The following is a 52,077-nucleotide window of genomic DNA, read 5'->3' on the forward strand; positions in this document are numbered from 1 at the left end:
TTTTCAGCACATTTAAATAATTTAAGAAAACAATAAAACTGAAAAGTAGCCATTGAAATAAAGTGCCAGATTTGTAATTTAAGACTGCCATGGTGCTAGTGGTGGAGGGGCAGTACTCGGTCTGCACGTGAACTGCAGCGTCCCCAGCAACACAGAGCTGCCTGTGGACGCCGGTCTTTAAATAATGCCAGGGAAAATCTATCGGCAAATGCAGCAGCCGCGTATCGGCCATTGTCAATACACGTAAAAAGGAAAACATCGTCTGGCTGATAAAATCGGTCTATCACTACTGACAAGCAACTTCCAGACAGACATTCTGTATAGAAAAACAATCTAGGGGTACGAGGGGTGTGACGAGACACTCTGCTCTCCTGTATAACTAACCCCGTCAGACCTAATAACTGCGTCAGCTTCTAACTTCTAATTGAAATTGTGTGTGACCTAACTAAACTACTTTCCTCAAATTAAAAAGAAAAACAGTCAAAAATAACAAAAATGATTGACTATGTTTTTTTGTATTGTTATTTCATTAAGCGTAAACTCCAAACAAAGTAGTACTCTCAATAATCAAAGTGCAAACAGAGACCATTTTTTTCTTCAAGCATACACTGCTCAGCCTGACTTATGGTCACATTTCACAGTGATTATATTCTAAAGCACAAATAAATAACCATCAAAACACTCAGATGATTTTGTGGCGACAGGTGCTCTTTTCTCCTTCTCTACATTTCATTTATTGCAGCAGTCAACAAGGAAGTAGCTCCTCTAGTATCGATTTATGACCATTTTAAGATTAGGGGAGAACATTTCTCTCTATTTCATATCATTAAAAGTAAAGTTTGGCTTTGCTGTCTGCTTCCCGACTTATTTTAACCCTTTCACGCATAGTGGTCACTACAGTGGACAGCTACTCAAATGGCATTCCCGTGCATATGCATGTGTTTTGATGGTTTAATTGCACATAAGCCAACACCATGGACACTGGTCTATCATTCCATTCACTGCCACACACTGGCCAGGTGCTGTAAGTGCTACACAAATTTCACAAATCCAAGATGGCCGACAGACAGACAAACATACACAGAACAACTCAGGAAAATCCTGCCAATCCTTCTATAGTAGGAGACCCTTAAAAAAAAAAACTGTTTAACATCAATTAACACCTAAAAGGTAATACAGTTGTGGAATTGTCCAAGTATCGATTGTCTGCTGGAAGAAAACAAAAAATATACAAAATATACAGTTAAGGTCAACGCAAATTTTGCATTGCATTGATGTGAAAAACTCCTTGAAAAATGCTTGTTTAAAATAAAGTTCAACTATTTTTTTTCATGCCTAAAGATGAATATAAACACTTAGGGAAAACATCCTCCATCCATCCATCTTCACACGCTTATCCATTTTTTTTCTCCAGCAGGGGACCCCAAACTTCCCTTTCCCGAGCCACATTAACCAGCTCCAACTGGGGGATCCCGAGGCGTTCCCAGGCCAGGTTGGAGATCTATTCTCTCCACCTAGTCCTAGGTCTTCCCTGAGGCCTCCTCCCAGCTGGACGTACCTGTAACACCTCCCTAGGGAGGCGCCCAGATGGCATCCTTACCAGATGCCCGAACCAGTTCAACTGACTCCTTTCAACGAGAAGTAGCAGCAGCTCTACTCCGAGCTCCTCACGGATCACTGTGCTTCTCACCCTATCTCTAAGGGAGACGCCAGCCACCTTCCTGAGGAAACCCATTTCGGCCACTTGTACCCTGGATCTCGTTCTTTCGGTCATGACCCAGCCTTCATGACCATAGGGTCCCCGGTGACCTTTGCGTTCTATGTGATGTCATTTCCCTAACATTATCTTGTCCTTCAGCTCCCCTAGACCCTCCTGTAGTCAATCGTATTTTTCTGCTATCCGTGGCCTGAACCTTCCGGGTCCCGAGACCCATTCTGCACTTGAGTGCATTAAACAAACTAAACAAGTCCACGTGACACACACGACAACACAGGGGTTAAAAAAGACAAGCCAGCCGCCACACTGAACTGCGTGTAGATGGGGGTCTCGAGCGAGAAAGAGAGGGAGAGCGGCAGTACCTACCGCTCTGCAAAAGTTAATGGAGTCAATTTTGGAGAACGTTCGGGGGATCTTCTGTGCTAATTTAAAGATCAAAGCCAGACTCCGTCATGATTGCTTATGCTCTGCACTTGTGTACTGAGATCGCAAGACAACTTTTTACCTCAACAAGAAATATTGCCTTGTTTTGATAATGCGAGATCTCGTCGCATTTCTACAGAGTACTGTTAAGTGCAAAATTGGGGGATTTCTTATATTTTGGCCCTCTCCATGGTTCTGATTGTGTCAGTAGACACAATTAGCTTCACAGCATCAAGACTGTCTAAAACACAATGTAAATACTATAGCTGAATTCAAGCAAACAAGGCGCAACATATATTTTTGACCACATTTCACATTCATTCAGCTTGAAGTTACAATATATAAATGCATAGTCATCATGTTTTGATAGACCAAGCAAGAACAGTGACATTTAGTTACAGAACTGAAGGCAAAACTTGTCCTGGGCTGTGTTTTCTCTGGTTCTCCACTCTCTTAATACCAACCATAATTGAAACCACAAGGTAATGTAGGCTGCTCACCTTCTAGAAGCCAATCTGTGTTATGACTTACAAATCACAAAATTAGAAGGGATGAATTCTGTAACTGAAAATGCACTGTTTTAACCAAAATTCTAATCTTATACATAAGCAAAATGTAAACTGAAATAAAATATTTAAAAATAGAACCACCCTGTAATCATTTCAGGTGGCATTGTGCTTTGAGGGTGCGTTTTCACAAACAAAAGGATGCTATTTCTGTCCAGAGAGGATACTTGTAGTCAGTAGGGGACGTGTGGATAAAAGTGATTTTTTTTTTCTGCATTAGTAACAGAGATTAGTAAGATTGGGACTTTCAAAGAGTAAACAATAAAAAAAGATAAATAAATATGAGCATTTCCTTTAAGTTAACACTTAGTTTTGGCTGACCTGCACCTTAGCCTGGAATCCACGGACATTTGCGCTGGCCTTGCCTAGTTTAAAGGGTTCTGACAGCAATTTAAAGCATTTGTTCTTGTTTAATTTAGTTTGTGATTCAGATCCTTTTTCAGAAATTTAGAAATCAAAGCTCCTTTAGAAATTTGTTTGCAAGAATGTGGTGTCATCAAAAATAAAGTTTAGAAGGATTAGAGAAAATAGCTAAATGTGAAAATATAACTCAGTACAATGCAGCGATTTGCATACACCAAATCAAATCAGTCATTTGAAGATCTGACTAAATAGACACATAATTCAGAAAATGACACTTAAACAGCTGGATTCTAAAGATCTCACTTTAGAGATTAACCATACAGCCTACAGCAGCAGAAACAAACCTGCATAAATCAATCTTGCATCAATGTAAATGGGAGAAAACTGACTTCACAAACAATAGATTAGTGAAGATCATGCACACATGGGAGACAACCTCCAGTTTCTGTAATGTATGGCCACTTCAACAAGAGAGTAATATGGAGGCCTGTGGGCCAACAAACAGACCCCAAAAAACTGTTACACTGGTAGACAATACTGTTTGCTAAAAAGACACAAATATCAGATGTCGGGTGCAGAAAAACATGTAGCAATATTACATTGCGGCATACATTAGGCATATAAAGACGAGGCATAATCCAAGCACCAGCGTCAATGCATGCTTTGTAAAATTAGATCAGCAGCAGTTGAATATCAAATGATACACAAAAACTTCTTCTAAGTGAATAACTCACAATAACATCAGTTGATGAATAACATAAAAATGCCCTTCTCTCCATACAAATCCCTCGGTCTGCCACTTTATCAAACCTGAACTCGCTAGCACATAGCCAACCTACAAGTTAGCTAAGCACTGAGCCCAAATATTCACTGCTCATGTAAACCAGCAATAAAGAGTATCAAAACCAGCTGTCTTACCTTACACCAGGTTTTGTTGTTCTTTGCCTTGCTCCTCCGCGCAGTCATGTAACGTTAATTCAGTTCAGTCTTTATGTGCAAACTTGAAAAAGTAAGCTGACGTGCACTTGCTCGTCAGCTTTACGTTCAGCTGGTTGCACATACTCGGTGAGTCTTGACCGCTGTCACTAGCAGTGCTAGCTTTAGCAAACATCAACATTAGCTCCAGAATAGCAGTTTTAAATAAGCTAACGCTAACTTTTCTCCCACTGCCTCGCTGTTGTCATCTTCCGAGTTGTCCTCAAAATCTGTGATTTTCCCATCCTCTTGAGGGAAAACAGTGTTTCTTCATTTGCTTTCTTTTTACAATAGCCTACAATGTATTAAACGCTGTAGCTACAGCATGTAGAAATGTGTTACCCTCGAGCGGCGCCATCTGAAACCCTTTCTTGTGCGACCGTCCGTTCATTACTACGCTTGCGTGCAACAGCGCCATCCGGTGGTGGTGAGGGTGAAAAATATGCGCAAGTAGGCTAGTTAGTCACAATGGACTTATCTTTTTTTTTTTTTTTACAGCAAACATTTAGACATATTGTTATGGCCAATTTGGCTATATGTTTGTTATGTGTGTAGTGTGCGTGTGTGTGGTAGGTCTGCGTGAATGGTTTGTCTGTTACGTCATCGGCACACCTGTCTGTGGGTTCCAATTAGAGATTATAAAGGAAATCACAGGTGAGGCGGATGGGGAATCTGGATCTGGGAAGCCACACAGTTTTTCAACCTCAGCTGTGTGAGAGTAATGATTTTAGATCTCGTCGTTCTCGGCTTTTAATCACTCAAGTCATTCTTTTTGTATGTGCTTTTATCTACACTTTTTGTACAATAAAGGATTAAACGTACGACGACAGCGGACCTCATTATTTGCAACAGCAAGAGTTGGAAAGGGCTTCAGATTTCACCCAGTGGCATTATTTGTGGACAGATTGCCACTACACATATCATAGCAGGACAATAACTGTTAGTAATTATACATGATTTCAAACTTGCATTGCTTACTGGGACAACAAAGGGCGGGGCCCTTAATTAGTCTCACTTTGCCAGACCTCCCTCGAAAGCATGCTCAAGAGTTAAGCTACTCGACACAGCATTCAAGGATGGGAGGATAATGTGCTCTGGTTTAATGGCATTTCTTTAAACTAGTCGCAATCGTCATGCGCAGTGCTGAACTCCACACTTAGCTGCTGCAAAATAATTTTGCAAGGGAAAACTCAAATTGGACAGATAGTTCAGCTAGCTGTCTCAATTTACCCTGCAGAGCTCTCAGGAGCAGTCAACAATAGTCCTCCTATATCCACAGAATTTAAAATTCCAACACAAAGAAAGCAGAAGGAAACAGAAAGTACATGTATCCGGTGGAATTTCCTGCAGCACCGGAGCAATTCAGGAAGTGGAAAGCAAAGGATATAAATTGAGCCCTTAATTAACTTACAAGTGCTTTTTCCAGGTTTGACAAGTACAAACGGCTGCCATGAAAAAGGTCAATTGAAATTCTATATAGCCTATAATAAAACAAAATTACACTGTTTGGGCTTTGTGTTAATTGCCAATATGTGTTGTGTAGTGAAGTAGCGTGGCGTGTAGTCTGCGAGACAGACCCTTCTCTGTCAGTGAACATGACATAAGCTAGAAACCGTGAAGCCTATCGGTCACTCCAGCTACCTCTGGGAGAGAGTGGGGTGGTGGTTTCTTTGTAGTTTGGGCAGCTGGAGCATTTCTTACAATACATCATGATCCATGGAGCCTTTAAGTGAGGGTGAAAGCGAGATGCTAGGGCAGGGAGCACATAGTAAAGTTGGCTGCTTTACTGTTTTTGCGTTGACTATAGCCCACAGTAGCCCTGTGTACTGGTTGCAAATAAGCTGACAGCAAACTAACGTCTTGAAGCCCTTCTTCATGAGGGACGGTAAAATACAAATAACTTGCATTCACTCTCCAGTGAGCACTGCATACATTAAGGTGAATGGAGATCTTTGGGTGTAGATTAGTGGTGGCTAGGATGTTTCCAGCAGTGGCTATAACTGCTGTTACTTAAAATATGAAATTATAAATTTAAACAGTTATCCATTGTTTTACGTTTAAATTATTACAATACTATAATGTCTTGCTAATCTGTCTTTTTGATTTAGCGAATTTCACAAATTCCCCGCTTGGTCTGTATTTCTTTTAATACGGATTCCAGTACATTCTATTCAGCTGCCCTTTATTAGCTCTATGGCAGCAGGTGAGTCATTGGATAATTTGTGGAAACATGGACATGGCTCTATCTATGGATTAGAGTCTTTGTTGTTGCCTTCACCCAGAGAAGCTAGCTGCAGCTACTGCTATGTCTACTGCTATACTGCAATTGCACTGACTCTGACTTTGACCCAAATCCGGGCTGTGTCGACTTAGGTCTGATGATCGGACTGACAAGATAAAGGTTCATTAGCGTAAAGCTTTTAGTTTTTGTAGCTTGTTGTAGTATTTTAATTACAACATTTAACATTTTAACACCATGTAGTGTAAGATGTTCAAAATTCTATGCATTACCCAATCTATCACATGATTTAGTCCCCCCCCACACACACCAACACACACATTACAGTACGCCCCTACGTAATTGTTCATTGCCATCTCAAAGTCAAAGTCAAAGTCAAAGTCTGCTTTATTGTCAATTTCTTCACATGTCAAGACATACAAAGAGATCGTTTCCCTCTATCCCTTGGTGGAGACAAGACATATTTTACCAATTAGGTCCACAGACAAACATAACGTTCAAGTAAACAATATAAAAAGTAAAAATAAGAAGGTACATACAATGAAGAAAATAAGAGCAGCAAAATTTGAGTTGAAAATGTGCAATTATGCATACAGTAGACAGTCAATATAATAGTGCAAAAGTCAGGTGGTAGCATAGTTGTGCCAGTTATGTAAGAGCAGCAGAAATGTGTTCAGAAGTGTTTTCAGGCCAACAGGACAACAACAACAAGTTGCAAAGTGTGCAAGTGTACAAGTGGAGTAGTGCAAGTGGAGTAGTGCAAGGCAGCCATTGTGGGTCCAAAGTCCAGGATGTTATGTAACTGAGGATGGAGGGGGGAGAGGGGGGAGAGAGTTCAGCATCCTAAAAGCCTGGTGTATGAAGCTGTTGGGGAGTCTGGTGGTGCGGGAGCGCAGGCTTCTGTACCTCTTCCCAGAGGGCAGTTGATCAAACAAATTGTGAGCGAGGTGACTTGCATCACTCATAATTGTGGTCGCCTTGCGGGTGAGGTGGGAGGTGTAAATGTCCTTCAGGGAGGGGAGTGAAGCACCAATAATCCTTCCAGCTGTGTTCACTATGCGCTGGGACACATGATCGTGGTGTGATCTCATGGCAAGATGGTCTGTAGTTAATAAATTATTCTGTTTGGTTCATATTTAGAGACTCTGTACACCCAAGGTATACCCTCATAGGTGGTTTCACTTGGTTAATTAAACTCTTCTCTTGACTGTGTGGGTGACACTGCTCGATGCGAGTCAAGGGCAGATTTGAGTTGTGCAAGCTCAGATTTAAACGGTTTACGGCAGAATGTGTCATACTGATATTTGTGAAATCCATGAAATAATAAACTGTTCTTATTACAAACAAAAACAGAAGATGGAAATCATTTAAAAAACGTTTTAGCTATCTATGATTGTTTGATTGCTGACGTTAGCTCGAAACGCCATTCAAGTGACAGCCTTTGTTGTGTTTAAATGCTAGCTTGTAGCTCCCAGTCATTTCAAAAACGTTTTAAACATCTATGATTGTTTGATTGCTAACATTGACTGCCTTTGTTGTCCCACAAAGTGAGGCATGCTTGAGTCAAATCTGCACTCGACTCGCATCGGGCAGTGACAGCGTGCATGTATGATTGACATTTCTGTAACTCTCCTGTAAGCCATTTTGATCACAGCAGAAAAAGCACAGGTATGAATAAAATGGTAATGATGGCTGAATTCTATTTAGCTGCTTTAGTTAGTTTAGACAGCCCGCTGTCAGACTGTCATTGGCAACACTTAAAGGAATACGCCACCGTTTGTAGGTAGGGCTTATCACAGTCTCCCCTAGCTGTAAATAGGTGGGCCAATGCATTTTTTGTCTCAGGGCATGCATTGTTTTAGTCTGCTGCAACACCGGCAGCAGCGCCGCTAGTTTAGCGTAGTGAATGGCATCCTATGTTGCCTCTTAGTAGGTTGTGACTAAAAGTGCAGATTAAGACTAGACAATTTCCTTGGCAGATATTGATTTGGGACTATATTGGGTGGAAGCACAGCCAAAGCACTGTCCCAAGTCAATATCTGCCTAGGAAATTGTCTTAAAAAGCATTGCTATTTGTCCTTGTTGTGAATATGCAGACCACAGGAAGTAATTAGTTTTTTTTTTGTTGGCTTACTTTTACTCACAACATGCTAACCGGCAACATAGGATTCTTTTCACTATACTAAGCTAACTAGCGGCGGCGCTGCCGGTGTTGCACCAAATTAAAACAATGCATGCACTGAAACAAAAATGCGTTGGCCCACCTAACTACAGCTGGTGGAGACAGACAGTGACGTGTTCCTTCAAGTAGAACAGAGCCAATGTTAATTAAGCTAGTTTCCACTTCAGGCACTCCTAACAGTTAAACTCCATGCCTTCTATTTTCTGGCGTTTCTTTATAAAAAAATGTTTGAGAGAAAAAGATATCACACTGATAGCAAAAAAGCATTTTATGAGAGAGAAAAAAATATTTGAGAAAAAAAGTTTTCATACCAATGGCAAAAGAAATTTACACATAAATTTGAAATTTTTAAAATTATTTCTGATATAAAATAATCTCTCTCAAAGTACTTTTTTAAACTCCCAAATATATATTTTTTGCTATCAGTGAAAAATTGTCTGTCTCTCAAAACATTTTGCTTCTGGCTCTCAAAACCTAAATCTTTGCTCTCGATACAATTTCTTGCTCTTGTCTCAGGATTTTTCTCTCGCTGTGAAACTAATGTCACGGACGAGACCACGTTCCTACTGGCCAATCGGGTGAGCACCATTTTGTCTTCAAAGTCAATAATCTGAATCATTATACCATTGTCACCGGCATAGATGCGCTGTCTTAGTTGAGGGTGGCAACTAACGTTAGCTAACTAGCAGCCAGCCCACTTCTAAATAACTACCTTTTAATTATCTTAACACTTTTTAACAGTCAAACTGAAACACTAGTGGTGAGCTCCAGGTCCTGTGGCTGCAGATGGACCGTCATCACTGGGGACCGGCCAGCGTAGAAACATTGCTAGAAAGCTTAGCTGCCGACCTCGACCTGATCTGATCTGATCTCCAGCGGGACATGGAAAGCCCCTCTGCCGGTAGCAGCGACAAAACCCCCTGGAGCTCACTGCTAGTGTCGGTGGATTAGCAAGCTAGCGTTAGCGAACTAACCAACCAGCCCGCTTATAAACAAATAAATACATTTTATTTATACTAACACTTTTTAACAGTCAAACTGAAACACTGGCGGTGAGGTCCAGGTCCTGCAGCTGCAGACGGACCGCCATCAGTGGGTATAACACGTGCCAAGTTCTGCATCCCTGCCGAGACTTGCATCCACAAGGGAAAATAATGATTTTATAAGGCAAAGCAGCTACTGTTTAAAAGCTAGGCCATATACATTTCTTTGTCATGTTCATCAATGATGATTATAATTCAAGAACGTTTTAGAGACATCAACGTTTTACTATCATTTCCTTGCTACCTAGATGCAATTTTTGGCTGCAATGAGAGTTAAGAGATGCATTATTCAGCAGAAATTATTACTGCTGCCCAAGAGGCAATTTTAGCAATTTTTTTGGCAAGGAAGCAACATGTGGCCGCAACATCAGCAAAACAAGTTCTCGTCATGGCCGGGTGGATGTGCTGCCTCTACCTGGTGTGGAGCTCTCCATGTCCCGCTGGAGCTCTGATCAGATCAGGTCAAGGTCGGCAGCAAAGCTTTCAAGCAATGTTTCTATGCTGGCCGAGCCACAATGACCATTGTCTACGGCTGCAGGACCTGGAGCTCACCGCCAGTGTTTCAGTTTGACTGTTAAAAAGTGTTAAGATAATTAAAACGTACTAATTTAGAAGCGGGCTGGCCGCTAGTTAGCTAACGCTAGCTTGCGCACTCAATTCGCTTACGGAACATAGCAAAGACGTGGAAAATACGGGTAACTGGCATGTAACGGGAGTCAATTGATGATCGATTCTGCACAGGCCTGGCTCATCTCTACTAAGCCTAATCTACCCTGGACCACACCAATATTTCCCAGATTTGGGCTTATAAAACATTTCTAACAATACAAAAATCTCCACACAGCTACACACACTTTGTGCTCCTCATCAGTTGCTCAGTCCAGTGATGTCAGTGATGACATCATCAACACCGTAAATACCCAAGAAATGCTTGACGGCTCTTCCCCAAACATTCTTGAAGTGGTTAGTCTGGATCAATGGAAGTACATTTCCAGGACAAGGCCTGACATCTGGCGTGTTGTCAGGCTTTGCCCCTCAACTTTTACTCTCTGTGTGTTGCCGCTCTCAAAATCCCTTAGTTACGGGAAACAACAGACTTTGAGCCAGCAGGCTACTCGCTGAAAATAGTAACTTTTGAAGAAAATTTGGATCGTGCAATAAGGCAGGCCAGCTTGGTTTCTGTCGGTGAATGATTTTAAAGATTCACAGAGAATGTTTATGGCATTTAAGCTAACTGGGACATTTCAGGACCGATTGCCAGGATTGCTTTGAAGGAAGTAAACAGCAAAATGCTGGTAGGCGCAACAAAAGCATACAGTACAGTTGTTGTTGATAGGGACGTTGGGTATGCCATTTGACACCCATTGGAAGGCACTGGTTCAGTTCATGTTTCTGAGTGGAAATGTGTAGTATAACATTCATACTGTGATTGGCATTATATGATTGTTGGTCAGTGATGATAAAATCAACATTGCATGCAAACAGTTAAGCGGGCACACCCAAGAATGAGTGTTAGGTTGCTGAACAGTGTGCACAGAAAATACAGAGAACCTCTTACACCACCTAAAGAAAATGGTAAGCAACATGGGAGGTAAACCACATGTATCCAGATGTCCTCCTTGGTGGCAAGAGAATTTAAAGAAGATAACATGTGAGAGACAAGCAGCTGTAGCAATGTGAAGCACTACAGTGACAGCTAAGAGCACAGAGCTTGCAGTGTGGATTGTCTGAGGCCAGAGTGGTGGTAGTCCATCTGGAGGGAGTTATTTAGAAGGAGGATGTCAAAACAACAATATTAGCCCTGGGATTCACTGAGGATGTTTTTTTCTCAAGATTTAATGCAGGATTTATAGTTCTGCGGAGGCTCCATGCAGAGCTTTCTGCCTAAAGTTTGTGTGTCGGTCTAATAGTAGGGCCGGCATGTTTGTGTGGATGGGGAGTGTGTGGTAGAGCAAGTGAGAGAGTGAAGTTGATTAGCTTTGGTGCAAGAACCGACTCTAAATCTGTAGGAGGAAAAGTTAACCCTCTCCTTGATTTCATATTGTTTATGGAGAAGGAGAACAAAGGGGGTAATGCACAAAAGTAGAATTTATAAATCCAGCACAACCGATAAAAAGAGGCTTGCCCTAGTCTAATCTGTGCATCCTGTTTCACGAAGGCCAAGCCAGGCTGAGGAGGAGCGAATAGGTCGAGCCAGGCTGAAGTAATTTGGATAGATGTGCGTTCATGGCTTCCTTTAACAGACCATGAGGTCAATCCCATATTTACTTATGCTAAAATGTAGAATAAGCATTGTGTACTCTTTACGTAGAGTGAGCAGCAGCTTGATATGGAATTATGACATGTGTAAGTAGCCTAACAATGTAGTTTATAAATAGAGTTTGGCTTATTATTTGCGCAAATGAGCAGTTGTTCTCTTTGCCTTAAAAGTGAGCAGAAGACAGCCTAATGTTACGTAGGAAATTTACCATGAATGCTAGAAAGTGATGTGTAAATATCCCTCTCTCTCATATGGACTAAAATTTAAATTACCTGAGTAACATATTTACTCCCACTGCTTGCTTTTCAGGCAAAGTGTGCAACAGTTTGTTTGAGTAAATAATTATTCTAACTCCTTGAATGGTTTTGTTTAAATGCAGTAGTTCGTAAACGTATATTTTTAGATATATCATTCATTCGGTCCACTTCTGCCACACTTTTTTTGTACTGTTTTTTTTTTCTTTTTTCTTTTACAGAGGCAGTTACCTTCTTTGCATATTATATGCTATCTTTGGACATAATGTACGAAATAAAGACAAAAAGAAATTGGACTCTGAAATCTACAAACTATAAAGATAATTACGTGACAAATATAATGCACACTGTAAAACTGTAAGTTACTGTTACACGGTGTATTCATCAGTCATTTCCCACCAGCAGAATATAAGATCAAAACCCATGGAGGTGTCCTCTCCCTGTTGTTTCATAAATGTACAGTATGTACATTTCCCTCAACTATATAGTTACTGGTCCACTGAACTAAGACTATAATTAGGGAGGATTGTACAATTATAAAAACCTATAATAATTGTTCAATCCCCCCAAATTATAGTCCCAGTTCACGGGAGAGAACACAAATTGTATGTTAAGAATTAAATGCACATGGACCAGGAACATACATGGTCCTTTGTTAAAGAATACTAAAATAAATCCCAAAAAAAATTAAAGGTACATTGGTCTCTGACCAGTCTGACGTTGTTATAACCACTAACACGTGTACAGCACTTTATATATTGTCCTTCATCACTGACTTAATTTAAAACACATTTGCAACTGTGTCAGCCTTTTCTAATTATCTCAACAACTGCCATAACATATTAACCAAACTTCTAACAACAAGCAGTTTTCATACAGCATTATAACAGTAACAATCCCAAATGAATAATTATAAAATAAATAATGGTCACAACTTTAAATAATAACAGTGCTTCACTGAACAGCAACAGGCACCTGTTGTATTTTTATTCCAACCACTGCTGAGTGAACAGAAAAGGCTGCAGGATTAATAAATCCTGTCTGTTAGCCTGGCTGTACAACAGTCAACGTTGGTTTCTTCTAATATGACCATGATTTGTCCCTAGGATTAACCAAGTTTCTATTATTGTATGTACTATGCATCCTTGTCCACAAGATACAAACAAAACAGGGGGACCTGCTCATTAAAACTTTGCTCCACAGCGCTACTATTGGTCAAAAACTTTGAAGGGTACCTTTAAATGTTTTACGTCTTGAGGAAAGGTCGTGTGGACCCAAACATGGACTTATTTTAAATAAATAAATGCAGAGGTGATGTGCAGGAATTGCCTTTTTTCTTTGAAATTGGATCCTAAAATTATGATACAAACAAGTGTTCTCTTGTTTCATGATCAGAAAGTATAATTTGTCAACTACAAACAAAATACGACAAAATTTAGCATTTCAATCCAACTGTTCTTTTATGATATATAGCTGGCAAGAAGAAAGCAACTAACTGTCTCTTGATACTGAGACTGAAATCTCCAGCAAACACTTCCTGTTTCGCCATTTCATTGTGACTTCATTAATAAAAGTCCTGTGTTTCTTTTTCCTTCCATTCAAGAATATTTTCGTCCTCAGCTTAAGAAAACACAAGGGAAAGTCTACAATAGCTTTCAAAGAAAGATTTATAAGGGGCCCGCCACATAATGTGCACTGTAAAAGATGCTTCGCTAGTCACAATAAATGGTGTCACAGGATCACAGGAAACCTGTCTATGTTTACACACAGACACACACGTTGGAATTGATTTACTTTTGAAGACCTTAATTGACATAATGCATTCCCTAGCATTTAACCATTTCAACTAAATGCCTAACCCCAGCCTTTTCTCTAACCCAACCCTGCTCCAGCCTTAATCTTAAAACTGAACCAAACAGCAAGCAATTATTTCTAGCACTACAGACAAGACCACTCAATTACTTTTGGTAATGTTAATATATTCTAAAGCACATTTTTAGGTTTAACAACTCCAGGAGTCATGCGATTGGCTGGACAGAGATGGTGGCTTAAGGTGTAACTCCTGGTCCAAATTTGTCAAATAGTTGTTTTTATATGGTTCCAACTTCAATATTTTACCACTTTATGCTGGAAGCCACATAATGACGTATCTGTTCGTACAGGGATCCTTGCCAAGCCAGGATGAACAGGTGGAGCTATGTCAAGCCAGGTGGAGATAGCTAGGATAAGTGCACGTTCACGGCTTTCTCAAATAGACCACGGTATCGATCACAGATTTACTGACGCAAAATTGAGAAGACGCATGCTCCATATGTTTCACCCAATGAGCAGCAGCTTCTAATGGAAAGTAACGAGGAGGGGAGTAATATGCAAAAAGGGAAATACGGCTCAAACGGAGAGAAAAAGCCCAACAGTCTATAGCAGACCAACTGAATGTGTAAGGGTGTAAAAATATCTACTTAGCCTATAGTCACTCCACATTTTTACAAAGTTGTAGGCTACACTATGTTTTAATTGCTTTAAATATGCTAGTTTCATGTTTCTGTTTTTATGTGATAAATGTGCTGGTTTTACTGTAAAGTGTCCTTGACCAGCCTACCATGTAAAGCACTATATAAATAAAATGTATTATTATTTAGCCTACCATGTAAAGCACAATATAAATACAATGTATTATTATTTAGCCTTTGCCTTAAAAGTGAGCAGAGGGAATTAATGTTCCTCGGGAAATGGACCCTAATGACTAGGCTTAATTTCAAACCCTTATTCACAACATGAGAACATGTTTTACAACCCTATGCACAAATCTCTAGAAGCTATGTCTAATTCTTTGTACAATTAATGTTCATACAGAACAATCTTTTTTGGATGTCACATACATGGAACTCTACAGCTTGTGTGGGTGGAGCCCCAGGGAAGACTTTGGAGACTTGGCACAGCATTGTGAGTCCTTGAGGTCAATGCTGTAGCCTTTTCTTTTGTTTGCCTGTGTGATTGGTCCCTTGTCTTGTGTCTGTCTGTGTGTGTCTGTTTGCATCTGTCTGTTTCTGCATGTGTTGTTTTGTCTCTCTCCCTCCCTCCTGTTTTTACTCTCCGTGTTTTTGTAGCCCTGGGACACGTTCCTATGTACCAGCGTGTTGGTTGTAACTGTTTGTGAATATTATGTTTACTAAATTAGGTTTTCTGAAAAGAATTTGATCACAAAAAAAGGTTTAACAACTCCAGCTACTTATTTAGGCCCAGCATGCCTTTGAACTTCCAACATTTTCCTATTATGCCAAAAGTTATTTTGGCCACTATTTCAAATCCTTTCAACCAAGCACAATTTACATGAATATTGAATAAAGGCCTTGCTTGTTCATCTTTTCAAAAAACATAATGTGCTCATTTTCTTCAGGAATAGTTTTTACAGTGGTATTTCCTTTTATTAAAACAGTGCAGTGCAATGTTTTTACTTTGCAGCCCACTCACAGGAACAGTTAAGTTCCAAATGTAGTGTAGCCTGGAGAACAGTTGCTCATCATCTGCACTGAGCTCCTTACCCCAGACATCAGTATCAATAATGTGAAGCAGCCAGAATATGTTTTCATACACATGCTCCGCCTCCTAGAGCACCTAGAACTAATTTAATAGCAGAATACCTTACAGTGATGTCTTAGAAGTGTGATTTTCGTCAGTCTGTTGATTTTGTGGTCAATGTGCAGAGGCATGTATGGTCAACACATAAATAGATAGCTAGATAGCTAGATAGCTAGCTAGCTAGATAGCTAGATAGATAAATAGCTAGATAGATAAATAGCTAGATAGATAGCTAGCTAGCTAGCTAGCTAGATAGATAGATAGATAGATAGATTAGATAGATAGATAGATAGATAGATAGATGATATAGTCTTTATATTGTCCCTTAAGTATAATCATTTCTACACATCTTCTTTTAATTTTCCATAGCACAACAACACATATAAAGACACATGAAACATGCAACACATATACAAAAAGACACCCACATAGACACATTAAATGGGAAAACTACAAATTTTAAAAGAAAGAATGAATGACGGTAAGAAAGTCAATGAAAAATAAGAATACTTGTTAATGGGTTTTCACACTGCATAATCATCATCCTAATCGTTTTAAATTATTCATATTTTTATATTGTGCGTGGCATAAAAAATCTGAATACTCCAGATAAACTAGTAGTAGTAATAATTTCTTACAAGGGGAACTTAATACAAGGAAAAAGACAAAGTAAGTCTACTCATGATGATCTACTTTATTACTCTTTATTTCTCAACATTTCAGTTTGAACCACAAAATTCCAAAGTCACACAACAAAATCACCAGTGTTAAATTAACTCTGAGTGTTAAATTTAACACTAGAAAAGTCTCAATATGCGTCCCCTTTTTTCAGTGTTAAATTAACACTTTTAAAAGTGTTGATATTTTTACACTCATCTGGAGTTGACTCAACCCTACACCGAGTTGAAAAACAACACTGGCTAACACGGAGTAGTGTTATTACTCCACTAATGTCAACCGGACTACACTGGACTCTAATTTAGTAACACTAATTGGTGTAACAAAATTTACACTAAGTGTGTAAAATGTGGACAATCTTCTTTTTACAGCCACTGTGGACAACCAGGAACGGAGGAAGTTGCGGGAACAACAGAAGACAAATCAAAAGTTTCACTCTGCGCCTCACTGCCCTTCAAACTGCTGACCAAGACTTCAGTAATGGGGCCAAATTGAAATCTTTTAAAATAAAGGTTCTCAAAATGAAAAGCCATCTCATTGTGATATCTCTTTGCTAGTGTTTTTGTGATGGTTTTAAATTTACAGACTCTGAAAGCTCTGTGTTGTAACACCCACCCTGCAAGAAAAGTAAAAAAAATACCTGCAACACGTGTAGGGCCTCCATGCCACTTCAGAATTACTCTCAGCCAATGATTACTGTCAGGGAAATATGCTTCAAATACAATTCTTAGAACATACCTTGAGAAACTTCATCAGGCGGCCAGCAGCATCCGTTGCATTAAATTTTGCAGACTTCTTGCCCCTGGATGTTGGAGACAACAGGTAAAGCAGCAATAAAAATGGCGGCCACCTCAGAGTCCCATTCTACAGAACAATAAACACAATTGCAATTTTCTGAATTGTGTGTTTAAATATGCAAACAAGGCATTATCCAATGCCAACGTTGGTGAATTTAGGATAAAATTACAGGCGCAAATGAACAAAGTGTGTGTAAAATAAACATCTAAATGTATATTTTTTTTATGTGTTTTTTTTTACCCCCAACAGTGTGAAAGAAAACATGTTATGGAGGCAAAATAATCCAAAAACTCAAAATGATGGTTACCACGTACATGAGACATTGAGTAAAGCAGCCAAAACATTAAAATCACATGTGTTATCCAATGATACATTACATTGGGTTAGCAGGGAATACAGTGAATGCCCTTTAAGAAGCACAGTCAAATTCCGTTTGAGGAAGGTTTTTACTCTCTGCAGTTATCCGCAGACTGAAGAATGTTGGCTACGTTGCAAGAAATTTACCAGACACTTCCTCTCAAAGAGCATAGTGAAGTCTTGGTCGATCTTGGATCTTGGTCAAAAACAAAATATGACGTGAAAAGTCACATTTTCTTACCAAGACTGTGTGTTAAGAATTCTTGGAAAAAGGTCTAGGGCAGTAAAAGCTGTGACTGGGTCTTGAACAACATTTTGTCTTTTCTGAAATGTTGCCTTCATTTTTTGTTCTTGACAAGTGTTGCGTCAACTGAATGCCTCATCACCGACATAGCTTCATTGTATTCATCACCTGACAACTGCCTCACAGGTGAAAGCATGCTGTGATGAGTCTTAGGGCCATCTTGAAAAGTGAACTCAGATTTCTTGATCTCTTCAGTAGAGTTGCAAAGGGAGTTATAAAGGGACTGAGTACCCAGGGCCCAAAAAGATGCTAGAATGAATATGGATTCGGGGAGGGACCAAGAATGTTGTGCTACGCCCCTGCACACACACAAACACACACACAGATAGAATTCATAAATGTGTACAACTTTGTTGCGACAATATCTAGCATTTTGTCAAGCATGAAAAGGTTTGAGGATTTGTAGCCTACATGTCGTGATGACATCCTAATTGACTTGGTGACTTACCACATTGATCTTTACCATATAGCCTAGGCTACCATAAAGCTGTGGAGTACAACACTGATATTATGTTGTGATGATTAGCAGCCCTGCTGGATGAGGTCACTGGAAAAGGTGCAACAGGGTGATGTAAAATGGAAAAAATGTAGCATATATACATTTATCAATCATATACTTTTTTCATCATACACTGTTTATTTTTAATGATTAATACATTTTTTCCCCGCCTATATAAACAGGATAGCGTCAAAATGATGGCAATGTTGTGGTGACACATAGGTCAGTATGCATGAACAAGTTTTGCAGCTTCAAGCAAGTCATCATTCATTAAGCTAGTAGTTGTAGAAATAATAGTTCCATTGAATTATTCATGGTTGTACTAATTGCTCTAATTTAAGGTTAAATCAGGTCTTCCGTTGATGGTAAAGTGAACAGGTAGAGAGTGGGTCATGGAAAGGGAAGTGTCTCAGCTGGTGTCTCTGAACACAAGGCATCTAGCATAATATCTCCCGTTGAGTAGTTGGATTGCAACAGAGGGCGCATGCAGACCATCAGGCTGTGAATTCTTAACTGGGGACTGAAATTTCCAGTCCTCCACTTGAGTCTGGGTAAACAGCACCGCCCCGATGGTTGTTTGTTTTAAGTGTTGAACGATCCATCGCAGAGCGCCGTGCTCGATTGACACTGTCTGCTGATCTGCTACTGCGGATAGCTCAGAATAACACGGCTGCTCGCTAATTCCCGTCTATCGGGGCTTTCGCCGAAACACCGAGAGAGTAGGGTCCAGAAAAAAGCCAACAAGGCAGGCAAGAACGCCGCGCTGCCGGAGTCCGCACCCCAGAATGGCTTCAGGAGACCTTTACGAGGTAGTGTAACACCATGCCCATGGAAAATGCTCTGTAATATTGACGAATAATGGAATTAGGAAGTAAAGGGGAGGGCGTCGCGTTTGTAAAAAGAGGTGTACTAAGCCCTTTAACAGGCGAAACTAACCCTTCTCATGCTTTGCGAAGACAAGGTGGGTTAATGTATGCTTATACTTTGTGTCGCTTCTAATTGTAGCCTACTTTAAAATAATTCTTCACTGCTGTAAATGGATAATGTATAATTTACGGGCTGAACTCCTCAGTCTGTCGCCGAGTTGAAAGTCGTGGTAAAGTGACAGCGGCTCGGCGCTGAGCGGACCAACATGGTGAATAGCTACAGACGGAGTGATGGTTCTGAAGGTGCGCATTCATGCCAAAATACATTTTGGCATCACAGCCTTTACAGCGGTGTGACTGTTTCGTAAGCTGTTTGGCACTTAAGATGAGACACCAGTTTATTTGTATCGAGCCGAGTGGTGTAAACAAGTCAATGTGAGCTTCTTCCACGATTGATTCTGCGAATTTGTGAAATTATGACCACGCTAGTTTGAGGGCGTAAAAGTTGCCCAAAAGGGTGGCAGTAAGGTCATGATGCCCTCGTGTGCAACATCACTCTGGAACCGGCGCCAGAATTTGCATGAAGCTTGCATTTCACATCGGCTTCACTGAATCAGGGCACTGAAGCTGCTGTCATTCTAGCCTTTGTTTTGCTGACATGGTGTCATATGTTTCAGTTCATGCTGCGAATGTCTGCTGACTTCCAAGGACAAACAAATTTAGTTAGACTAAATAATCACCCCCCCTTTTTAAAGTAACGTACACATTTTAAACATGCTACAAAAAAATGGCTATCTAAAGAAAAACGTGGGGATCCTCTCTTGAGTGTTAAAGTAGATAACATTATCTGCTCACAACACTGACAGACAATGTATGATTATTCAAGCAGAACATCTGTTAGAAAACAATATATTAAACAAGTGAGAAGCAGAAACTACAAACTGTTATATTACAGTGAGCCCTGCTATTTTTTATTATTATTGCTCTTTATCCAGGAAACACATTCAATCTGGAAAAGGTTAACACAGTGTTCCTAAAAAGGATGTCCATGGACTAAATCTGACATATTAATAAGTCCCTATTAAGACATCCCCACCCCCTTGTGTTCTTATGTTTTTGGCTAATGACAGTTTAATTTACTTCTCTTGTTTTTCGTTCACAATTTAGTACAACATAATAAAGCTGAAGACATATTTTCAGCTCTATTCATTATTTTTCTTTCAGTTGGGTAACACTTCATTTTACATACTTAGCTGCAAAACCTGTTTGTTTTAAGCCGCATTCATATTTGCCACAGTCATATTGTTAAGTAACCACAAGCAGCTAAGTGTGATAAAAATCAATATTGAAGGCTACTTTTGTTTTTAAATTTGACTACTAAATCAAAAATTGCAGTTTATTCCACGTGGATTGTTGGTTTGATGTGTAACCTGCCTGCCCATTTACCCCGTTGTCGCTGTTGGTTGATTCATTTTCAGATTACTGGTTTATCGCTCACAACATGTGGATTATTTTGGTTAGTACCAATGTGTTGGCAGACATGGTCAAACAGTCAATTGAGTTTTTTCCTACTACCAGCTCCATGGATACCAGTTCTGTTTAGAGTGACCAAAATTAAGTAGCTGACCAGAGTTTGTTGGTGCTGCACAACTTTTCATTAAAAACAACATTTGGAATATGTAGAACAGCATCACCTATGTTGGGGTTTATGTAGTAATCATTTTGAGGAGTTTGTGCATGTTGGAAGTGGTAGCATAAATGAAGTAGCTGAACAATGTTGTGTAGAAGTAGTTTGCTTGATGGAGATGTAAGAGAATACAGGAGTGTAAAAGTTAAAATATAGCTGTTACAAGTTTGAAAAAAAGGGAAGATGTATTTTTTGGAAAGAAGTTAGGAAGTCAAGGAGGTGCTTCAGTGTGAGGTGATTTATAGACCTATCTTTAAAACTAGGCCAATGTTCTTTTTCTTATTGGAATAAGGGGTAAACTAGCAAGTTGTGTTGAGCAGGCATCATGACATCAAACAGTCTGAGAAGTAATGTGTGAAACGTTTTTTTGCAAAACCATGGATAAAGGTCAGGCGTTCTGCCGACTTTGTAAAATGCATTGAGGCAGCTGAAGCATCATGAACATCGTAACAATGCCATTTCTACAATGTAGTTATGAAACCAACATTTGCTGGGGTCAGGTGCTGTTTGGAGATCCTCACTGCTCACCCTTTATTTACTAAATCACATTCATAACTTAAACATAGCATTCAAGAACAACATTATTGATAGACTTCCTGTTAAAGAAATGTAGAAGATAAGATTTTCCCATTTTTAATACCTTTTTTTTGTTTATTCGTTTACAGTCAACATCTGACATCTAATAATCTCCACCCAAAATTTAAGCATCACATACTCGCCTCCTGTAGGTTTAAAATGTGTCTTCAAAAGTTAGTATTAATTTATGAAGACAAAAGATTGCAATGGTAGGTGATACATTTGTTTCTTCACTGTCCATGTCAATGATGGTTACAAACATTTATGGATTTACAACTAAAGGCACCGATTCTTAGGGGTGGGAATCACCAGAGGCCTAACCATACAATATTGTTACAATACTTATGTCACAATACGGTATTATTGCGGTTTTAAGCATATTGCATTATTCTGCAATATATTGCGATTATTACCTTTTTTTCCTACTTTAAATGTTTCCCAATTTCAAATGAGGTCTCCAAAAGGAATCTTTGTCAACATCTGTTTTATCTAAAAAGATACATTCCTCTTTTTGTTTCTCTCACTTCAACTGATTATAAACTGACCAAGACATACTGTATATGATAAAATATCGATACTTAGCATCTGTGCATAAATACAGTATTGCCACGGAAAATATTGCAATGCTATGCTGTATTGATTTCCCCCCCCCCCCCCCCACCCCTACTGCTTCAGTGTTTCTCTATGCAGACGCTCTGAAGCTCTGCTTGAAGTTGCATCTTATTTAGCCACACTGAAATTTGGTACAAATATCCATGATGCCTAGGGGATAAATCCAAATGACTTTAATGATCCCCTGACTTTTCATCTTGGGGTAACAGGAGATCAATTATCTAGCAATTTAGCGACTTTTCAAGCAAGTTTTATCTACTTTTGATTGAAAATAGTCGGCAACACTGGATGATCCCCTGACTTTTGCTCTTAATGCCACACACGGTTGACATTTGTAGTTCAGAGTGAAATGTCTCAACAATGGATGGATTGCCATGATACATTAGGGGGCAATATACAGTACACAAGTTCATGGGAAACGAAAAGGAGATGAAGTGATAAAACATATCAAAGAAGCACAAAATACTCTCACACCACCACAATTGTTGATTGTTTAGTTTAAATTCAAGTTGGATGAACAGAAACCAAAACTCCCTGTCCACTGTTTGCTTGCGTTACATTAATCAGACATTGGGTTTAGTTATAAATGCACAATGTTTTCATCTCTACCACCTTCCTACAACCTACACCTACAACCTTCCTTGTTTCTCTTGTAAATCTCATTTGCGTTATGTTTACAGTTTTTTTTTGCGTGAAACTGACAGTCACAAATTTTGTAACCCAGGTAAATCCAATGGAATACATAATCATGTCTTTTCCTATTATAGGCACAAGCCTTTAATGCATATCCAACAAGGAGAGAGGTGCACCTTGCTCGCTAAAATGAAATGTAAACGGGGACTCTAACATGCTGCGTTTGTTTGATAAATACAGCAGGTGTGTTGGTAATTAATTAATTTTGTCATTCACTTTACACTGCGTTGAAGCATATGCATTCAGTATTTTCTTTGGATATTATTGGATAATACCACATTAATGTCAACTGCCATGGCATTGGCTAGATGTATCCAGGAAATATGGTTGTTGGTTGTACATGTAGCTTGGGTGTTACTTCCTGGTATGGTGAGTTTAACTGCAGTTGAGTGGTGCAAATTGTGCTCCAGTGCAGCAGACCCAGCATGACTGATGGGTGTGGTCAGACCTGAGCTCTGTTGCACCTTTAACCACACCCAAAAGTGATGTCAGTGTATACATCCCACTCCGGTCTTGACAGGTCATTGTATGTTCTTCCTATGCTTTAGGTTGGAATGCCCACCTCCATTCTTCCAACTTGTACTTAATTGTCACTAAACCTTTTTGGTCTGTGTATGCAACTTTGCGCTTTTATCTGCCTCCTCCACATTCCTTCTCCTTTTCTTTGCATGTGTCTCTGCTTTGCTGTTCTATGGGTAAGTGTGACATTGTCTGGGACGCTAATCTCCTGTTCATTTCAATGACACACCTGCAGCTCACCCTTCAAAGGCTGGTTACTCTTGTTACTGTCCTCAAACACTTCCTCAAGCTGGATTTAAAGTAGACGCAAAGGGTTGGGGAGTCTTTCTGTAGCGTACGTTTCAATTCATTCGGTGTTAAATCAATTTGAGCTGGAGGTCTGCAGTGGGCTTGCTAAAGCCTTTTAGTGGTCTAGCTGTGTGTCACTGAATATAATTAATTTCTTTAACATCCTAAATTTTGTACTTACTCTGATCAATCGCTACCGGCATCAGAAACTTGCAGGAGAAATCACAAGCAGCCCATGCTGACCAATCTTAGTTATCTTAGTTAATCTTGTATGTGGTAACTCCAAAGCCAACTTAGCTCTGATGCATAGTTACATTTTTGACAAGCTGCGTGTGAGGTACATTGGCTATGTGAGTAGGCTGGGTAGCTGTGCTGTACTTAAGTAGTGTGACAGTAATAAAGCAAACTTTACTTTAAGAACTCAAATACATCCTGTACAGGGGTTTTTTCCTGGCTCAGAATGGGCCGTTGGGGGGAGGGGGGACTACTCATGGCGGATAGCCTGATTGGTCTGCGTACAGTAAACGCAAGGAGTCTGTGTTACCTTATTCAACAGAAATCAGTTATTTCTGACAGTTTGAAAAACAGAAATGTGTATATGCTTGAGTAAATGAAACACTAATTAACAAAACTGGTTAAGAAAAATAATCTTGGTATTTAAATGAATCACCAGGAGAGTCTGGTACAGCTGGACCATAACACTGAGATTAGTCCTCATATTCAAGTTTAGTTTCTGCTAGTTTAGGTTCTGCTAGTTTAGGTTCTGCTAGTTTAGGTCCTGCTAGTTTAGGTTCTGCTAGTTTAGGTTCTGCTAGTTTAGGTTCTGCTAGTTTAGGTCCTGCTAGTTTAGGTCCTGCTAGTTTAGGTTCTGCTAGTTTAGGTACTGCTAGTTGCTCTGAAACACATACAGAGATAATTTGCTTTTGCTTTTTTTATTCTCAATTCTTATAATTTTGTTGCTGGGGATTATATAGCCTCCACGCTCAAATAAGTAGATTATTTTCATTAATGAACACTAAGGTTGATCTTTGTGTTATTATTGCAATGAAATTTTAACTTAACATAAGAAGGAAAATAGTGTTGGCCGGGGCAAAATGATATGAACAGTACAAGGTGGTCACAATTGTAAATGCATCTTTTTGCTCCTTTTCAGCACCGCGTCCCACTCTAAAACTGTGTTTATCTTATATAACTATACAACCATATGTTGGCTATGAGGCTCAGTACTGTTGTTTGCCAGTGGAAAAGTGGATAAAGATGAAATGATTTTCCGTTTTTGATTGTTTAGGCGTTTCGCTGTGGGCAGAGGTCTCTACGAAAATGAACCCAGTAGCACTTGTGCTGATGCAAGTTATTTCACATGAAAATAGTGTTTTAAAACTTAGACGACTCCATGTAGACAGAGACAGTCTATTTGGTCCTCATGTCAACTTGCTGATAGTTTTTCAGAATGTACACAAACCATGTAATGAACACAGTACTGTATGGTTGGTGTTGAATGATACTGATTCCGCACATTTACCCATTCTCTGCCAACTCATACAAGTTTCTCTCTCTCTGCTATACTGTTAAGTGTGACATTGTTTAATCATCTGTTCATTTCTGTGACATCCCTGCGGCTCGCCAATCAAAGGCTGTTTACTCCTGTTAATGTGCGCAGCACATCTGAGAACATGATGAGCAGTTATTACCACAGCTGCACTAAAGGCTCTGATGAAACCTTCCAACCATTTTCCTTCATCAGTCTCGCAACCCCACACCATGTCTAAATCTCCTATTGTTTAATGTCCTATTTTACTAAAACTTTTTCTTTTCTTTACCTGTATGCTTAAAGTCTTAACGACCAATCATCAGCATTATATTACTGAATAATATTATATAAATAACGTGATCATCTCTGTGGGATAACATTGCACTATGGTAGAATATCAAAATGTCACTGATGATGATGCACCTTACTATTGATAGCACACTGGTGCTAATGGCACTTTATATTTTATGATGTAGAGATGGTTAGGTTTGTGTATTGTTGTTGGTTTAGTGGTTGTTCTGTTGTGTGTTGTCTGTCTGTCTATCTATCTGAGCTGTATGGTGAAAGATAAATTTCCGAAAGGATCAATAAATGTCAATCTAAGGGCTGGATTCAGCATTTATCCTAGACGAACAGTAAGAGAAAGCTGCAAAATCAGAAAAGCCTGAAGGCTGTTATATACTTCTGTATAAAATCTACGCCGCTGCTGCGCACGTAGGTACGTGAAGACACAAACATACGCTAGACCCTATGCCGTAGCCTGATGTGCACCTCTTGACATTGCAGCGACGCACTTCGATTGGCCGTGGCTTGCAGAGATGGGAATTGACAAATTACAAGTACTTTGTTACTGTACTCAAGTAGATTTTTCAGATGTTTTTACTTTACATACTATTTATTTTTGTGGCAACTTTTTACTTTTACTACTTATATTTTAACACGAATATTTGTACTTTCTACTCCTTACATTTTACAAAATTGGCTCGTTACTTTAGTTTTGTACAAGAGGTCATCCATCAGGTGTGATTGTGAGTGACCGTTTGAGAATAGCGCGGACCCGCAACTCATACCGCGAGCGGGTGCGCACGCCACAAGGAGGGAAAAAGTGAGAGAAAAGAAAGAGACTAGACGTCCAGAGGATAATCAGTTGAGATTGTGTGTGCGCGTCGTTGAGAACTGCCAAGTCATAACTTATGTTGTCAGTTCATTTAAGCCTGTTGTTGTATTGGTCTATAGTTCTTGCAAATTTAAAGTAAGTTAGTTAGCTTATGATTTTGTTGTTTGTGTTCTTCACCTGCTAGCTAGGTTGCACCTGGCTATTGATTCGGTGTAACGGCGATTGTTGAACGCTTTTACTCACTTTTATTGTATTTATTGTATTTTAGGTGCATTATTTACATGCTACAGTTACACTGCATTAATATAATGTAATTTAATAGTGGGTTTGTTATTATTTTCTAGCATACATAATGCATGCATTGTGCATGGTAGCCTTTACAATGTTATTTATTTCTTTGCAGAACCACAGACAAACACACAGCCATAGCAGAGCTACCCATGCCCATGTTTGTCCTGTTGCTTGATTGTAATAACGCAACAACAGAGACAAGTGGTCTCCATCCATGTTTTAACAGACACAACTGGGGCAAAGTTGGAAACCAGAATCAGCTTTAAATACAGTCCTAATCTAGTCCTCACTAACAAGTTTCAAATAATTTCACTGGAGTTACCGTTATTATTGTTTGCAAATTTAATCTAATTGTATTGGAATAGTCAGGACGATGCACTTGACGCACCACTACAGATTTGGCAGCATTTGTTTGCAGCAAATCATTGTGGCTTGATGGCGCTAACGTTAGCACATACAGTGGGGCTTGAAGGTTTGGGCACCCCAGGTAAAAATTTGTATTATGTGCATGAAGACGCCAAGAAAAGATGGAAAAATCTCCAAAAGGCATCAAATGACAGATTAGTATTTTTATAATAGTCACAAAAGTTGGATTTATTTCCATCATTACACTTTCAAATAACAGAAAACAAAAAAATGGTGTCTGCAAAATTTTGAGCACCCTGCAGGTTAATACCTTTGTACTCTCCCCTTTGGCAAGTATCACAGCTTGAAACGCTTCTTGTAGCCAGCCAAGAGTCTTTAATTCTTGTTTAAGGTATCTTCACCCATCTTCCTTCCAAAAGTCTTCCAGTTCTTTGAGATTTCTGGGCTGTCTGTCACGCACTGCACTTTTAAGGTTTATCCATAGATTTTCAAATATGTTGAGGTCGGAGATTGTGAAGGCCATGGCAAAACCTTCAGTTTACACCTCTTATGTAATCCACCGTGGATTTTGAGGAGTGTTTAGGATCATTATCCATTTGTAGAAGCCATCCTCTCTTTAACTTCATCTTTTTTACAGATGGCATCAAGTTAGCGTCCAAAATTTGCTGAAATTTTATTGAATCCATTTTTCCTTCTACTTGTGAAATGTTCCCTGTGCCACTGGCTGCAATACAACCCCAAAGCATGATTGATCCCCCTCATGCTTGACAGTTGGACAGAGGTTCTTTTTATGAAATTCTGTGCCCCTACTTCTACAAACGTGCCTTTTGCTCATTCCAGCAAAAAAGTTCTTTTTAACCTCATCGGTCCACAGAACTTGTTTCCACAATGCATCAGGCTTGTCGATATGTTCATTTGCAAACTTCAAATGCTGATTTTTTTTTTTTTTTTGTGGTGAGGACGTAGAAGAGGTTTTCTTCTGATGACTCTTGATCTGATGACACAACTCCAGTGACTGCCAGGTCTTTCTGGATGGATCGTGCAGTCAAACGTGGGTTTTGACTTGCTTTTCTCACAATCCTGCGAGCTGTTCTGATAAGATTTTTTTCTTGGTCTTCCAGATCTTGCTTTAACTTCCATTTTTCCTGATAACTGCCATTTCTTAATTACATTCCGGACAGAGGATATTGGCATCTGAAAACCCTTTGCTATCTTCTTACAGCCTTCTATTGCTTTGTGAGCGTCAACTTTTTATTAGTTTCAGTTTTCTAGACAACCGCTTTGAAGAAGCCATGCAGCTGATTGTTGGGGCAAGGTCAGATGAGTCTGGGCATTTAAAACCTTAATATTGACATCACCTGGTCTTTCCAGACGATGATGGAGAAAAATCCATGACACTGTCAGGTCTCAGCTTTCCAAAGGGGGCGGTGCATGCTATAAACTCTGCATGGTGCCCAAACTTTTGCAGACGCAATTTTTTTGTTTTCTGTTATTTTGAAAGTGTAAATGATGGAAATATAATTTAACTTTTTGTTACATATTATACGAATGTCTAATCTGTCATTTGATGCCTTTTGGAGATTTTTCCATCTTTTCTTGGCTTCTTTATGCACATTATAAAACATTTTACCTGGGGTGCCCAAACTTTTGAGCCCCACTGTAATGGTATGGACGGCGACATGATTGAAGATGAAGAAAACGGAGATCCCAGAGATTTGGCAGACAAGCAGCCAGACATTCTTGATCATCCTTGGCCTTATCTAAGAGTGATGTTTGAGATAGTATGAATCAATAATGACTCCAGGCCAATGTGCTGCATAACTCTAAAAGTATGGGGAACTTCTTAATTAATGTTGGTATAGTAATTCATATTTTCAAGTACATTTGCAAGCCTGTACTTTGTTAAAAGTAGAAGTACTGATTTAACTTCTTCACTCAGGTAAAAGTAACAGAGTATTTTTTAACACAAGTATCTGTACTTCTACTTGAGTACGGGAAGTGAGTACTTTTGTCATCTCTGGTGGCTTACTAGTGTTGCATTTTACTCATTTCCTGGACCTCCTTTTTCATAAACAACATGAAATCAAAGAGAGAGTTAACTTTTTCTGCTACAGATTTCCCACCTTGGTCAGAAAGAACAGGGGGAACACTTTGTTCCTCTCACTATGCCTCTAGAGTCACAACTTTCAACAAAGCTAATCACCGTTACTTTCTCCCTCTCTCCCTCACTTTATCACCCACTCCCCCCACACACACACACACACACACACACACACATACATGCCAGCTCGACGCACACACCAGCGCACAAGTATTAACATCAGGCCACTTGCGTAGGCTAGGGTGAAATCTCCACAGGGAGCCTCCGCACAACTATAAAACAGCCTTTTCATGATGCCTGAGGGTATTATTGTGTATTATGTATAGTGTAAGTGATAAAGAAATGTATTGATATCCAACCAAAACCTGTGCGTTATACATCAGGGAAATGTCAATAATGATGCAGGTTTTGATTTGTACATTTTGAGAATCAGTGATGCTGACAGTCTACTGTGAGATGTCATTGTGGTGTATATGTACAGTGTGACTATTGGATGCATCCTGTTATGTATTGTTTGTGATTTGTTGATGTGTGTGTGGCTGTTAGTGATGTTTAACTTGTTATTTACAATGGACCAGTGGTCTGACACAAAGTACATGATTGAGTTAGTCATGTGTTTTGCCCCTTTAACATTGTTTGTGGCTGCTCTTATTGCACATGCTGTAGTTTTAAAAGAATTAAATTACCAAAAATGACCAGAACGTCCAGGTTAAATTTGTAGATAAAATCTTTTCACATCACTAATATATACAGTCCCTGACAAAAGTCTTGTCGCTTATCTATTTTGTAGAAACACCTGCTATTAACCTGACTTTTAATTAATCAATTGGTGTAAGAAATAGCTCATATGAAAAGCTAAAACCCTCCCAAATGATGTTCAATGCACTGAAAATAAATTAGTTTCACTAAAAAAAGATGTATTATTTAAACAAGACAGATAGGTCAAATTTTGGCAAGACAAAAGTTTTGTCGCCTATACATAAATTGAACAAATTTACTACAAATACTAAAATGTCAGCAAATTAAATAGTGGTGCTGTGAGATCCAAATTTAATATCTTGTATGACTTCCATGAGCTTGAAGGACTGCATCCATGCAGTTTGGCAAGGATTCATACAATGTATTGATGAAGTCATCAGGAGTAGCTAGGAAAGCAGTCTTGCATGCCTCCCAGAGTTCATCAATATTCTTTGGTTTGGTCTTCCATGCTTCCTCTTTCATCCTACCCCACATATGCTCAATGATGTTCATGTCTGGTGACTGGGCTGGCCAATCCTGGAGCATCTTGATCTTCTTCGCCTTGAGGAACTTTGAAGTGGAGATGGAAGTATGCGGACCATCTGTGGAGATGTGGCCCTCTAGGTGGGAATTAGGGCTCTATTTTGGTATTTGAGATATGATGTTGCCTACCGCAGATCTCTCGCACCCCATACGAGACCAGACATGATTTTTCCGCCACCAAACTTCACTGTTTTCTGGGTGAATCTTGGATCCATGCGGGCTCCAGTAGGTCTCCTGCAATATTTGCGGCAACTGTGCTGTAATTCAAGAGAAGATTCATCTGAAAAATCCACTTTCTTCCACTTCTCCAGCGTCCATCTTTTAGCAGGCTGTGGGCCTTGGCAATGCACACTGTTTTTCAATTGTCTTTTGTTTATGCTGGCTTCTGGGCACTGATTCAACCATGGAGGCCATTTCGAGACAGAATCCGACAAACCGTTCTGGTTGACACAGGGACTTCAGGGACCAGGTCTGGTGGAGCTCTGCTGCAGTGGAAAATGGGCTGGCTGGGATTTTCAAGCCAACAAACGGTCCTCTCGAGCAGTTGTCTTGCGGGGTCTGCCTGACCTGGGCTTGTCAAAAACATCTCCAGTGTCTTCAAATGTTTTTTTAATCCTCTGTACTTGACGCTGAGACACATTGAAGGTGTCTGCCACATCAGCAGTGAATCTGGTCTTCAGCCTCTTGATAATCAAAACTTTAGTCTCAGGGTGAATCTTAGGCATGTTTGCAGATGTCTAGTTGCAGTTGATGTGAAGGTCTAGTGTACTGGGGTTGTTTTTATACACACCTGAGACCTAATTGATCCATTATTAGTCACAGGTGAAGCTCATATGACAAGGCGACAACACTTATGTCTTTGCAAAATTGACTCAATGGGCTTATCAAGCTGTGAATATTAGAATACTTTTTGACAGTTTCTTTTTGCACTGAAACATTAATACAAAAGCTGTTAGGATTAAATGAGCCATTTCTTGTAAATAATCTGATTAGAAATATATTTCAGCGGCACTTCAGGTCAATTTGTACACAAGCGACAAGTCTTTTGTCAGGGACTGTGGTGTGTGTATATGTATGTGTTAGTATATATATATATATATATATAATATATTATATATATATATATATATATATATATATATATATATAATATAATAGAGTTAAGATACCCAGTCGTAACATAAAGTGTCACAATTATCATTTAATTGAAACCAAACAATTTGGAGTTGAATAAACAGTATTCACTGCCATTAAAGCCAAAGTTTGGTATGCCACAATCCTGTCTCCATTGAAGAGGCCTGTCCATACTTCATCAAATCTTGGACTATGAACAGCTCATTGACCACAAATTTCACCTCAGCACCTTTTTGAATTGCAAATAAAGTTGAATGCAATCAAACGGAATTGCAAATGATTCATTGATTATTTGAGTGCTTAGTCCCACATATTGTGTGAAGCTTGTAGTCGGCACTATCTTAGTAAGCCATTTAGCAAGTGAAGGAATATCGTTGACCTATTGCACTCTGCCAGGGGTTTGTGGATAGTTTTCATGTTCAATAATTTAAAGTATTATAATATAAAGATTTGTATTTTTTTATAAAAGGCTTTACAATTTAACAAATTATATTTAAAATCTAAAATATTAGATTACTTTCTAATCTTACAAATCTGCAAATACGTTTAATATATTTCTATACATTTATCTTTTGTCGTTCGTTCACATAACTAAGATGTGGAAAAAATAGGCTACGTCAAATTATTCCAAAGGATATACATGAGGGGGTTCTTGGTAAATTCTCTATTATGCAAGGGGTCCTTGGCTGAAAAATATTAAACTCTGGGTCATGCACAACAACAACCTACTTTTAAAATACAAACATATATTTTGGTGTGATAAAGCCCATAATTCATTTGATTAAAGTAATTCCACTGTCCATGCTGACAGAGGAAGACACCTGTACTATAGTCACTATTTTCTTCCACTGAACTGGAGATCTTAGGCTCCTGTTTTTTTATTGTTATTTCATGCTTTACATTTAGTTAAGAATGGTATAGTTTCTGACGAGAGTCCCTTTTTACGCTGGGTTTGTTCAATTACTGCACATAATTAAGTGCCGGTGTAAAATAGTAACATTTGCTTATGGGTTGTGGTGTCTATCTGCTGGCCTAATATAACAGTAAAATAAACAAACAAATAAAAGCTTTTCTAGTTTTGGTTTGACCTTGAAAAGCTTTAAGGTTTCTAATGACGGCAGCCTGCAGCTCCGCTCTGGTCTCTTATCTATCTTCTGCTGCAGGGAATGAGCCCTTATCTTAAACTTGACATATGTCACAAAATGTGCCTTTTTTAAATATTATTTTGTTTATGTTTTAAAGTTTAGAATTTAGAAATATTGATATATCAATATTTTTGTGTTAATTTAGTAGAATTTGATTAAAACACGTCTGATTTACTTTATTTTTATTTATGACGCAAGTTTGATACTTTTATAAATAATCACACTTTATTGGCCTACAACCTTTGCTTAGGTTGTACTGATTTTAGGGTTATGAAGCATTTGAAGATGCTCTAAGAAATGACATCACAATAAGAAAACATACCAAGGTAGGCACCTTTTCCATTGCAGAAGTTATTTGAACAGTTTACATTGTTAGTTTTTATATATATGATTTTTTATGAGCAGAGTGTAAAGGTGTTTATATATATATATATATATATATATATATTTATAAAGCTCTAGCTGTTATGCTTTTATTCATGATCATTTTTAAAGGATCAGGTAAACAACCTCATGCGGCCATAATGGGGAAATACACTGTCGCCATCTTAAGTTATCAGCCCGTTTTGGACCAGAAGTCACGTAACGCGTTGACATCATCGCGAGCATCCAGCGTAAGGGCGTGAAAGAGAAAGTCCTTAGCTTTCTGTGGCAAAAGAAAATAGTTTTAGTTATCTACTTTAGACCGATTTAAACAGGGTCATGTAAAGAATGAACTCCCAGGGAGTTCTAGCAGCTGTCCGACCTGCAGCAAAGGGCCCAGGTCGGAACCGAACCCGCAGCTGCTGCAACAAGGACTGATCCTCTATAGAGGGGGCTCACGCTCAACCAGGTGAGCTCACCAGGCGCCCCGACAAAGTAGAAAGAAGTTTGGACCCAATGATTCCATTAAACCAAAAAACAAGCTGTTTCATTCTCGGGATCATAAATATTTAAAGCAAGTTTTGGGCTCACAATGCAGCTATGGTGCTTGGCAATAAAGTACACCCACAAGTCTGCATTATAAAATCATCTTATGAACTGTATTTTTATATTTTGTTTGAGTCTGTCATTTAATTTTTCCTTTTTAAGAATGATTTAACATGTAATATCTCTTCTAATGCACTGTGTGAACCCTTGTGCAGATCAGTTTATCAGTAGATACAGTTTATTTTTCTTCATTTTTTCATATTTTTGGAGTGGAAAAACTAGTAAATCAGTATTTCAAAAATGGTTACTGTTAATGGTTATTAAAAATACTATCTACCTACCTTTCCTTATGCTGCTTTCAGGTGGAGCGGATTGTGGACAAGAGGCGGAACAAGAAGGGTAAGTGGGAGTACCTGATAAGGTGGAAAGGTTATGGAAGTAAGGAGGACACATGGGAGCCAGAGCATCACCTACTGCACTGCGAGGAATTCATTGACCAGTTCAACAGCTTGAGACTACACTCACACAAACGGCCCAAAGTTCCAAAAAATCGTCAAGAGCCCCTTGTCACCAACCAGCTATCTGCTACAGAAAACTCCAGAGCACGGTCTGAAGCCCGAAAGAAGAAAAGGACGTTAGGCCCAGCTGTTGGAGTTAGAGTAGGAGCTGTTCTAGGGATTGGAAGTGGAGGGTCAGGACCCACTCAGAAGCAAAGGAAGGTGGGTCTTGGACCTGGGAAACCTGCTTTAGGGGACAGAATAAGCAAAGCCATGACATATAAGGCTCCTCCCCTGGGAGGGCCACACTTTGTTCACCCAGTGAGGATTCCTCATAATGGACTACAGAATGGAGACATAGATCCTCTCATGTACAGGACAGCAGCAAGGTCGCATAGACTGCTTCGGATAAAGTGGATGGAGAACTAGGAGACATGGATACCACTGGACAGCAGTTCACCACTGAGTCAGGTAAGGTACTAAGAAATTGAATTAAATGAAAAACAGAGCTCAGCTGATGCTGGATTTTTTTTCTGGTAGATATTGAAATTGTCATGTGGTAATTTACTCCACATATTTAGATAGGGTTGCCTAATTGCTGTCATACATAAATCGGCCCCTACTTATTTATGTGATACGATAAAAATTAGCTAATGGCTAATATCCGCCATGCAGATGTATCTGCTTGTTACTTATGGTAAATGTAGTGGAGGGTGGACTTTCCTACATTAATAATACAGGACATGAATAAAACAGGGACTGAAAAGTAGAACTGTGGCCTCACAGCAAGAAGTTTCTGGGTTTGAATCCAAGTTGTTCCGGGTCTGAGTGAAGTTGTATGTTCTCCCTATGTTTGCATTTACAAGGTTCTCCAGTCAGTGCCCTCAAGGCATTGGCTCAGATCTGGAGTTGGTCCCCGTGCGCTGTCAGTGGCTGCAGCCTTGAGGGATGGGTCAAATGCAGAGAATGAATTGTGCTAACATCTAGGCAGCTACATACATAGAAGTTTAAAAAAAATTATATTGCCTTGATGAGTATTTTCTGTTTCATCATAGATCACTTTTATACTGCAGAGATATGCTAACACAAATCTCTTAAAGCCCCTATTATGGTTCTTTACTACAGGAACAGCTGATAACACCTTTTGAATTTCACATCTGGGTCACAGTCCAGGACCTGCACCACCATAGTTAATCATTACATACGTTTTCAAAAGTTATCTTGACTTGTTTAACAGAAAATCCACATAAGAATTGTTTTCTACTTCATTTGAATAACAATGGGAGCATGAAAGTGGTAGAATTAATATATATGTTTACATTCTCACTGTCCATAATACATATTAAAGGAATGTTTTGTCCCCTTATGAGACCCGGGTACTTTTACTGTTCTGTACTTGAGATACAAAGAACATGCAGAATGGGTCCATATTGGTACATAGGGCTGTGCAATGAACCACATTTTTAAATGTGATTAGGATTAGGATTTCGGCCCCTAACAATCACAAAAAAAGAATATTTTTCACACTCAAAAGTACTATCAAATTATTTTCAAATAGTTGCCTACACTGCTCCACTGAACTCAGGCGAACAGTTATCCAATCTCTCTCCCCTTTGAGGTTGTGCAACAGTGACAGGACGTCATCACTTGCGAAGTCATGACAAGCAAATTAAACAAAAATAAAATGTTTCCTCACCATTTGTTTTGTTGCTATACTGTGTGTAAAATGAGTGGTAACCATCTGTTTCACATAATGGTATGTTAAGGTACCGTCAATTTGCTGGATTTTTTTTTTTTTGCCGAGATATTTTAGAAAATAAGCCCCCTAACAACAGCAACATCATTGTTTATATTTTGGCACAATGTTTAGTAATGACAGTAGTAGTGGTTGTGGTCAGTAAAAATGTGATCTGAGATTGCAAAATGTGTTAAGTATCTGGAATTGTTAATTTGCTATGACTAGTGACTTTTTAAGCGCTAGTTGGGTATACAGCTTCACTGCATTATTCATCTTGAAATCACTCATGGTCCAAACAGGCTCTCATCGAGGACTTCTAGTAGTTTCAATTCTCCACTGACCTTTTTTTAATATATGAGAGTCAGACCCACATGTGGGTTAAAAACCCAGGTTTTGCATTCTCATAATTATGTAGCTGAAATGTTTCAAAAAAAGCATTTCTCACGTATGCATCGCTAGATCTTAGATAAATGACTCATGCACTGCTTAACTTGTGGCTCTTTCTTCTTTGATCCATTTAGCTTTCACAGAAAACGTTTCAATGTGGGTGTATAACTACAGTTTTTGGATTCATGTCCCCTAGAGATTGCAATTCTCCCATGCGTCAGAGTTTCTTTTTGTGAAAAGGCCTGATTCCGATGGAAAGTAAGGAAGACTACGTATCAAATGCAAAAGTTTTGCAAAGCAGCAAAAGAAACGTAGCTCGTTGTATGGTATTCAAGCTGGAAATATTCATGCAAAACACAAAAGTTCAAATTCACTGAATCCTGCAGTGATGGACAACTAACAAAGAAATGGCTTACAACAAAATTCCTATAAACAACAGTCTACACTTGGTGTGCATGTACTTATATCTGACTCCATTTAAAGATTGTTTTAATGATAAAGAATTTTATTTTATACACGGCACTATATAATACAGTATTTCCTGGGTACAAAGTAAAAATGTCGGCCTTTACATTTTCAAAGCAACCTCCTGGTTCAACTTTAACATGCATGCACATATCTGTTCATGGCAACAGATGATATAAAGGACAAAATTATGTTGTCAACCAAAACCAAGGTTGAGAAATACAAAACATTTTACACCTAATTTTTTAAAATCATATATTCTATCAGAAGTGTCTAATAGCTACTCAAGTCTGAGAAGACACATTGAATGGATTTGTCATCCCTCCTCTGTGTCAGGCTCCCCTCTGGCCAATGGCAAGATGCATCTACACAGCTCAGTAAAGCGGAAGTTGGCTGAGGAGAAAGGCTATGTGTTCGACAAGCGGCTCAGGTACAATGTGCGACAGAACGAGAGCAGCTGTCGATTCCGAGACATCGTAGTCAGGAAGGAGGAAGGCTTCACGCATGTGCTGCTCTCCAGCCAAACAACAGACAACAACGCTCTGACACCAGAGGTGAGACTGGGAATATACATTTGTCCCCTATGTTTTTGTTTTTCTCTCCATGTATCAATGTATTGTAGGTGTATCAGCATAAAATGCATTAAAAATGGCAAAGTTATTAAGCATTATCAAAAAGAAATGATTAAGTAAATTACAAAATAATATGATTTAATTTACACTGACCTTAAAACAGGGAAAGGATAATTAATTGGCAATTACTTAATATCCCATAAAATATATTGAACTATTCATTTGGTTTGATTAATCATTCAATCAAAATGACCATTAATAACTAGTAAAAGTTTAAGGATTTTGGAGCTCTTGGCATAGTAGAGGTTGGCAAGATTCACTTTTGTACTAAATTCAGTAGACAGCAAGCATTTATTCACAAAATTGATAAAGTTAAATTAAAACACACAGTATCTAATCAAGTCTCGCATTGCCAGACCTATCTCCACAGCGCTGTGGAGTAAAGTCTGGCAATGCAATTTACTTTGTCCACAGGAAACCGCTCCAATTGGTCTTAAAACTTCCCAGTTAGAGAGTAAATTCCATAAACATATTCTTTGTAAAATTTTACAATCATTCGCTGAAAGAACCAAGGCCTGCCTTGTTGCACGATCCCAATTTTCTTCAAAACTTGCCATTTTCAGCATTTGGATTGCTAGTTTAAAGTTTGTCATTGTTTCCATAGCTAAAGGATTTTGAGAACGGCAACACAGAGAGCAGAGGGCTTTATTGTTGAGCCAGACTATATTAATTCTTACAAGAAACAAAAGAAGTGTGTGAGTGTGAAAGAATGTACATGTTCAGCCTCTGACTACCTAAGCTATAACCTGACTACCAAAAGATCACAACAATGCAGTTCAGTGAAATTTGAGGTGCCAGTTCACCGCCTAGGCACTGCCATGGTGCTCTTGAGCAAGGCACCGAACCCCCAACTGCTCGGGGCGCCTTTCCATGGGCAGCCCCCTCACTCTCCATTTAGTTCATGTGTAGGTACTGAGCATGTGTGTGTCATACAGGCCTGTATGTTAGTGTGTAATAACAAAGTGTAAATTGTAATTTCCCCTTGCGGGATTAATAAAGTCTTATTATTAATAATGTTACATCAAATAAATAAAATACATGTACATTGACAAACTTTAACAGTCCTGTGCTTAGCCCGTAAACTATGCATTATGCTACTCCCATTACATTACCAGTCCATGCTTTGTTAGCTGGCTGACCAGGCTGGAAAGGGTTGTCAGACCCAAATGTCGAATGATGCAGTCGTTTGTACTGTGTCCTATTGTGCAGGTCAGAGGCTTACCATGTAAGCACCTTGGCGCTAGCTTGCTTCATGGTTAGCTGTTGCTGTAGCTGGCAGACTTTGTGTCACAGCGGCTGGTGCTAAATTTGTTTAGTCGAGGCAGGCTCTTGCGTTGCTAATGTAGAAAGAGTCTAATGTGGGACTGCATGGTAGAGGTCAAAGAGCCATCCAGTGAGCAGAGAGAAGAGTTGTTGCTGCTCCTGCAGCGGGGGTGAGTAGGAGAAAGAAGATGCAGCGGGGGAGGGATCTGTTCGATAAGATGACGTCAGAGTTCTTAGGTCCGGCTCAGGTGCAACCTAGGTAGACTACGGTAATTGAGTACATTCACCAAAGTTTACAGGACGCCCAGTTTGATAAGTCACATAAATGAACGCATCATCTGTGTCCCAGAGGTCCTTGCAGTATCAAGACCTATGTATAATAATGTAACTTTTTGATTGTATCCCACTTGCCATGGATCTCTGTTTGTGAAATATAAATGTGCAAAGTCTCCTCATTAACTGCTGTAGAGATGGCCTGGACCTATGCAGATACTCCTTATCTGCTCCAGGGGAGCTTTTCAACTTTAGAAAACTGTTGTTTTATTTGACAGCTGCCAGGTGTGAATATATTTAGCTGCAGGAATCTGACACAGTGCGTTGCTAAAAAAAGAGCATGTACGCTCAGCAAAAAAGGTTAGGAAATAACTCCTGGACTCTGTCCTGAATACTGATACAGAAAGTTCCTGCCAAACAAGATTTCTACAAGTAGAGTAATTAGGGATGCGCACAGCATAATCCAGCGTTATGCCGTCTGTTGTTATTGCAGCAAAATGTCAGTTGAACGAAAGCGTACCACTACTTTTTACTTAGCAATAACACTGGCTAAAGATTAACGCTATCTTTTCTGTTTTGTCCAATTAGCCTAAGATTGTTTGGTTCAAACCGGTGTTGCAAGAAGCCATAGTGATAACTAACATCTGGAGAATACTCAAGATATGATATTCAACATGCTAAGAAAAAGCCCAAGCAATTTGGTGACTTGTTTGCTCCACTTTTTCAATGTTACCCAGATCCTTTTATACAAAAACAGCTGTTAAGATAAAAGGGTTAATTTTGCTTTTGGAATGACAGAATGTAATGATGAATGACTGAAACTGAAAACAGATTTTTGTGCTTGACAAAAATCAATAACAATAAGTTTTTAGGAAATTATTAATAGATTGCTGATTTACCATTGCATTGAACATCTTTTAAAACATGATCTTTTTAATTTTAGGAGCACTTATGATCAGGTATGATTATAAACCCGCTGAGTCTTCTCCGCTGGCATTTAGGGTGCATAATATACACATACGCTTTTGTGTTCACTGGCTTTTGACAGGTTTTCTCACGGTCTCCTCAGCAATTTGTCGATCATCTGCTCTCTCCATGTCAATCAAACATCTAGTGGCAGAACAAACTATAAAATCTTAATTCAAGAGTGGTGCTGTGACTTATTTTAATCTGTCACAGTGATGGACATGTATGTACGCGTTCTATCTATGTCAATAATTCTAACATTGGATCTAACACTATACTGTACCTGTTTTGGAGTGTTTATGATCGCCACTGTCACAATGTGGTGCTTTACATGTGGTTTGAAAGTGACATCTTAAAAATGCTGGGACGTCTACAACACTGAATGTGGTTTAATTGCTCTCCACTCTGATACTGTAGCTGCTTGCGTTGTGAGAATCCACTTGTAGAGTTGGCTGCCTGCAGGAAAGTACCAGCCTGCGGTTGGTTGCTCATTTGCACATTCCAATCAACAACAAGCTGCTCAATTAAAAATGTCCCCTGGAACTATTTGGTAACTTGCTTTTACAGTCCAGTACATGCTTTCCCCGATCTTTTTTTGCTTTTGGAACTCTGTGTACTGACTATTGTGACATTTGGTGAGCCTCTGCTTTACCTGATTGCGTAAAGGTATAATTGATGAAGTACCATGTGGTTGTACCAGCAGTTAGTTTTTAATGTGTCAATATAACAAATAGTTTTTGGAATTATGCATGAATGCTTTTAAAATGTTCACAATTAACATGCTGTGTTTTTACATTTACTCAGCATTAACTGATAGTGATTCTTACCAGTGTTAGCCTTCGCAATGTCATTCAGGTTTATATTTACAATTTACTTTGCTAATATACTAATTAAGCAAAGCATTCTAATCATTCTCAATTCTATTTTTGTTAATTTATGAAACAATTTAAAAAAACTAATCTATTGTGAGTTGACACTTAGAAAACATTTTAAGGAAACGGATAACAGATTCCTTTGTGGTCCATTAATATAATAGTGAGTTTAGTCATAGATAATGGCATGTGTCACAATTATCCACCTCTGTATAAGAAATCATCATAAGTAAACAGGATTTCCAACCCCTCAGATGGTAGGATGCGTCTTATATCTTCCACAGAGAAGTGGGGGGTGGGGGGGGGGGGGGTTCTGGCTTTGATACAGCGCCGTGTGCACGGCAGCCTGTACTTTATAGGCACTGAAGTGGCCTAAACTGTGTGTGTGTGTTTGTGTGTGCTTTCATGTGTGACAGTAAGCCCGTAAGCTGTGGGCTTATCAAACCGCTCTGATAGCTCCCTCACTGTTGCTCAGTCTTTGAAGCTACAGAAACAAGAGAGTCTGCGGATTTGCCTACTGAATGGCTTTCAAAAACCTTAAAAAATATCCCCAAACATTTTTTATCCAAACACTCAGTGCTTCCTTTCAATGAGAAAGTCCCCCAAGTTGTTAACTGGAACTCTTTCCGTCACCTTTCTGACTTGACGCACAGTAGCTGCATCTGTGCAATTGGTATTAACATCCTGTGTTTTATGACCTCATACTATCAAATAACACACTGACTACAAGAATCTGACATAATATTTTGACATATGAGTGAACAAAGTAGCATTTGACCTAGAACTGCAGTGGGATCCATAAAAACGCCTTGACTGTGTCTTAAATCATTTCCCATTCACTGTGTGATCATAATCACTGTCTGCAATTTTATTTGAGTTTATGTATCTCCATGACACTCTATTTACCTTGCTATTTACTCGAGAATTGGGGGATCACATATCACACAAAAATCCATCTTGTCCATCAGGCTATAAGTAGTGCATTTGTGTCTGAACTACCAGCTTACCGAACCAATCAGTGTCTGGTGAAGGTGTTCGTAGCAGCTACGGGAATGTCTTAGGTGTGAATGGCAGCTGCAATTGTTTGTTTAAAACACTTCTTAGATGGTTCTGTATAACAAACTATCTGGTGCGTCAGGTAAGCACTCACTGCTTCTACAGTTAACGACTGTCTGTTCTATATGGAGCAGTGAACAAGGTAGTGGTTTTGGATATAGCCCCAGGTAAAGGCAAGTGTTTTCTGCTTTGAGAAATCAAAAAAGTCCTACAGAAAATATAATAAACATCAAAAAGCCTCAGGAAACTGGGAAGAACTATAAAAAGGGCATACAATGTGATTGATTGTCTTATACCCACTCCTAGAGGTGGCGATTTCATTTCTAGATGCTTGCTGTTGTAAGTTTCTTTGTTGTGGATACCACCTTTTGTTTGTCTACAAATGTCTTTGAGGCATATGCTCAGTGCAAACGAATGTCACTTTGACTGCTCTCTTCAATCTCTCATTTGCACAGACTGGAACCAGCATCTGCCCATCTCCTCTTCCTTTTTTTGTATCTGATCAGGCTTTTTAATTCACTCTGCTAGAAAAACATCACTCGCAGTCCCACACACACCACATTATAGTTAATTCTGGGGACAGATTATGTGCTTGGTCATAGTGAATTAAATTAACTATGAGGTTGAATGGTTAATATAGGTCAGGGGTTATAATCTAATTAAAATGCCGCAATAGATTGGACTGCAGACAGTGTGGGTTTCCAGACAACTTCTTATCAGGTTGGCTGTCTGACAATGTAGGCTTGCTACCTTCTTCATCACATCAAGCAAAGGCCAACCACTTGTCTGTTGATGCTGAATGATGCACTGCTGATATTAATTGGCAGAGTGAAACTTGTTTTTCTGCGCAGAATGCTTTACTGGTCCCATTTGTTGAGGGATCATAGTTATCACACTGCAAGTGTACTCAACTGTAGGCTGACAACTGACTTTTCTTGCATCTCCTATTGATCACACACTACAGCCAGCAGGAGTAGCTGCCGTCAACATACAGTCAAGTCAGTTGCTGCTAGCAGGCAGGCTGACAAGGAAACCGGTTGCCCAGCAAGTTGTTATGTAAACATCTCATGTGCAGTCTGAGCTGCCGAGAAATTATTGTTAAAGGAGAATTCCGGCCAATTTTATGTTAATCTTGATCGCTATAGAAATGCGAGTACTTTCGTGAGTACCTGAATTCATGCAGGCAACACTGAGTAGCTGCAACTTCGTGTACAAGCTTCCACTGTGCTAAAACGGCAGTTAATGGGGCAAGTTTTAGAGTGCTTTTGTGCCGCTTAACAGACACACAATGCATTTAATATGTCTGTTCAACATGAACAGGGCCCTTACGTAACAGCAAAATTCGTTTTTAACTCGGACATTGTTTTAATTCACCTACCCTGTCTTAATCTTTCCCGTGGGTATCTTGCTTGCCTGGTGAGCTGTTAGCTGCTAGCTGTTAGCTGTTAGCTGCTAGCTGATATTGATAAGTGTGTTCAGACTGGCTTTTGTGAAAATCATAAAGCAGCAGTGTATTTGTAGCTCATCTATTTTGTGTGTGATCAATCTGGTGCTGGTGAGTAGGAGGCTCGGCAGTGTCAAACAAAAACGTTGCTGTTGGGCTTATCTGCTAATGTTAGCTACCGACCTTGAAACCATCCAGCAAAGCTCATCTGTCTCATCTGGGGTCTGATAAACAGTAAATTCATAAAATTCAGTGTCCACAATGCTATTTTCCAATAAACTGTAGCTGTCATATTTCACAGGACTTTGTGAGTGCAGATTTCATGTCACTGGCTTTTGTTGTCGTTTCTCACTTTGCCTATGATTGAGTGACAAGTAGAACTCGCCCTAATGTTTACTTGGTTGCCATGACTTTGCGAGTGATGACGTCCTGTCACTATTCTAGTTGCTTGGGGAGAGAGAGTGGATGATGGTTCACTTGAATTCAGTAGAGCAGAAGGCTCTGCAGAGTTGTATAATTACAACTTTATGACTTTTCATAAACAGCCGAAGAAGCGGCAGTACGTGGTGTACATAGTGGAAACCCTGAGGTGTGTCTGTCCTACACCATGGCAGCAGAAATTTTAGCGTGGTGGGCCGCCATCAACATAGAGGAAACAATGGTATATTTTACATACTTATACATATTGTAAGAACCAATTACTGCCCTTGGTAAAAATAGGAACCAATCTTTGGTTCCTCAGATGCAACCCGGAAGCACATAAAAGTTTTGACCACACACACACACACACACACACACCACACACACACACACACACACACGGACACACACGGACACACACGGACACACACCAACACCCCACAAGCATACGTGGCCTACAAGCAGAAATTTGTCTGGACTATTAACTTATATCTCATGGAAATAAATAGACCTAATGGCGTTAACTGCAAATATGACTTGGACTTTCATTGATTAAAAAAAGGTAAAAAACATTTGCTAAGGACATTTTCTAATTAAGGTTACTACATTATCAGGGTCTTAAATGTACTGCATCTAAGAAATGAGCCATGGCCGTATGCCTTGAGTGCCGACCTTAACTGCAGGTAAAAGAAGAAGGAGGAACATGGTAGATCTAATGTGTTCTGCAAGTCAGAGAATGGTAACAAGCCAACCTCGCTATAGATGTCTTTTAGACAACAAACTCCCCTATGTTCCCACTGTGGGGCTGTTATCGGCCTCCCACCAATCAGGAGTGCTATATTATTTGATACAGGGGGAAAAGTGTGCCAGTTACAAACTACACGGCAGCATGTTTCAACTAATCTCTAAGTCTAGATGTGAGATAATGGTGCAAAAGCGTAGTTGGCACAGATTGTTAGAAACATTGGCAAAAAGAATGTCTTGGAGTGACCAAGGCTTTGTCATGGCATCTTCTAAGGCACGCCAGCAAACAGATGTATCTGGATTAATCCAGGTGAGAAGGGGCCTCAACACGAAGGACCAGAAATAGTTTGAAGTTGGGAACTGAGAGGCCACCATCCTCTTGTCTTCTCTGTAGACATCTTGAGTCACGGCCGCTTGCCTTTGCAGATACATTTTAGATACTGCTAGATTGTGCTCTATAATTGTTGTTATGTGAATTTGATTTTCTAGTGGTGCTAAGGAATGTGGCTCCCCTTGATGTATGCTTCCATTTTAATATTATTTTGTTGATACAATAATTAGTCTTTCCACTTTGTTGAAAGAATTTGTTGTTTGTAGATGTGTTTAAAAGGATAGATTGTCACTTTATTAATGCATTTAGTATTATTTGCAAGAAGATTAAAAGCACTAGGAGAAGAATTTAAACCATATTGTTTCTGAATATATATATGTAACTTTTAGACCAGCACATATAGAATTACATCCTGAAAATCTGTGGTCCTCAAATTGCAAACATATTAACATGGGGCCATAGATGAATAGAATTGTTATGAATGCACTTTTTCACAAGCTGTAAGTATTGTGGAAAAAGAAATAAGCATTGTAGAATTCTCTGAGTTTGTCATTATTTCTTCTAAGCCTGTCTGCCAAATTGTTTTCGAGTAGATGTCAAGCCTTACTCTAAGGACTGAACATCTATAAATGTATCTTTTTTTTTTTCTTCATGTGTCAGGTGAGTTAATAATATAATACGCTCCTCCTATTTCTCTTCAGATCATGAAGGAAGTGTGTCGAGCTTTGGGAAATGCAGCTGCTGATGACAGTAAATTATTATTGCTCAGCTCCGTGGGGACTGTTTTCTGCAGTGGCCTGGAGCCGTCGTATCTGATAGGCCGTCTGTCCACTGACCGCAGAAAAGAGAGCAGCCGGATCACAGATGCCGTTCGGTAAGAAGAAATCATCCATCAATTCATTAGTCTTGACTGGGTTAGTACTGATCGTTCTGTGATCTCTTTAGGGAGTTTGTGTTGGCCTTTATCCACTTCAAGAAACCCATTGTGGCAGCAGTAAACGGACCTGCTCTGGGCTTAGGGGCATCCATCCTGCCCCTGTGTGATGTGGTGTGGGCCAGTGAGAGGGCCTGGTTCCAAACCCCATGTGCAGCCCTCCACCTCACCCCCTCTGGATGCTCCTCCTACACCTTCCCCCAGATCCTTGGTGTAGCACTGGTGGGTCCCAACAGTATCAAGGCGCCTGGCAAATTTCACTTGATCTAATTTGACTTCTCAGATAAACAACTGATTACCCTGTGTTTACCCAAATCAAACATTTTTAGAGTGCACGACATATTGAAAGTGCTTTGTAATTCCCCCGCTTTCTGTCCCCAATGGTAGGCCAATGAGATGCTGTTCTGTGGAAGAAAACTTACAGCACAAGAAGCATGCAGTCGAGGTCTGGTGTCGCAGGTCTTCTGGCCAACCACATTTAACCAAGAAGTGATGCTGCGTGTGAAGGAAATGGCATCATGCAATGCAGTGGTAGGTTCTGATCTAGATGACCCAGTGCAAAGCCTTTTTTATGTAACCAGATAACCCTCCACCTTTCCATGTTTTAAAAAGGTTTTAGAAGAATCTAAATGCCTGGTGAGGAGTATCCTCATGCCACTCCTGGAGGAAGTGAATGACAAAGAGTGCCGGATGCTGAAGCAGCTGTGGTGTTCAACCAAAGGACTAGAGGCCCTTTTTAGCTACCTGCACAACAAGGCGTATGAGAAGTGATCATCAACACCCAGAAAACCGATAAATGTAGGTCAAAGGCTATCTACAGAGAGACATCCAAGATGATAACGGTGTGATCTCAAATTGAAGGAAAGGTTGCATTAAGGGTCTTTGTTTCGATCCATCGCCAGTAGGGGATTCTCTGGAGTTCTGTTCGCTTACATGTCTACCAACAATAAGTGGTCATCTTTGTCTTCTGTGAATCAACATATATTTATTGGACCCATACCTGTTCAGATGTTTTATTCTCAATGAGTCAAAGAGGAAAGGGCCAAATGCGCATTGCTTAAATACACACTGAAGGTTGTTCCTCAGGGAGATACAGAGTGTCTCTGTACATATGTGTTTATGAAATGATCAAGATGTCTGAAATTAGAGTATGTCTATAAATAGGTGATTTAATTAATAAATTAATAAATAAAATATATATATATATATATATATATAAATAAGTTTAAAAAATATGTATATACGTTTTTTGTGTGTAAAAGACTTTCTTTCTGAATATAAGGATTTTCTTTCACTTATCGTATTGAGCTGAAGTGTATATCAGAGTTTGCATGAGGACACTGTTTCTTGCTCCTTACATGCAAAATCCGTCCTCTCTGTATGGACAGAAGAAAACCTGCAACAATTGTTCATACATGCCCATACCTGTCAGTGGATCACATTCAGTGACTGCTTTAAACTTCATGAAACACTTAAAAGAAACGTAACATTTTTTTTCTTTTTTTTATCACGCTATTCATTGTTCATACTGTAAAGTCTTGATTACACCGAACAGACATCTTGTTTGCCAGTAAATTCATTGTCATCATCACAATCACAATAAATTTGCTTCCATTACATGAAATCAAGATTAATACCCGTGTACTAATGAGACCGTCAGCTGATTAGTGCATAAGTAAATATAATATGATCCTCATATTGTCAACATCCATCTGCTTTTAGTTTTTTTTTTCTCACCTGTAACAAAAACGGCAAGAGAATCATCAAACTTGTACAAATACAAATAGAATCATTAAATGCAAATCAGAAAGATACGTGGAAACAGAGAACACTGGAAGCCTCATGGAATGCTGGCACTAAATATACAAATGTGTCCATTCTTAATCAAATGGCACTTTGTGTTTGAGTACAAGATTACTTTACATGATTAAATGAAGGGGAGGCACGTATCACATGGAAGTTTGAGCTACATATAGTAGCTGTGCATGCAGTAACGTGGTGGTTCATATGTATAACATGGCTTCCACTTATCAATACAGAAAGTCATTGTGTTAAATGCGTGATCATCATACTGACATTACCTGACAGTTATTTCTTAGTTGTGTATTTCTTTCTTACAGCACACAAAAGAGATGATAATCGCTTAGTCCTCGTGGTAATCACATTGTGACCACACTAATTGTCAGTGATCTATATTGTGGAAACGCAAAACAGTCGTGTAGCTGGAGTCCACTTTGTCCTTATCTGCATGTGATGACCCAAGATTTCAAGAAATTTTATATTGTGATGTGTATTATACTTGGGGATCTATTTTGTTTTACCAAAAAAAAGTAGTTCTGTGAAAATTATTTTGTAAATCTCTGAAGATATTTGTCAATTTTTGCAGTGGTACACATGCAGTACAGAATGATATATTATGTGGACTGTTTTGTGTAACTAATGGCATGTAATATACTGTATATATATACATGTGTTGCCTGTCTGAATACCTTGTATTTAAAGGTACAGTATGTTTTGTATAAACATTGTAATTATTGTTAGAAATGGTGCCGTTTATTTTTGTATTTATTTGAGATAACTGTTGTGAATGTGCGGTGCCATGTGGTTTTGTTTGCTCCAGAATAACCCCAACTCTCTTCATCATCCTTTCTAAATTATCCCATAAAACCTTTGAACAAAATGGGTCAGATCATTTATACATGCATTATTTCAAAAACCAAAATGTGTAAACACTATTGCCACTTGAATGTTAACATTTTCAGTTGACATGGGATTAGGTAATTTGTTGGAAATTATCAAAAGGCATCTCCAATAGTTAGGGCTGGGCATCATTCAAACATTTTTTGATACCGATACCAATACCGTGACTTCGATACCGGTTCCTGAACAATACTTTTTTCAATACCAATTTTAAATTATCTATTTGAACAAAAAGGGATCACAACATTACACATTATGGCACAAATCTTTTTATTTATTTTTCAGCTCCTACCGTGTAAGCACCATCTCTATGTGTGACGTAGTTTTTCCTGCATGTCTCTGCGACGTGTAACATTAGACAGCCGATCAGCAGCTTTATAAGATCTTGGTAGAAACATGCTGCACACGTATTGGCTCACTGACGCCGATGAGATTTACTCCTTTTATTGAAACTGGGTATTGAATGAAAAGGCATTTTTTGATACTCAATACTAAGGAGGCAATTAGGTCGGTGCCTAAAAAGGTATTTAATTAGGTACCAAGCCCTACACATAATTTAATATACAATATTGTGTTTTACTGAGCTTTATAAGTACAGATCAACAGATGATCAATAAAATGAACTTTATTGAATTTCAGAATTGTCAATTTGAAGAGTAAGACTCCAGTAATACTCCATGATGTTGTTACAACTTCCATCATCGGTTTTATTTGATTGCAGGGCATAATTAATAGTTTGATGAAGCATTTATGAAATTTAAGTCATTAAATACTTTCCTAAAATGAACAAGGGAAACCCAACACACTTTCACTTAAGCTCATGAAAACATCTGTAGTTGTGTTATAGTGCCTGTGCATTTATCCTAACTTGCCAGATATATAATCAGCTACAGAAACAGGCAGTTTTGAAAGCAAAGGCTCCATTAGGATTAAATTATAAATTAGTTGTTGGGATTTTGAGGTCCCTACATTCACTTCTTCGACTATATTCCTCTTGTGTTGTTAAATAACAGTTAATATCCCCGATTCTTGCTTGGATTTAGGGTCCCAACAAGAGATGAGACCGACCAGTGTAACGTGGCTACTGAATGCAAATCCCTCTGCTCCACTGAGTGATAATCACACTAACTTTTCAAGACATGGGTCTATTTTTCAGAGAGTCACCTGAGATATAAAATGCATTTCATTACTTGTTTTGAACTATTAGTTTCTCTTTTAGGCATTGAATCCAATTTCCCACCTCAGCATGAAGTTTGAAGTGGGCTTGATATTAAAAGTTGAAGTAACAATTTATAACACAAAAAGAACTAATCATAGTTGTTACCTTCTATATTGCCAATTACTGTCTTTTATAACCACAATATCATGTTATGGTCCCGTGTATGTTTCCCTATGGTGTCTCCTTATTCATGTTTTTTTTCTCCCCACACTGTCTCAAAGCACACCTTGGGGTGCCTTACAATTTAAATAGCTGTCAAAGTTAAAGATTGATCCATACATTGTGATGGGTAGAGTGAGCTGCTTCAAATAAAGAAACCGTGCTTTCACAATGTGTTTCTTTGTTTTACATCTACTCCAACCACTAGACATTTCTCTGTAGTTTTCTATTAGATAGATAGATAGATAGATAGATAGATAGATAGATAGATAGATAGATAATAGATTCCCATTCAGCTAACCTAACCTTACCTTAACACTGAGAAAATAAATAGCATTTTTTTACTAAAATAACTAGGAAAATAGGAAAAAGCATGTCCACAGTCAATGTCTCTTTTGGCATTATTGCAATATTTAACACAAACTTATTCAGATATAACAGACATGAGCTTAATTTTAAAATGGTTTCTGGTCATATGGTTCAGTGCTGTTTTCTTTTAACTCAGTCCAGTTGTTGGACAGAAAGGCACTTTCTATTTCCTGTGATGTTTGTGAGGAAGTATAAGTCCTTAAAAATAAGGTGAAGAAAATCCAAGCATAAAAGCACTGAATTATGATTCTGAGCCCTTAACAGCATTTTATGGTATTCACTCAGCAAACAGAGATGTCCTTGTGTCATTTCATAATACTATAAATGAACTTTCAGTTACGTGAACACAAGGTCATCGACCAAGGGCCAGTAGGCAGGCAAAGAAGGATTGAGGAAACCATCCTTAGGCAAAGAGAGGGGTTAGGTGACCACTAGCCTGTATCCTTCGTGTTCCACTTCCGGGATTGCTCCGGTGCTGCAGGAAATTCCCCCGGATGCATGTATTTTCCGTTTCCTTCCACTTTCTTTGTGATGGGATTTATGAAGACTATAGTTAACTGCTCCTCAGATCTCTGCAGGGTAAATTGATACAGCTAGCTAGACTATCTGTCCAATCTGAGTTTTCTCTCACAAGACTAGTTCAGGACTGCCCATGACGATTCCAACTGGTTTTAAAAACTGCCATTAAACCAGAGCTCATTTTCTTCCCTTATTCCGAATTCTGTGTGTAGTAACCAGACTCTCAATCAGCGCGCTTTGGAGGAGGGTCTGGCGAAGCCAGACTAGGTGACCACTAGTTAACATGTAACCTGAGATTCCCATTTAGGAGACATTACACCTTTACCAGCTCCCGTTTCTGAATGAAGACCATGAGATGCAGTGGAAATCTTTAAAATATTAATAACTGGACTTTAGAGCTTAGATTCTCTTTTCACCTTGATCAGGATTTCTGCAGGGTTCACCAAGTTAAATCTAACGCTTTGGCTACATAGAATGCATAAACGTTGTTTTAATACCATAGAATGTTATTCCCATTCAGCAGTCATTCTGGTCAGTGTTAAAGAATTAGTATAATTATATATAAATATCTATGTATATGTATATACAGTATATATTTATATATACACATTAAAGACATAAGCTTCACAGCTACTATAGCTAGCAGTAGTGGCAGTGCTTGCTATAGTCTCCTGAATGCACAATCCACCGACACAACAATCCCACTTTTTTAGTGATCAATGTTTTTTTTTTTTTTACATAATTAAGGAATAAACGGTGACAATTACAAACAATAAACTGAAACGAGAATGTGTCCCAGGGCCAACAAAAAAATAATAATATATATCATTTTTACAAATAATGATTAAACAGAGGAAAGATGGAAGGGAGGGACACAAAACCACACACGCAGAAACAGACACACACACACAGAAGGGCACAAGTCGAAGGACCAAACACCTGCGCAAGTTTGAGGTCCTGATGCTGTGAGACTCACAGAGTCAGCGATGCACCACAGGTAGGAAATGGTCCACGTGCGAATAGACAGGTCATGTGGTGTTTTCCAACGGGTCGCAATCATCCTTTTTGCAGCTGTAAGTCCAGCAAACACAGCATGTTTCTGAGTCCCAGAGAGCTGAAAGGCTGACAGGTCATTCAGAATCAAGACCTTAACAGTAACAGGCACAGTCACATTTAACAAGGAGGAGATTTTGAAGGCTAAACGATTCCAGAACTGACCAACGGGAGCACTCCCAGAACATGTGTAGATATGTGCCTTGGGCAGAAAGTGCATAAAGGGCTGTTAATCATTTTCATGTGAAGCATTTTCACGGGGGTGAGATAAGTCCTATGAATGAAATTGTAGTGGATTTGCTGATGGTCTGGATTGTGAGATACTTCTGGAATGTTAGACCATACATCATGCCAGTCAAGATCGATACCCAGGCTTGGGCAATCACGTGCCCAGATTTTCTCAATAGGAAGGGCAAAGCGGCCAGATACCACCAAGAACTGATAAAACCTAGAAACCATACCACTTTTTTTAGGCTGCAGAGTAAATAACTTCCGATTAGGATGAATGGGTAAAGGCCTCTGCCAGGGAACACTGTATGCCTTGAGTGCCGACCTAAACAACAATCCCACTTAAGGTTTATAGATCTACAACATCTCCCGGCAACCACTGAATGGATACAAAAAAAATTTACAACTATAGTGTAAATGTAAATGCTTTCATGACTTTTCTGCAGATACTGACG

The 52,077-nt window shown here is 39.1% G+C and overlaps 1 protein-coding gene across 1 annotated transcript; it reads left to right on the forward strand.

The window, feature by feature from the left end:
- Positions 1 to 18,785: 18,785 nt before the first annotated feature.
- Positions 18,786 to 49,625, forward strand: LOC116687863 (chromodomain Y-like protein 2). The gene is given in 8 exon segments (XM_032513553.1): positions 18,786 to 19,046; positions 33,716 to 34,250; positions 34,253 to 34,321; positions 36,777 to 36,994; positions 45,143 to 45,315; positions 45,387 to 45,597; positions 45,763 to 45,906; positions 45,988 to 49,625. Coding segments are annotated over 8 exon segments (1,533 nt in total). The 5' UTR covers positions 18,786 to 19,022; the 3' UTR covers positions 46,147 to 49,625.
- The last annotated feature ends 2,452 nt before the right edge of the window (positions 49,626 to 52,077 follow it).

This window comes from Etheostoma spectabile, chromosome 1 (assembly GCF_008692095.1).
Source record: "Etheostoma spectabile isolate EspeVRDwgs_2016 chromosome 1, UIUC_Espe_1.0, whole genome shotgun sequence".
Taxonomy (NCBI): domain Eukaryota; kingdom Metazoa; phylum Chordata; class Actinopteri; order Perciformes; family Percidae; genus Etheostoma; species Etheostoma spectabile.